Source organism: Eretmochelys imbricata, chromosome 23, assembly GCF_965152235.1.
Source record: "Eretmochelys imbricata isolate rEreImb1 chromosome 23, rEreImb1.hap1, whole genome shotgun sequence".
NCBI lineage: Eukaryota > Metazoa > Chordata > Testudines > Cheloniidae > Eretmochelys > Eretmochelys imbricata.
The window spans coordinates 652321-723557 of NC_135594.1; the positions used below are offsets into that span (position 1 = coordinate 652321).

General features: G+C 51.7%; 1 protein-coding gene across 1 annotated transcript; it reads left to right on the forward strand.

Annotated features, from left to right (window-relative positions):
- Nucleotides 1–38591: 38591 nt before the first annotated feature.
- On the forward strand, nt 38592–39799 carry LOC144279182 (angiogenin-2-like). The gene is made up of 2 exons (XM_077840662.1): nt 38592–38637; nt 39150–39799. The coding sequence occupies exon 2, from the start codon at nt 39179–39181 to the stop codon at nt 39650–39652; it is 474 nt and encodes a 157-aa protein (XP_077696788.1). The 5' UTR covers nt 38592–38637; nt 39150–39178; the 3' UTR covers nt 39653–39799.
- The last annotated feature ends 31438 nt before the right edge of the window (nt 39800–71237 follow it).

Below are 71237 nucleotides of genomic sequence, written 5' to 3' on the forward strand. Positions count from 1 at the left end.
GGTGAGAGTTCAGAGTCGTATATTGCACCCTGAATACGAATTTTATGCGTGTGTCAGTGCTCGAAGCAGCTCCCTATTATTCCCCTATTAAATGCCTCGTTGATCATTCTGCTGGGGGATACCGCTCACAAAAGCGTGTCACAAATAAGACAAATGCTCCTTTTGGTCTTTAGGGACGAGGCAGATAAAATGCACTCATAAAATACATATAAAGCCAAAGCCTGCACAGATGGAGCCAGTCATTAGCAAACTACCTAGAATGAGACAAATCGGGGGACTACTGTATTTAATGGAATGAGCAATTGGATTTCACTGAGCTGGTGTAGAGAATTGGGATGGGTTTGAATTACTGGACGCATTCACCAACGAATCTGGTATAGAGTCAAGTTACTTTCCATGCCATTTACATTACAAACTGCCCCCAAAATGCCAGCTGCCTCCTGCCTGCAGTACGTTAATGACAGCTCTTCCTTCAGTGAGACGCAAACATATCAACAGACAGCTTCTGAAACATCTTATGAGCCACCAAGCACTGAGATGACAGAATAGGTGAGAGAAAGTGACCCAGTTCCCCTCAGAATCAAGAGTGATTACAAAGAAAAGCCAGCGGGAGAGAGATTCTTTAAGGGGAGATTTGCCAAGGCACACAGGGGATTGGGCTCCCAGCTTTAACTACTTGGATTGTTGCTGGAAGTTGGACACCAACTTACTCTGTGGTGTCTTGGACCCTCATCCCCTAAATGTACTTCTTTCACAATGCACAATTCACTGGTGGAACTCATTGCCAGGGGATGTTGTGAAGGCCAAAAGTAGAACTGGATTCAAAAAAAGAACTAGAGGACAGAGTCTATCAGTGGCCATTACCCAAGATGGTTAAGGATGCAACCTGATGCTCTAGGTAACCCTACACTTCTGACTGCCAGAAGCTGGGGGTGGAAGCCAGGGGTGGATCTCTCCAAAACTGCTCTGTTCTGTTCAATGCCCCTGAAGTTCTGGCATCGGCCCCTGTCAGAGACAGGATGCCAGGCTGGGTGGACCATTGGTCTGATCCACCATCATTGTTCTTACGTTCCTAAATGGGCTGGCCTCCATGGAAATGCATCCAGTGGTTAGAGCATGGGGAGCTAGGCATCAGGAGGGGGTTTTAGTCTCAGCTGCGGGAGGGAGGGGGTGCTAGTGGTTGGCGCAAGGTATTGTAAATCGTACTGACCTCCTTTGTAAAGCCCTTTGAGATCAACTTATGAAAAACACCATACAAGAGATAGGTATTCGTGGTGTTTCTAAAAGGAGGAAAAGAATTTGAGAGAGATCTGTAGAGTATTTTAGATGTAACTGGATCAGAAACAACAGAAGTATCACCCCTCTCTCTCTTGCGCACCCGTGACGTTTTAGTATTTCATATGTTTTAAGGCCAGAAGGGACAATTTGATATGACCTCTTGCCTCACACTGGCCAGAGAATCCCGCCCACTGGTGGGGACTAGGCTCCCCTACAAGGTAAATCACACCCCTGAGCCCAGCAGCTGGTGTTTCAACTTAAGCAGAGCTTTTGGAAACAGATGCCCAGCCTGGATCCAAAGGCTCCAGGTGATGTTTGCTAGTTCCCTTGCAAAGCTGCTACAGCTCTTCCTGACTGCTAACGAGAAGTATCTAATTTCCAAGGTACATTTTTCTATCTCCTGCTGCTTCAGTTTGCTCCTTAGAAGACCCTGACAGGAGAGGTCACCTCCCTGTGGAGACACGGAGAGGCCACGATCAAGCAGCCTCTCGACCTGCTCTGCTCCTACGTTAAGGAGACTGAGCTCCCTCGGTCTAGGGGGGTCAGGAGAACGCTGAGCGGGGACACGCTTATGTTCTATAAATACATCGGGTGGGGGGAGATAAACCCCAGAGAGGGAGGAAGAGCTCCTGAAGCTAAATGATAACACGGGCACAATCACAAATGGGGATGAACCGGCTGTGAATAAATTTAGTGTGGGCATTAGAGGAAGGCTCCGACCATCAGAGCGAGGTTTAGATTCAGCTCCCCAGTCAGCGCAGTGGGGGGCAAACAACTTAATTAGTTGTAAGATGGAGCGTGAGGAGTTTGCGAATGTGCTCAGAGGATGGGGTTGTCCCCGATGGCAGGGGCGGACCAGAGGGGCTTGCTCTTTGATGGCTGGAGGCCCTGGGCTAGCCAGCCCTGATTGCTCAGAGAGGCAGGCCTGTGTGAGAGGAGCTGAAACCCGGCAAAGAGCAGCAGGGGGCTGCAGGTAGTGGGGAAGGCTCAGGAAACAAGAGCCAGAGGTGGCGTAGCTAGCCTGAAGCAGCTCTTGCAGAGACGATGAACGACGCCCCACTGAACTGTGCCGGGAAAAAGGGCCGGGAACCCCCACAGCCCACCCCAACTAAGGGGGGGGAGACGCTGTCCTGGATGGCTAGAGGACTGAATAAAGTGGACCCCAGGTGGGGAAATGTTTTCATTTTCTTTGGACTGTCTTGAGTGAGTTTGGGGAGCCCTGAAAAAGGGGAAAGCAGAGGCAGAGGCCCGCAGAGCAACCTCTTTAGCCACGAGGTGGCCCTCAGGATGCAGCCCACCGTGCTACCTGGGAACAAGACTCAATGACCCAGGAAGTCCCTTGCCGTCCAGTGGTCTATGTTCCTAAGTCTCTCATAAAGAGTTATGCTCCCGGGTGCAGCTGAAAGGAAGGAAGGAGAGCCAGCACAAACATGAAAGGCAAGAAGGGGTTAACCAAACTCCTCTGAGCCTCAAGGTCAAGGTCTGAGCCCTGTGTGGGCCACTTATTTTATTCTAGAGGTGGGTTGTTTTGTGGGGATTGTATCTTGGGAACCCCTTGACCAAATTGAAGCAGAAACTGTTGGAACAACTTACCAAGGGCCCTGGTGGATTCTCTATCGCTGGCAATTTTCAAATCAAGACTGGATGTTTTTTAAAATATCTGCTCTATTTGAAATAGGAATTAATTCTGGGACATCCTATGGCCTGTGTGAAGCGGGAGGTCAGACAAGCTCACCATCATGGTTCCTTCTATCTTTATAATCTATGAATCTCAGATGACTCACTGAGCATTCTCGAGAAGAAAAGGGCTGGGTGGTTCTCAGTCAGGTCCCCACACGCTATCCCTTGCAATCACACTCATCTCTCACGCCATCTCCCCAGGCTCAGGAGTAAATCAGGACTAAATCCTTGGCAGTATTTAAAAACTAACTCTCTCCAATTCCAATTCATTATTAGAATAAAAACTGGATCGCCAGAGCTTAGCTGGAAGTGCATCCTCTCTTCTAATCGATATTCTGATGCGCACTGTATCCAGAGACAAAATTCCACACCTTTCACTTGCTATTATAATAAAGTCCCTCCGTCTCCTGCTGTTTGGTTGTTTCAGCTTTATGCTTACCCAACTTTCCCAGCCGTCACTGGGCCACTGCTTTAATTGTAACCTGCATACACTACAAGCCCCTGCAACCTAAAGGTCAGCCTAGAGAGAGAATTCTGCCTTGCTGTAAGCTGCTTCCTTGGTGTGGGTCTCTCTGCCAGCTCGGAATCCATTTATCATTTTAATACCATTCTTAGGGGGATGGATTCCTGCCGATAAATCAGCGCTCAGGACCTCAGCATTCTCCCAGCGTTCACATATGCACCAAGGGAGAAGCAAAACGTAACAGTGTTTGTTCACTCTGAGTGGAACAGCACCCCAGAGAGCCCCACTGCCTGGGAAAAGTCTGCCCTTATACCTGCAATTAACTCATTTTTAATATGTGCCAGGCACAGTGTCCCATCCTACTTGACCTTTCAAATGACTGCACTTTAATTGTTCCTAAACATGAAATTGGTTTTTATTAGAGGCTAATGGGCTTAGTGAGGCCTCAACAAACAAAAACAGAAAGAACAAAATGAGATAAAGACGCAGCGGCTGGAAATGTGCTAAATGTTTGCTATGAGCAGTTCAGGAACTTTCCTCTCTGCCTCAGCTTATGGGGAGCAAACCCCCTTTTGCTCGGGGTGGACAGAGGAAGGTGTTGCTTTATGTGCTAATTACTGCAGAGATTTTGCAAACGAAGGCTGAACCCATCCATCGCCATTCCCCAAACAGTCCCATTGGATCCCCATTTATTTCAGCTTCCTCTTCAAAATTGCCCTCCCTGGGTTTGTCATGACTAGGATAAAAAGGTGTGAGGCCACTTGCACTCATCACCTGACAGGCTACAGTACATGTTTGCAATGTCCCCGGGAGAAGGTGCTGGGAAAGCAATCTCAGCACTTGCCTTTTAGCGGAGGCCTCAGCTGCACAGGGAGGTGGCACCAGTTTAATCTCAGGTGCGACTGGGAAAATGCTTAAGCTAAACCTATCTCACATCGTTCACACGGAGGTTTGTCCTTGTGTGACAAAGCCAATTTAAAAGCCAGATTTAAGCTAAACCAGTGCACCTTTCCTATGTAGGCAAGGCCCCCCAATCTAGATGTACCTGTTTTCAGAGCCCTCCGCGGACTTGCTGTGATGAGGCTGGGAAGGCAAAGCAGCAGCCTTTCCCCTCCCTGTAGCTCCTAGATGCACCGCCTTGGTGTTGGCTGCTGGGGCTGCAGGCAGGGGTTGGACCCTGCCCCCCTCTGGAGACAGCTGGGGACAATGCTGGAGGAGCAAGCAGCTGGTGAGCTCCCCACCTTCCCAGGGGTGGTGAAGCTCCGGCTTTGGGCATCACCCCTGGGGTGGCAGGACAGCAGGCTCCGTCCCCATCCCATGGCCCTGGGGCTTTGGACGCTGGCTGCAGGGCTTCAGGTTTGACCCCCCGCACTGTTGCCCCTGCTGGGAGGTGACTGTGTCTGCTGGGCTGAGCTGGCAGCGCAGCCAGGGCTGGTCCCGGGCTGGGGAATTGCTCCGGCCCCTTGGGAGTGGTGCAATCAGCCAGGCCAGGACCTGCCTCGGCCAGGCTCCCTCAGGACCCACTTGCCTGGGGGGGCCCCAGCCAAGCCACCCACAATTTCCCCCCCCCAACCCCCCGCAACTGGCTGAGACCGGCCAGGCTTCTGCACCAGTCCCAGGCGGCTCGGCTCCGGGGAGACAGGCGGGGCCCCACATGTGGTGGGAAGCAGAGTCTGCCCAGAGCCGGAGGTGCACTGGGGTCCGGCCAGGGGGCAGAAAGGACCCGGCAGGTGGGGCCAGGGGGTGAAGAGGAGCCCATGGCCGGCTGGCGGTCAGGCCGAGAGAAGCAAGTGGTGGCCAGTGGACTGGCAGGGTCTCGGGGCACAGTGCAAATGGAGCAGGCCAGGGCCTCTTCTGAGCACGGGCCCAGCTCCATGGCACCATGGGCGCCATTTAAACCGAGGACGGCTTGAATGAGGATGTTTCTGCTCAGAACTATAGCAAAACTTTTTAGCTACAAATTCAAATCCTCCAAGAAGCAAGCACGTGCTCTAAAACTCTTCACCTAGGAGACATGGAACAAGTAGAGGACAGAAGTTCATAGGTTTCAAGACCAGAAAAGACAACAACGGTCATCTTAGGCCAGGTCTCCAATAGAAGAGGCATGCCAGCGTAGCTGGGCTGGGCTAATTATACCAGCAAACCCTCCTCGTGGAGACACAGTTTATACCAATTCCCTGGAAAAAATAAGCTACCCTGGCAAAAGCACTTTCTTGATGGTATAACTGTGTTTGCACTGGGGCTTCTGCCAGTGTAAAATATTCTGGGGGAGGGAGGCACCCGCCTCAACAACATGGCCGTGCCAGCAAGTTACTGGTGTAGACCCGACCTTCGCTCGGGCTCCTGCTCAGCAGAGACCAGGGAGTTCCACATAGCGATTGCTGCGGTTCTACATCCACCCAAATCCCTGGGCCTGGTTAGCCTTCCTGCAATCATCGATCAAATCAGAAGAACACACATCCCTCCCAGAGCTAGGAACAGAGGCGGTGCTTAATTTGTTCCAGAGCTTGCCAGGCCCGGGGTTGAGCCCCGGCACCTCTGGCTAGCAGTTCAGAACCCCGGCACCTCTGGACCAGCCACATCAGTTATGAAAATAAAACTTGCTTGAGCCCCGGCACCTACTTGCTTGAGCTCCAGTACTTCTTACATTACAAATTAAGCACTGAAAAGATGCCCAGTTCCTCCCCCCCCATCCTCAACTTCTTCAGTCATTCAGACCCCACTCCTCTCCCAGAGTGGAGAGCAGAACCCAGGAGCCTGGATTCCCAGCATCCCCGGAGTCCTGAGCTCTGTTTACTTCTCTCTTTAGCCTACAAGTTGCGTGAAGCAGGTAACACCCTTCTCAAGGATTCAGAAAGCTCTGCACACACGCCGGGCACTGCCACCACTAAACCCTAGTACTCAGAAAGGCAGTTTCGACGGCTGGTCTACGACGGAGGTCAATCCTTGGGGGAAGGGGGGCGATAGAGCCTCAAGGAGCCTATTTCTAAATGTGCGTGCAGGAGGGACACTGGAGCAAAGTCTGAAGTGCATCCTTTTTATTGGAAGGGCGAATGAACAAACAAAAGGCACTGGCCTGATGCTGCAAGCTGGAGTCCACGGCCTGCACCTTGCCGGCCCGTGGTGGCCAGAGAACACTGCAACAGGAGCCTGCCCCGTGGTGATCATTCAGAGGCTGCCACCACCTGCCCTTTCAATAGCTCTAACCAGGCAACTTCCCAGCCAGGGCAAGAGAAGCACCGACACAGGACGCTGGCGCGGCGGTTTGGAGGCAATTCAGATTCAGCCTCCCGCTCCCCCTTTCGCTAACGTCTGAGCATTATTCTCCCTGCCGCTGGCTCTGCTTTGACAAGCCTGCCGATAATTGGAACACATTGTGGAGTGGATAATCCCCTTTGTAGCAGACACATGGTATTATGGTGTCTGCTGCGGGGGGGGGGGGGGGGGGGGAGAGGGAGGGAATAAAAATGGATTAACTGTTTTAATGCGCGGACCTGGAGTGTTGGATACTCTCTGTAGCCAGAGACCCAGGGAACCTAATGAGGTTCCTTCCTCTCATCCCTCCCAGCCGGGAAGAATTTGCTTCTAAAGTTCAGCCCGTTCCTTTGGGGTTCATGGAGCTCAAGGTCAGCCTCAGATTTCAGCTCCAAAGCTTGTTTATCCAGGCTTAACCGGAGCGCCGAGATGTGAAGCTTGTTTACCCTGGCCTGAACTTGCTGCTTGTTCCGAGCGGCAGCAAGTTGCCTTCTCTTCCAATCCCCATGTTTTTCCCACGGAGCAGAATTAAGGGCATGAAGAGGCAGATGTTCCCATGATGCCGCCACTCTGGGAGAGCTCCCGCTAGGCGCAGCCTTCACAAGACGACTGCCCTTTCCTGGCCTCTCAGGTGCTCCGACATACTGCCAGCAGCCTTTCTGCTGGGCTTTAAGCTAAGAACCGGAGAGGTGGTAGCAGAAACAAGTGGTGGCCAGAAGCCGTGCATCTTGCAAGGCACCCCCTGGCACGGCTGTGTCTTTTCTAAAGTAACCACATACCTCGCCATGCAGCCAGAGTTCAGATAAAAGACTCCCCTGCCTTCTCCAGCCTGTAACCCCGCCCACCGGACTCCGTAGGGTCAGTGCATCGCCCTCCAGCAGCACACGAAGCAATGGAAGCATCACCTGCACCCACCGCATTAGACCTAATAGGCCAGCCACAAACCTGTGCACCTCCCAAGTGCAGCCATGCCTGGTCGCATTTAATGAGCCCATTTTTCTCCTCCCCAGGCCCATGCCAGGTACACGATTGTGATGAAAGATTGACTCCCAGGGCCCTCGGACGCGGAGAGGATGCATCTGGCGCTGAGCTCTGGACTCTGCAGCCGTATCACAAAGGGACACAAACTGAGAACAGAGGAAGCAAAGCAGGAGCTCACAGGGCATAAACCACCATTGAGTCAGTCCCTGCCGAGGGTACGTCTACACTAGGTCTGAATGAGCTCCAGTCACACCCGAACTAACTAGACTAAAGCTAGCTCAGATAAGTTCACATGAGCTGCAATCACACCCCGTGGTTGCAGCGTCGCCGTACCCGGAGTAACGGCATCCTTACCAACTTCAGCAGATCATGGGTTAATTGCATGGCATGGAGCTGGCAAACAGGCGCATGTAGCCTGCCCTTTGGTTTGCAGCGTGCAGATGTGGCCATAATGCCGCACTCCCGGGATTGCGCCCGCCACCGTGCTAAGCAGAGCGGGGCAAAACATTTTTTTGACTGAAACATTTTCCCCCCGCCCCGTAGCAGATTCAGTGACACTAAAACACTTCGCTAATTCATGTAGATTTCACTGAATTGCTTCAGTAAAAACACAAAAAGCCCCCAAACATTTCATTTTGACATTTCCAAAGTGTTTGGATTTGAAAGGACTTTTTGTTTTGCAGTTTACAGTACTAGGATTTTTTTTAAAAAACTCAAAATTGAAACATCTTGTTCAATTCCATACAAAAGCTTCTTCCCATTTTTTCACAGCTGCCAATGAGCCAAATACTCCATTATTTACCCAGCTCTTGTGCCAAGCACCTGACCCATTGAAATCAGCAGGAGCCTTTCCTTTGACTTCAAGGGCTTTGGAGCAGGACCCAAATGGGACCAGTCCCAGGCAAACTTACAGGTGGTCTAAACTGGGATTTGCCCGTAGGGCCAGTCTCCGTGCCAGGTGGAAAGTACTGAAGCAGAAGCTCTGTAGTGTGGAAGCACTGAGGCCCCTAGCCCCGGGGGCTGGCTACTGAACAGCACATAGGCATGTGCTTGGAGTACAGTGTGTGCTGAGGTGCTTGGCTGGATCAGGGCTAGAGGGTGCTTAGCACCCTTGCTGGGAGGAACCCAACATTAGCCGAACCTCAACAGTGGGAGGCTAACGCCAGGGGAAACACGCAGAGAGGACAGTGATTGTGGAACCAGGCGCTCTGCTGCAATAGCGCTCCAGGAAATGCCAGAGAAACTTGCAGTTCAACCAGTAGTTGTTGGGCTGGATACAGAAATCACTGGGTGAAATTCTCTGGGTTATACAGGAGGTCAGACTGGAGGATCATCATGATCTCTCCTCGCCTTGGAACATATGCATCTATTATATGCAAAGATCAGAGGGGGCTGCATTTCTGGGGTGGGTGGAGACCTTCGGACAGGAAGCAACAAAGAATTCAGCGTGTCCTATCGAAACTGCCAGAGGAATTGAGGACAGCAGAATGCAATTATCTACAAAGCAGAAATAATTTTGAGAAATTAAAAAAAGAAAAGAAAGAAGGAAGAAAGAAAGGAAGCTTTTGTGCTTCAGACTCTGGTTTATTGGCAGGACTTCCAAGGCTCAGAATTTCAGCCCAGGTTTCATCACTGTTATTAGTGTTCTGCATTATAAACTGTGCAGGTGCCATGCTGTGAAATTAACATTTCAGGGGAATCAAATCACTCCTGTCTCCCGGCCCAGCTGCAAGGAACAGAAATACTCATTTAAGAATGCCATTTCGGCAGAGGTGAGCGGGCTCTGTACATGGGCATAATTCCCTGAATTGGAAATTTCTAGCCAAGTCGTACATGACCTATTTAGGTCTGAGCGATATATTCTACAAATCTGTAGAGGTTGTTCTTTTTCCCCCCTCTCCCCCAGAATCAAAAGTACTGCAAGGGGACCCTAGGCAACGCACATACAGATCTGTATGAGGGGAGAAAAGCCAAGATGCAATATTAAGATCAAATCACGTTTGCATTGTTTACTTTCTCAGTTCCCTTCAGGACTAGCTGCCAGCTTTTCTGGAGGCATCAGCCCCCCCCCGATTGAGTTCACTTGCTTCTCGTACCTGTGCATTAAAACTGGTGTGTTCTACGATGGAGGCCGCACCCAGGTGCCTCACAATCAATTTGAAAGACCAGGCTAGAGTCTCAGCACTAAAAAAGAAAAAACAGCCCTGGCACCAAACATAAAACTGTCAGAGGCCCTGGTGTTAATCTCCCCCCATTCTGACCAGCAAATAGAAGTTCGTGGCAGCTTTAGATGGGAGCTAGCACAAAGCATGTGGGCACCTCTTAAATTCCATAGGGCCTAGGATGGGCAAAATTGGCAATTGGGTGCTGAGCACTTGACAATCTGCCGCTGAGCTTTTTTGAAAGTTTGGCTTTCTGATTCCAGTGGGTCTTAAATGGCGTGTAAGCTCGTGCTGGTCCCCTACACATGGGTGAAATACAGCCCCTCTGCAGCTCTGCATGAACGACATCTTGTTTTTTAGCTTTGCTCAGAAGAGGACATTGAAACCCAGCTGGGAACAGCAACACAAGTTACATATTTTAGAACTCACAAGTGGTCTTGTTTAAGAAGCACTGAGATGTGGTAACGTGGGTTCTTCTAAGTTTAAGCAAATCTGGCTTTGAACATCGATGGGAGCAACTCTCTGGAGGGACTGGAATAGTTTTAAAGTCTTGGGGGGAAAACGGCTTAAAATTGCAAACTATTAAAGAGACTGATGGCTTGGTCACTGCAGATTTGCTTTGGAGATTATTTTAGCCATAAGGTTTTGAGTTCTCGGGGTTTCAAAAACCAGCTTTATCCCTTGCCTCTTGCAAGGGCTTTATGGAAACAGAAGAACTGGTGCTTATTTTCCTTTCTGATGTCCTTCAAACTTTTTTTTTTTGCGGGGCGGGGGTTAAATTAGTGTTTCCTTGTTCCAGATGAATAAACATTGAAGTTTACTGACAAACGTACTTCCTGTCCTCTTCCTCACCTCTTCACCAATGCTGAGAAGAGTAATCAGCAACGGTGGAGAGTGTTTATTAGACAAGGTCTACAACCCTCCAAACTCTAGCCAGTACAGCAGTGTCACTTAGGGGTCCAATATCTTTTATTTTGTTCCTCCCCCACCCCCAGCATTTTCATATAAGCCCACAGTTATACCAGCAAGAGAGCGCTTTGGCCAGCCTAGCTTATTTTGCCTGGGGAACTGGTACAAACTACCAGCAAGAGGGCTTGCTGGTATAGATGTATTGGCATCATTCTCTCAGCAAACCTTTCTGGAGTAGACCTGGCCTTGGAGAAGGTAAGGAGGGGTTTGAAAGGGTTGGATGGAATCGTCAGTAGTGCTCAGCAGTGGCCTAACTTTGCTCCCGCTGAAGTCAGTGGGAACTTTGACCTTTCAGTGGGTGTTTGGTGCCTAACCCTGTCCCCCTTCCCATCAGCTGCAAGTCTAATTAGACCGCAAGCTCATCAGGGCTGGGACTTTAGTATAATAGGGCCTGTATGCAAGTTACTCTGAAACAGTAGCACCTGTAGTAACAGCCGTGTTAGTCTGTATCCGCAAAAAGTCAAGGAGGACTTGTGGCACCTTAGAGACTAACCCATTTATTTGAGCACGAGCTTTCGTGAGCTACAGCTCACTTCATCGGATGCATACTGGTTAGTTGGTTAGTCTCTAAGGTGCCACAAGTCCTCCTTTCCAGGTGCTACTGTGTATTCCTAATACTACCTAGAGCAGTACTGAGTGTTTTTGATGATCCCACCCATAAAGTTTATGGTAGTTTGAAGGCACTTTTTACATGGGAGTGTCACTTAGACTAATGACTCGCTCAGATCCCGCCATGGCATTTCCTTCCAACAAAATCGTGCCCTAGCTCCAATCTGTCCTCTTTTACAAGGGAGTATCATTTGGATGGTTTCATGACATTCAAAGCAGTGCAGCTAAACTGAAGGGAAGCTATTATTTAATATTTGCATGACAGTTAGCACCTAGAATCTCCTCCTGAGACCCGTGTTCCATTGTGCAGGAGGCCGCACAGCCGATAGAGACAAGACGAAGGATGGGAGAGATCCAAGATCGGTGGCAGAGCTTGGAATAGAATCTGGGTCTCTTGATCCCCAGACCTGAGCTCCATCTGCTAGCGTATGTTGCCTCCTTCCGCAGATGCTAACGGTGTCTCTGCGCCAGGGGACAGATTTTCAAAGGCATTCAGGTACCTACAGACAACTAGTGGATCATTCAAAATTCCCTATGCAGGACAGGTGCTTAACCCACATTGATTTCAACACAATAAGCCCCAAGACTTCCTCTGTCTTTTAGGACCCAGCAGACTGTCCTTGGGGAATGGAGTTTTTAAAGTCTTTTCAGAAAGCTTTTACAACCCCTGTCTGGGCTGTTTGAGGCTGTGACTGATCGACTGTGTCCACGCGAGCCTTCCTCGGAACAAACAGCAGTGCATCGATCAGCTCGCGGCACCATGGGATGGACAGGCAGAGTGTGGTGGGCATCCCAGGGCATGTGATATTGCTATGACTACCTCTTGTGATACGGTACAGAAAACCCAGCTATTGCATAGCTGCATTTCCACAGACTCCTAGCTACTTCTGTCATGCAGTCACCCACTTTGTGTCTAGTGTCCTTACCTACATATTTCTCTCTGCCAGGTTGGGGGTGAGTTACGCATTAGGACTGGGACACAAGGAATCCGGGCTCAGTTCCCAGATTCCCTTTGTGACCTTGAAAGAGTCACTCCAGGGCTCAGGATAATAAACCTTTCATTCTCCTGCTCTGCATGGGTTGTTGATTGGCACACTCACAGACAGACAGACACCCCAGTGTATTTCCTTCTGTGCCAGATCTGCAGAGGAGACGAGACTGTTCCAGCCCCAGTTAGGGAGTCCTGGCCCTTTAGTCCAAGCTGCAGCCAGTTCAGTCAGTGTTTCAGCCAGGAGAGCAACCATCCCATAAGCTCTTTGCGGCCAGGACTCTCTCTTGCTGTACGTCTGTGCAGCCTGCAGCAAGATGGGGCCCTGATCACAGCGGAGGCCTCCAGGTGCTACTGGGATAATATCTGCCCCCATCACTCCAAGAGCTGATCAGCCTGTGCACATTAGTGAGTTAGTTCTCGATACTCCCAACTCGTTATCCCCATTTCACAGCTGGAGAACTTAGTTAAACACAGGGAAGTGACTTGCCCCAGATCACAGAGGATACATCTACACTGTGCTTTGAGCCCAAGCTCCCCTTCTGTCCACACACAAATCAGTCTGACTCAGGTGAGCAAACACTCAGGACCTGGGTCCTAGGACCTTGCGAAGTGGGGTGGGGAGGTCAGAACATGAATCCCACTGTGACTCGGGTCCAAACCCTGTAATTTTGCAGTGTGGACCCAACTAAAGCCACAGATGCGAGTCCAAAGGTCTGCATAGAACAGTATGGATGCAATAGGAGATCCAGGTCCAGTCACTGCAAACCCAGGTTTACAATGCAATGTGGATACTCGAGTGTGGACTTGGAAACAAGCCTGGCTCTCTCAGACCCAGTTTACAATGCAGGGCAAACGTACGCGGGGAGAACTAGGAATTGACCCCAGATCTCCCAAGGCCACAAGACTTCCTTTGCATCTTTGTAACCCTGTGCTAAAGTTTCTCTCTCACCTAGGAGGGCGAAGCTTGCGTGTTGGTGATCAGCACAACACCCTAGAACGGCCGTGCGGCCCCTCACATTCATGCATAGGATATAGCCGTGCTCTCACCCCCCAAAACCCACAGCTCATTGTGCACTGTAAGCCAGCAGCAGGAGTGCGGGACACTTGTGACTCAGGGGCACTTGAGTTCGAAATTCATGCCTGGGTAGTGGGACCAGCCCAGAGGGCTGAAGCAGGACATAAGTCCTACCAGGCCTAGGGAACGCTTTAGCGGCAGTCCCCTGTCTCTCCCCAAGACCAGTCTGATTCCAAGTGTGCTGTTTCTTTCAGCTCCTGGATGAGAGAGACCCAAGTTATTCTATTGGATGGCATGACACAGCATTAGGGCTGGCCTAGAAGGAAAGAGGTTGAATCCTTCCTTACTGAAGCACCACGTCAAGGGAAACCCTTCTGTCCCAAGGAATAGGCTTACTCTGTTTCACAGCCAGAAGGTCTCATTCTGTCAGTGACAGGAGATGAGAGCTGTCACTGGCAGCTACGCCCCAATTAGAGAGTGGCAAATGGCATGAATGAACAGCCATTCCTCTACACAAGACCCTTCTCGTGTACCCAATCTAATTATTTCCTGGTGCTTCCGGGGCTCGAGTGGCCTTTTGCTGCTATCGCCTGGGAACTGCTGGGCTTGGAGGGGAAAAGAAAACCAAGAACATATCCTGAAGGGAACAGAAACTGATAAAGAAAGAAAGGGAAAGTCTCCCGAAGGGAGCAGCGCTAAAATGATGGATCTATTTGGACATTCATCACAAAATGACTGATTATCAGGCATAGAGGAGGGAATTTGTATGCAAGCCATGTACAAGCAGAGATAGAAGTGTTTAAATGGAGTTAAGAGAGGACAACTCCAACCTCCCTTCTATTACATTAAACCATGCACACACACAAAAAGAGAGAAATACGTCAATGGTACACTGTAAAACTCCATCCCTAACCAACCCCTTTGCTTTTGCATCCTGCCCATGCCATGCACAGATACATAAGGGCAAACATTTTCAAACCTGGGTACCTAAGCAGTGAAGTTCTTCCTGAATCCACACTTAGGCCTTTACACAGAAGTGGCCCAATTCTTCTACAATGGAAAGCACTCACAAATTCACGTGTTCAAAAGCCATGAGTCGGTGCCCCAAAACAACGAAGGCACCAGACTAGTTTTGAATAAGGGAATGATGAGAAAAAGTTTGGGATTATTTGTTGGGACGGTTTTATCCCCTTCTGCTGTAGCAGCCATTAGAAGTCACATTTTCCAGCTTTTTCCAGAAACACAAGTGCTAGAGGCGTGGCTTTCATTCTGAAAAACCCCGAAGAGTAAGATTCTCCCATAATCCCCGGGCTGCAGGAACTGCAGCTTTAAGAAAACCCTTCAACTCTCACAAGGGCTGGCAACAGTGTAAAATCCAACGGATGTCAAGGACAGCTGCAGTTGCTGGGCATATTTGAAAGTTGGGGCATGGATATGTAGGAACCTAACTTTAGGCCCTTGGGTTTAAAAAATTTTGGGCAAGGTTTTCTGAACCTTCCAGTTCTTTGCACAGAGGAAATGGTTAAGATGAAGACTAGGAGGACATTATACCCCAGGTTCCCAGAGTCTCATAGGGGTTTTTTGCATGTCTGATTCCAGTTTCCCCTTTCATTTCAAGGGGAACTGGGACAGCCAAACCTCAGTCTACACATCTCCATAGCCCCTTCAGTAGACAGACTGTCAGGAAAGGTTATCAGGAGCAGTGATGCTTGTGGCATGATCTGGACACCTATATGGAATGACCAAGACATGGTCTACGCTGAAAGTTAGGTGGTTTAACTAAAGTGTTACTTTAAACCAATGTAATTAAACTGGTGCAACTTTGTTTTGGCGTTCATTGGTTTGAAATCTGGCTTATGTACAGGCGTCAGTTGAACCAATGTAAATCCACGTTTAAAACAATATAAATGTCCACACAGGGTTTTACATCAGCTTAACTAAGTCATTTAAAAAAAGCGAAAAGTCACGCTAAATTCAGCTAGTGCAACTTGTTTGTTTAGACAAGCCCTCCAGCTCATCTTGTGAAGAGCCTTTGCACAGGGGTGAATTTCACCCGCAGGAAGCTAAACACAAAGGCGCTTGGGACTTTTAAACACCTTGTACGTCCAGACAGCTGCTCAGACATTTCTGTTCTCTTTTATGTATCAAAAACCCTGAGAACATGAATTTAAATGAAACAGAACAAAAGCGGAGGGGGCGGGGGGGGGGGAGAGAGAGACACACGCATACAGCAGTGGCATGGATAAAGGTCAGACTGATTTTCACAGATACCGTGTGTCATCTCTCCCCTTCCATCTGTGACTCCTCATTGAGCAGATACAAACTAGACTGATTTGCCCATTTTCGTTTTCCTCCTCCTCATTAGACATGTGCTAACGAGACAGACTTGGAAGGGAAGTGTGCGCAAAGCGGAGCTACGAGCTGCTGACATGTCCCCATTATGAATTATGGACCACACTGCTTCAGGAAGAGTTCAGCGACAAATGGTATTTAAAAGCCCCCTTGGGAACAGTGACCAGAGCAAAGACTTTTCCTTTTAAGGAAGATGTCTTCTTCGCTTGGTTGGACTGTCAGTCTCTCACAGCATGGCATTAGCTCTTTAGTCCACAGTGTTGCTCTGGGAACTCATGTTCAGCTGATTATCCACCACGATCCCCAATTTTTTTAAGAGTCAGTGCTTCCCAGGACAAAATGCCACGCCATGTAAGTATAGCCAACATTCTCTGTTCCGAGATGTATTCATTTACATTTAGTCATAATAAAACGCATCTTGTTTGCTTGTGCCCAGTGTACCAAACGATCCAGATTGCTCTGAATCAGTGACCTGTTCCCTTCATTATTTCCTACTCTCCCAATTTTTGGGTCATCTGCAAACTTTATCAGTGATGATTTTATGGTTTTTCTTCCAAACCATAGATAAAAATATTAAATAGCATAAGACAAGAACCGATCTCTGAGAGACCCCACTGGAAACAGTCCTGCCTGACGGTGATTCCCTATTTACAGTTGCATTTTGAGACCTATCAGTTAGCCAGTTTTTAATCCACTTAATGCGTCCCAGGTTAATTTTATATCGTTCGGGGGTGGGGGAATTAAATCAATATGTCATGTGGTATCAAGTCAAACGCCTTCAGAAGGCAAAAGGATATTACATCAAAACCATTACCTTTATCATTTGTAATCTGATTTTTTTAAAAAGGTATCTAGTCAGTTTGACAGGATCTATTTTCCATAAACCCACATTTGCATTAATCACATTACACCCCCCCTTTAATTCTTTATTAATAGAGTCCTGTATCAGCCACTCCCTTCTCTTGCCTGGGATCAGTGTCAGGCTAGCAGGCCTATAATTACCCAGGTCATCCCCTTTACCCTTTTTAAAAACTGGCACAACATTAGCTTTTTTGCAGTTTTCTGGAACTTCCCCAATGCTCCAAGACTTATTGAAAATCAACACTAATTATCCAGCAGGCTCCTCAGCCAGCTCTTTTAAAACTCTTTGATGCAAGTTATCTGGACCTGCAGATAACTTGCATCCAAGTGATTTAAAGGTGTCTAACTTTAGTAACTTCTAGAAAGGCATTTAATTTGAATCAAGCTCATAGGAAGCACCATAGCATGCACACACCACATAGGAACAGGAACAGCCGCAGGACATCAGAGCTGGGCTAAATGTACCCTGGTGATGCTGGATTCAAAACCAGAACTAGATTAAGTTTGTGGAGGACGGGTCTACCAATGGCTATTACCGAAGGGATGTAAGCTCATGCTCGAGGTGACCCTAAACGTCTGACTGCCAGAAGCCAGGAGGGGAAGACAGGGTGGATCTCTCCAAAATCACCCTGTTTTGTACACTCCCCCTGAAGCTCTGATACTGGCCACTGCCAGGATAAACGGATCATTGGTCTGACCAGAATGGCAGTATGACTGTGCCACATGCTGCTTGACTTAATTGGCCTGCGCATCCCCCGTGCTAAGCCTTTAAGAGGATAACCACAGTGCACAACGTAATAGCCCCATTCAATCCTCAAATTTAATTTGGCTGATTTAAAATTAAAAAAAAAAAATTCTCTGGACGGTGATTAGCTGCTGCTAAGAATTAAGCAGCTCCTGACTGATCCTTGGTTTCAAACACCAATCACAGTACATAATTCCTGAGACACCCTTTTGAAGGGATGATCCCACTGTCTAGTCTCAAAGCTATTTGGAGGGGGGAAAAAAAAATCAGAAAGTCTCGAACACAGAATCTCTCTCCCCGAGCCTCTCTGACCAGCTAAAGCGACTGAGAAGCATCACAGAGCCCCGGCAGGTTTGGTTTGGTTCTTGATGAGCTTACTTTACACGTTGTTTATTAACAGACTTACTGTACAGCCTAGAGACCCCAACTGTCTTTTCCACTTTCCCAGCCTGCAACAGGAAACCCACTTATTGCAATCTCATGGCATTGCTTACAGGGAAGGGATACTCCTGTGCGCCTCCTACGTGGATTTCCCCCCAGCCCTGCCTTGCCCCATCAGATTTACTGACGCAAACTGCAGAGAGAGGTCGGAACTGGGTGCCAGTTGGAAGCTGGAAAAAATCAGCCATGGCACAAGTGGCTGGAGCTAGTGGCAAGCAAGGGAAACGGAGACGTTGGCGTCGTATTACCTCTCTGTGTAACTTCTCACTGAAGAGAGATTAATCTCTCCCCCCAGCCCCCGAGCATCCCCAGGGAAGAGTGTGTGTCATATGCTCATTAGATAGGTCAAAATATTAACCACAAGTCCTGGAGAGCCAACATGTCTCCTCTCCTACTGCCCTCCAGCCTATGATTAATTAGATTAAACGCACTGACTCCCACAGCGCAAGGGACCTAAGTGAAGGCATGACACAGTCTGGAGAGAGCGGGAGGCCGTACACGGGAAAAAACTCCTCCTCTGTAAGCCACTGACCCGGCCACACTTCCAGCAGACAGAGAACAACCCCTGGAACTGAAACCGCGAAGCGTACAGGGGTAGAGCTGGACAGCAATCTCTGCGGAAATGTGGGGCTTTTTCCTGATCTAGTTTGGCTTTTTTGGACACAACTTGGCTCTTTGGACAGAGTAGAAAGGGTCCATTATGTCAAAAGTTACCGTCAAAAGCCGCCCCAGCGTATCCTAGCGAAACCCAAAAGATCCCAAAGACTCCCCCACCCTCCCCTGGAAGGGAAGAAGGTGGCATTATGTACGCTGATGGAAGATCAGGCCCTACTCCTCTGGATCTCAGTTCACTAGCAGTAAAACGGGGAGAGGACTCCTTGCATTCCTCTCTCCCTGTGTGTGCGTGCAGGCCCAGCTCTCAGCCAGAGCCCCACAGGAACGTTAATCATATTAATGAGGGAAAAAAGCGGTACAAGTCTAGGCTACTATGAGCCGTCACTCCCAGGGTATTTAAAGCTAATGGACCGAGGGATAGCTCAGTGGTTTGAGCTTTGGCCTGCTAAACCCAGGGTTGTGAGTTCAATCCTTGAGGGGGCCATTTAGGGATATGGGGCAAAAATTGGGGATTGGTCCTGCTTTGAGCAGGGGGTTGGACTAGATGACGTCCTGAGGTCCCTTCCAACCCTAATGTTCTATGATTCAGACTTTTATGATTCATTCCCAGACCAGCCTCCAGAGGCGCCGGAGAGAAAACCGTCTATGAAAATCTTATACCAAGAGCTGCCCAGCACGAAAGCCGCGAATGGTCAAGCTGGGAAAAGCGAGTGAAGGCGAGAGTCTGGGGACATAGCGCTGGCAGACGGGCCTGCCACACTGGTTTGAAGTCGGCATAAAAACATGAGGCTCCAGATACCCCAAGGAGCACCCTGCTCCGGGCTGCACGAGGGCCGGGGTGTGGGTTGAGAGGGTTTTGGGGATTAGTGTGAGGAAGAGAAGAAGGCAACTCACAAGCTCAAGTGTCCGACACGCCAGGAGCACTCACCTCTGCCAGGACGCGGAGGGGGCTGACAGCAGGACACAAAGGGAGTCCATCTCATGCTTCGCTTTCTCGCCGCCGTAACGCTCTGTTGCAGCGTCTTGGGCCACTGGCAGCCCTTCAAGCGTTGTTTGGGAGCCTGGCTTTCAGAGGGTGGCCCACCTGTGAATGGGGCCCCTAGTCACCAGGTCCAGGTCTCTGGGCTGCCTCCAGGAGCCACCTGTTAAATGCGAGAGAGAGACGTTGGGCATCGCCCGGCTGGACGTCCCTCGAGTCAGCAGCTGCTTCTGGGGAAGGTTCTAGAAGCCCCACAACGGGCAGAGGTCAGGCCACCTGCCCCCCAGGGGGGCTGGAACAATGGGAACCGTGTAGGGGAGCTGAGAGCCATTGGACCAAACTGTAAAGCCTGTATGTGACGGAAACCACTTCAAGCCAGGGGGTGCGGCAGCCCCCCTAGTCCCAGCACTACGGTGCCCCCGGGAAGATCTCACCCTAAAAGCGGAAGAGAGGCTTAATCCCTGAGGCAGGAGGTTTTATTACCTCCTACTCTTTTCAGACTGAAACTCTGGGCATTGTTGTTATCCACACAAACACCCCACTCAGCTAGTTCTTTTACTGTCCCTGTTCACGGGTCACAGTTCAAAATTCAGCCATTTTTGGTTACTTGTGTGGAAACCATTTGTTCACAAATAGGAAACAAAATCCAGGCTCCCCTCACCCCCAAGAGGGGTTAGAATATTTCCAGTTAACGTCTCAATCCCGTGACGCGGTCGCCCTGGTACCTGCTGCCCCGTGCCTCAGTTTCTGCTCTTCCAGCTCCAGAGATTTCAGTCTCTCGCTCTCGGATTGGCTAATTCCAGCGCTAGTCGAGGGTTCGGCCCCAGGGACAAACCATAATATCCACCCCTCACACCCAGGACACAGAATCCTTGTATCAAGGCCCAGCTCCCCCGTTCCCTCTGAGCAGAGGATCTCTGCTGGGCCTACTCCAGACACGGGGCCTCTCCCAGGCCTTCCCTTCCCAGCCCTAGTCTCCCCTCAGCCCTGTCTAGCTATTTCTTAGGCCTCATCCCCAGCTGACTGCAAACAGCCCAGACACCCTGTAAAACCCTCTTACAGGAAGCACCATCTGCTAACGACTTTGCTGCTTGGATCCCTGACCTAGCCACCAGCCCCAGCCCAAACCCACCATCTGGGAGGCTGGTAACTAGCCACAGGTGAAGCTGATCACAGCTCCGGGGCTCTCTTTCATTTGAGGGACTTTCCAGCTTCATTGTGAATATTGTGGTGGTGGTGGGTTCTGACAGCCCCGGCTCCTGGAGTCTTGTGCCGTGAGAGAAGCCCTTTCCGTCTGGCTCTGGCTCTCACAGTTGCAGAGAAAAGTTGGAAAACGCAATCTTTAAAAAGCTCAAAAAACCCAGCAGTCACTTTATTTGTTTATTTTTAATCTCATGAATTTTTAAGCCAGTTTCACGACTCTTTGGGGCCTGACTCCTGAGTTTTGCACTCTGGGCGCTGACAACCCACAGGCTTTACATTTTAACTGTGTAGGCCTGAGGCCTAAGGGACAAGGGAGGGAGCTATTTGCTAGGGAGCAAGGGGAGCTGAGTGAGCAGGGATTCACTGCATTTACAGACCAGCTGTGGGAAATTTGGGAACACTGGGGGATAATCTGGCTAAATTTTGCACTTTGGGCCAATATTTTGGAGCTTGTCCCGTTGGGAGCTGCCTGGCCAGGCTTGTTAAGGTCAGGCTTGACAAAGCCCTGGCTGGGATGATTTAATTGGGGATGGGTCCTGCTTTTGAGCAGGGGGTTGGACTAGATGACCTCCTGAGGTCCCTTCCAACCCTGATATTCTGTGATTGTATGATTCTATGATTCTATGGTCCCTGCTGGGTCACCCTGATAACCACTTCTGTTTGCCACAGCCGAGCAGAGGCCCTGGCCCAAACCCACATTTTAGAAGAAGCAATGACACAATTGTGACCAATTGCAGGGAATAGTTTGCTGGGCAGGGAAGCCTGAGTACAGGGACCCTTATATTATTGATCCCCTTTTAAAAGAGCTGACGTGACAGGAGCAGCTATATCCTGTGAGGGGAAAGAGGCTACCTGATCCAGGTGAGTCCTACACACAGAGCAGAGGAGCAACTCCAACCCGCTGACAGCCCCTGGGCGAGAACGACCAATTACAGCCAAAAAGACAGAGCGACTCAGCGGTTTGGCCGGTTAACGGTGCTGAGTGGTGGCGTTCATGAGAGCGGAGCAGATGGAGCAGCTGTTTCAGTCACTGGGAGAACAGACCTGGAGCTACTATTTCCATCTGCCTCAGCACTCTGATGCGGCCTCTCTGATCCAGCATCAAAGCCGAATGTCACAGCAGCGCAGCTCCCGAGACAGTCTGGACCTAGGTTCTCCTTGGGACTTCCTGACCGACTAACTGCGTCACCCACTCGTGGCTCATCATGAGGGTAGCTGTGGGGGGATGGTGATTTGTGCAGCTTACGGTAGCAGTGGTAGAAATTGTTAAGTTGTAAGGTTAACACAAGTTTCCCTTATTCTTTCCCTTTCCTTTCCCCAATAAAGTTCTCTGGTTTAGAAACCCCCTGGTCCCTGTGCTTGCAAGGGGGGAATAAATCACCTACCCAGGCTGCACAGAGTATGTGTGCCCGGAGGGAGGGGGCTTTCCCCAGGTTATTGAGTGGGGGCTCGAGACACGGTTATTTAAGGTTTAGAAAAAGCCCTAGAAAGTATGCTGCCAACACCCCTGGCAGAAGGGCTGCAATTGCAGCCATGTGAAAGGCAAGAAAGCGTAACATTTCCCTAAGTTTCTGGGTAGCCAACTCTGCCAGAGAATTTCAGTTCTGGAGGCCAAGGGCAAACTTCATGCCAAGCATGCTTCTCGTCTTGTTCCACCAAAGCAAATGCCATAGGTTCTGTTTGCAGAGACCTGCCGAACAGTAAAGGGTCAGTGCCCTGTAGGTAGCCCATGCTGAAAAAGGTTTCCACTGGGGGCTCTAAATTAGGTCACCAGGAACATTTCCTTTCCATCAGTTTCATTTCCCAGAAAGCTGTAAGTCCTTCATTATTTATCCTCTGCAAAAGAAAGCTCTTGGGGATACCTAATTTTCGCCCAGGGAGCCATTAAATCAGGCGGCCTGACTTTCCAGCCCTTCTATGGATGGGAGAGTCCAGCACCACAGCCTGGGATAAAGCCTGGCAGGCATTTTTTCAGTCTTATTAAAAAGGTAGGGAACTTCTGTAGTAGTGTAAATGTTACCCTGTGCTATTAATTAACCTCAGAAGAAAAAACATTTTCAGCCATTCAAGGATGCTCAGACATGGATACCACAATTTCTTACTCTACTGTACTCAGGAAAATAACAGCAAGACAACAAAACCTGCTCACTCAGCTGATCTTTTTCTGATGGCAAACTCCCTGGGGCAGGGTCTGTGTCTTCTGTGATTTGAAAGTGTTTAGCACATGAGATGTGCGGGGAGGGATGGCTCAGTGGTTTGAGCATTGGCCTGCTAAACCCAGGGTTATGAATTCAATCCTTAAGAGGGCCATTTAGGGATCTAGGGCAAAAATTGGGGATTGGTCCTACTTTGAGCGGGGGATTAGACTAGATGACCTCCTGAGGTTCCTTCCAACCCTGATATTCTATGAGATGGACGCTATTGGGATCTGATTTCAGAGTAGCAGCCATGTTAGTCTGTATCCGCAAAAAGAAAAGGAGTACTTATGGCACCTTAGAGACTAACAAATTTATTTGATCATAAGCTTTCCTGAGCTACAGCTCACTTCATCGGATGCATGCCATGGGATCTGAGTGATAGACAATAATGATCTCCCTTTGGGGTGTCTAGCTCTGCTCACTTTTGATGAAATTCACCCCTGCGTAGAGGGGCCAGGGTTGAAGTGCCGTAGGTGGTATGCAGGTAAAGTAGATTTTTAATGGAGTTAATACCGGTTCCCAGCCAAATGCATCTGGGTCTGCAAAGCAGAAGTAATTCCTGAGCATTGTATTTGGAACAGTGGTTCAGAGACAGATCATTTTAGAGCAGGCACCGCTTCCTTGTCAGACACCTGCTGCGAATCCACTGTGGGGAAGAGAGGGCAGACTGAATTATCTGGCCGGTGAATGGCAGAAATTTCCCTGGCTGTCTGGTGTTGCGGAATGTTAGATTGTATTTCATTGTTTCGTGCCCACCGCAGAGGAAGAGGTGTGTGGAGGGCTGCGGTGGCGTGAAGCAGCTAGGGGCAAAACACTTCAGTCTTTTGAGGCTAATGTCAGGCAGCTAAGCCCATATTTCAGTACGAAAATAAAAGTGCTCTGGGTGCTGATCCTCCAGGGCTGTGACTGACTCCAGATGAAGCTATTAGGAGGCCTTGCTTCCAGGCACAGGGCTAGCACTTTAGACACTGGCTAATTCAGCAAGTCACTTCATCTCCCTGGACCCTACCGTTCTCCCCCACCAAAAGCTGTTGAATGGGGTTAATAACACTTGTCTATTTAGATTGTCAGCTGTCTGGGCGGGGGCTGCCTCCCACTGGTACCTTGTGTCCCCCCTCCACCTGTTCTCCCTCATTGCTCACTTACATTTTAAGCCCTTTGGGGCAAATAGTTTCTTTTCACTGTGTGTGTATCCAGCGCCCAGGCCAGGGAGGCTCTGATCCCGAGTCGGAACCTCTTGATGCCATTTTAATACAAAGCATAATCAGGCTGCATGGATGTGCCGCGCCCAGTGCGAGGGGGCCCTAATCTCGGTTACTCTGGGTCTGTGCAGTGCCCGGTGTGACGGGGCCTTGATGAGGGTTGCTCTGTGTATGTGCTGAGACCTCGGGGCAGAGACACTACCATAACCTAGATAAAGAATTCCTAGTCTGACCCCAGCTTTCTCTGAACACCAGGGTTTCTGCTGCACAGATTTCTGTGTTCAACACTCCTTCCTTTGCATGGATTGTTTGTTAATGTCTCCTTACCCTTGTTTCCTGGAGCCCGGTTTTCACCCGGGTGCAGGTGAGGAGGCTGTTTCACATCCTGAGAAGGGCCCCGTCATTATGTAATATTTCCTTTTCCAATAACTGTGCTGTTCCCAATTTGATGGAGACCTGCTGCATGCAGCGGTACCAGGGCCTCAGAATATTAGGCCTGCTAATGCCCTGCGAACAGCCAAACACGTGTGGCTACCGTAGCTGCAGAGAGCTATTTACTCTGCACTGGAAATCTTTTGGTTGGTGGGAATGTTACATCAGTTGGAGCAGGAGCTTGTATGGCTGGCTTATTCTTTTAATCTTCCCCGTCCATAAAGATCTCTTTCTTTCATATACGAAAATCAATATTTACTCCACTCTCGCTGCCGTCGCGCTGGCATTATCATTTTCTGCTCCAACAATTGGGCTTTTGCCTGCTTGATATCTCACGCTTTGTCATTTCCTCGTGAGACGGGCTGATGAGGTGTAAAGCAATTTAACTGGGAACATTGGACGTAGTGAGTTATTAAAGATAAGTTGAATAATTTTCCTAGTGATTTGTCTCATTGCAAAACTTGAGCTAGTTTTCTTGACAAGGCAGACGCTTATCAGCGCTCAGGCTGCGCTCGCTCAGTCTCATCCTGTGTAACAGCCGTGAAACAGTCTGTTTTGGCTAGATATCAACATGCCCTCCTCCCCTGCTGCCACAGGGCACCTGTCCAAGGTCAGGTCTATACTCAAAGGGCTTTGCTGGTGCAGCTATACCAGTGTGCTATACCGGCAACTCACTCTGCTAGAATGGACACAGCTTATCCTGGCCAAAAGTGCACTTTCCCCAATATAACTGATTACAGACTGGCCAAGAGAAATAAGTCATGCTGGCAAAAGTGCACTTTTGCCAGTATAAATGTGTCTATATGGGGGGTTGCTGGCATGGCTCTGGTCACAAATCACGCCTCCTCACCAGAGCTGGGCAAAACTTTTTCAGCAAGGAGAAATTTTTCTGAAAAATCCGTTTTTTCAGGACTCGGAAACTGTTTGTGAATTTGAGTCAATTCAATGAATTGTTTCAGCCAAAAGGAGCCTGAGGAAATAAATTTTGAAAAAGTCAAAACATTTCATTATGACTTTTCTTCATGAAATGGCCTTTCGTTTTCAGATTTAGCCAATAAAACAAGTCACACACCAAAAAGGTGAGAACTACCCAAAACCAGCCAAATCAAAACAAAAAAAAAAAACAGGTGGAAAAATGTGTTTAGAGTTGACCAAAATGTTTTGGTCAATCCAAAATTAATTGCTTTTATTCAATGAACATTTTTTTTTAAATTGGTTTTGGTTCAAATTAAACTGGAATTTTATGTTTACTTACTGGATATTTTGGTTCTGTCCCCAAGCCAAAAAACCCATTATTCACTCAGCTCTACTCATCAGATCCCTGACTGATGTAACTGTCAGCAAAAGTCTGTTGAGTAGACCTGGCCATAGGTACTTTTATGACCCTATATGCCCTAATATCAGATACCTCACAATCTTTAATCCTAACTTGGACACTTAGGAGTCTAAATGTCATTGAAAGTCAATGGAACTTACGAGCCACTTCTGAAGATGGGACTTAGGTTCGTAAATCCCTAAGGCCTTGTCTAGTCTATACAAGTTGGCTCCCTGCAATCGCCGTATGTAAGCACCACTGCACTGGTACAGCTATGCTGGTAAAAAAAATCACACCCCTGCCTGAGGTAGCTGTCTCACTATAACTTCCTAGCGTTGTTCAGGCCTTAGGCACTTTGGAAAACATTTCCCTAAGTGGTCCATTGTCACAGAAACTGAACCCAGCTCTCGCAAGTCCTTGACCAGTTCCCAAACCCAGGGACCACAGTCTAGGGCAACTCTCCAGTGTGATGGAAAATTGGGGAAAGAACTTTGCAGATTTTTTTTTTCTTCAAAAATTTTCCTTCCCCAAATTTTTGAAGTTTCAGCTTCAAAATATCAGAGATTTCAAAATTCAGAAAATTCTGACCAGCTGGCTCGTTGGTTGGGAAATGAGGGAGGGTTTCATGGATATTTCATTCCCCCCTCTTTAAAACCCTCCCAGCACCCTTGTGAGATCAGTGGAAGCTAATTTGGAATGCAGGCGACAGCAAGAGGCAGGTACTCAGAGGAAGGACAATTAAATAGAATCCTGCAAAACCAACAGCCTTTCCCAGCCTAAGCAGGAGGGCACACAGTAACAAACGCATTTCTAAAGGTGCCTGGAACTTTACCGTCAAAAGACAGCACTAAAGGGGTGGGAAGGGGAGCCGGGAGTAACTCTAGGCACTGGGGATGCTAACTCCTCACTAGCTCAAAGGCCACGTGTCATGCAGAAAGAGAACGTTCATTATTCTGACAGTCAAAAGGCTGAGTCACCAGCCTCTCCATCTGGGGAGCCGAGGGACCAGGCTGCCCTGGAGGGAGCTAGTGCATTTAAGGAAGCAATTCCACCTGACCAGCCATTCAGATTTCATTTCAGCCCGAGGAACAGGGCTGAAATGAAAACAAATTGGAACATTTGCCTTGTACGGACGCGCCTGGGGTAAATGTCCTCTTTCCATTTAAGGAGCATCTCAGCCGTGTTCTTGCATAACTTGGTTGCAAGATGCATCTGTAGCAAAGACCTTACAGAGGATGTTGTGATACAGAAGAGGATGAAGTGTGTGTCTAGGTCTCTTGACCCAATCTGCGACTTGCTATGGAAAGTGATTTTTATAAATGATGCCTCAACTCAGAACATTACCAAAGCCAGCCCTAGGCGAACCATTTTGCTTCCCTTTGGGATACAGACTGACACAGCCAGGATGTCAGCAGATCACCTATGAAGGTGATGCCAAATGACAGGAAGGTTTAGCACCCTTCTCCATCCACGTAACTTTCCAGAGCCACAACCTCATGGGGGAAAATTCGCTCCTGTACACTCTATGCCCCACTAAAGTACCTACCTGGGGAAGACATTTCTGACCCCAGAGGGCTCTGTAATCTAGCAGACAAAGGCTGGACAAATTCCAATGTCTGGAAGCTGAAGGCAGAAAAATTGAGATTAGAAATGAAGTGCAAGTTTCTAACAGTGAAGTTAATTAACCTTTGGGACAACTTCCCTGGGAGCTGATAAATTCCCTGTTGCTTTAATCTTTAAATCAAGTTTGGGTGTCTCCTTATAAAAGACATGCTCTAGTTCAACAAGCAGTTATGGGCTGGGTGTAGGAATCTGCATTCTTGGTGTGATTTTTCTGGCCTGTGTGATGCAGGACTGGTCAGGCTAGATCAGTGGCTCTCAACCTTTCCAGACTACTGTACCCCTTTCAGGAGTCTGATTTGCCTTGTGTACCTCCAAGTTCCACCTCACTTAAAAACTACCTGCTTACAAAATCAGACCGAAAAATACAACAGGGTCACAGCCACACTGTTACTGAACAATTGCTGACGCTCTCACTGTTACATATAATTATACAATAAATTGACTGCAGTATAAATATTGTACTTACATTTCAGTGGATAGTATATAGAGCAGTATAAACAGGTTGTTGTTTGTATGAAATTTTAGTTTGTATTGACGTCACTAGGGCTTTTTATGTAGCCTGTTGTAAAACTAGGCCAATATCTAGATTAGTTGATGTACCGCCTGGAAGACCTCTGTGTACCCCCTGGGTTACGTGTACCCCGGTGAGAACCACGGGGCTAGATGATTGCAATGGACTCCTCTGGTGTTGCACCTAGGACCCTACAAAGTGATAGAGGCTTGAGTGGGACGCCTTCCTTGTGCAGCCCTCATCTTCCCTCCCTAGAGGGGAGAATTTCACCATTGGGTTGTAAGCAGGGTCTGAATGAGCTCTCCCCTTACATCTAGTGACGCATTGGGGGCAATGACTTCAGGAGCAGACCATCTTTGCATAGCCACGCCTACTCTGTCCTGGTGTTCAGCAGAAAGATCTGCTTTGCCAAAGTGATCAACCTGGGCTGGCCTCGGGTTACGGTTCACTTTAGTGTGGCTGTTCCTTCCCCAGAGAGCTAGCAACGAGCTGATCTACATCACCCACAGGCACGGCGGTGCCCATGTCCCCCGCAGGGGCGACCTGTGTGACATCGCGGTGATCACCCGCGCCTTCCGCCTGCTGACGTGTCCCGACACCATGGTACGGAACATCGCGTCGAGCGCCCTCCATGACACGACAAAGAAGAGGATCGGCAGAGCCCCCTCCAGCCAAGACATCGCCACCTTCCTGAGCGGTTCCCTGGACGGCGAATTCAGACGGGACGGGAGCGACATCGTTTCACTGTGATCCCGCGCTCGCAACGCCACGTGTCGCCTGGGGAAGTGCATCGGCTGCCGCTGGGAGTGGTGCGAGGAGTGCCAGGAGCTGGGAGTCCTGGTGCCGCAGATCAGGTCTGAGGACAACACCGTCGTCACCCCGAGTGCCAGGGGCATGCTGGAGAGGACCCTGAAGGCAGCCATCCACTTGCTGTACATGGAAACCCTGAAGCGTAAACCGGACCAGGGTAAAGCCTTCGAACTGACCGGCAAGTGGGACGCCAGCAACCACTTCCTCGTCTGGGGCGACTTCACCCATTTCGCTGACTGGCGGTTCATCCACCGCGCCCGGCTCAACTGCGTCCCGCTCAACGGAGCTGTCCGCCACGGGAACCAAGACAAGCGTTGCAGGAAGTGCGGCTACCTGCCCCATGTCCTGTGCAGACCCTGCCCCATGTCCTGTGCAGCTGCAAGCCCCACTCCAGAGCCTGGCAGCTGCCTCACAACACCATCCTGGTGAAAGCCATCGCACCACATCCTGGTGAACCACCTGGTGAAAGCCATCACACCGCTCCTGGGGGAGGTCACCATGAACTGCGCCATCCCCAGTACCGACAGCCAGTTGCGACCTGACATGGTCGTCACCGACGAGGCCCAGAAAAAGATCATCCTCGTCAACGTCACGGTCTCCTTTGAGAACAGGACCCTCTATTCTGTTTACCCAGATACTTATGATGGCGACGAGGGACATGTATCTGTCGGCTTTTCCACCCACCTGCATTTCTAAAGCACTCATCACCCCAGGGCTGGGCCTCCGTGTACAGAAGTTGTGATAGGAAAACTCTTCCAGAGTTCATGCACCACAAGGAATGTGCAGCTGGCAATGCGCTGATCCTGCTTTAGAAATACCTAGGTGGGGAGAAGATTTCTGAGACCAGCGGGCTCTTTAATCTAGCAGGAAAAAGCAGAATGATATCCAACAGATGGAAGCCAAAGATGGACCAATTCAGGCTAGCGATGAGGTGCAGATGGTTAATTAACCATTGGGACAACTTACCAAGGGACGGGGTGGATTTTCTGTCCCTTGGGGTCTTTAAATCGAGATAGGGGATCTCTTTCTACATGCCACGCTGGTGTTGGAATTGCTGGGTGAAAACCTCTGGCCTGTGTTATGCAGGAGATCAGAGACTCAATGGAGAGTGGTCCCTCGTGACCTTGAAATCTGAGTCTATGAGCTGTCTTTGCACGGGAAGTGCCCCACACTATGGTGAGCTATAAATGAAGGTGAAATTGCCCGGAGACCGTGAACCACAAAGGCTTCCAATTCGAGACAGTCTCACGCTTCCCAGCTCTGACTCTGCAGAGCCCTGTGGGATCCTCTGAAGTGTCTGGGGACGGACAGAATGAACACGGGGCTCTCAACCGGTGACATCCCAGCCAGGACAGCTTCCCAGCCCCAGCGGGTGCTGAGCTTGGGCCTACATGGAAAAGTCAGCTCTGCATGGCTACATCGGTCACAGTGTGAAAAAGCCAGGCCCCTGCCTAACATGCCAACCCATCCCCAGTGTAGATGTTGCTATGTCAGTGGGCAAGTGCGTCTATCAACATAGCTGTTGTTGTTCAGGGAGGTGGTGTCCCTAAAGCGACAGAAAAACTCTTCCTGTGGGTGCAAGCGGTGTCTCTGCTGAGAAGCTGTGTCGGCATAGAGTCCTGTCTGCAGCATAGACCTCCCCTGCGTGAACGAGCAGGGAAGGCCTCGTGAGACATAAACACATGGGCCTATAAATCAGTCTGATTGTTAACTGGGAGCCTAACAGAGGGGAGATGGGAGAGAGGGAAGTCCTGCCTGTTTTCCAGCCCCGCCTCCCCGCCTGGTATCTCTAACTTTCAGTGCAATGTAAGTAGGAGACAAGAGACAGCAAGTGGATACCGACAGATGGAGGGGAGGGAGCACCAGGAACCAATGAGGCAGTCTTGGTCAGCATGATAGGTAGTGACATCAGCACTGCAGCTGTCTCGGATGCTAAGCTTTTGGGAACAGGGCCCGTCTTTTTGTCCTGTGTTTGCACAGCACCCAGCACCACGGGACTCTGAGCCATGTCGCGGGGTTGCAGGTGCTACCTTAACACACACTGCAGTAAATATCACTCCGCATTTAGTTACTAGGATGTGTCGGGGCGGTTCCCAGTGTCTCCTGGAGGACCAAACTACTTGATTTGCTTGTTTAATTTCATTTTTAATTTGTTTTTCTGCCTGCCGCGTTCTTTGGGTCCAGGCAGCTCAGGGATGTCTGCAGCTCGCACCACGTGGCTCTGGAGCAGGTCTAAGGCTCAGCTGAACAGCACTTGCTAAATCAGATCGTTCATCAACAAAACTAGGGCAACACGCCGAGATCTCTCAAGGGAACAAATATGAAGTTTTATAAAAAATTGATCCATAATTAAAGTGAGGATTATGCTAATAATGCCGCCCAGCAACAGAACAACCACCAGCACGTTACGAATCACACTGTCTTTCAAGAATGTGTTACTCAGCATTGTTGTCAAGGTTTAACAGGTGAAGGCACTGGGCTGGGACCCAGGAGATCGGGGTTCAGTTCCTGCCTCTCCCACAGACTTTCTGAGGGACCTTGAGAAATTCACTTCATCTCTAAGGGCCTCAGTTTCCCAACAGTAAAATGGGAATAAGGATGGGGGGGAACTGGTCTATTTAGACTGTGAGCACTCCAAGGCAGGGAGTGTCACTCTGGGCATGTCTATACAGCAAAAGCTGCATACTGTCTAGCCCAGAGGTGGGCAAACTACAGCCCGCGGGACCCTCCTGCTTGGCCTCTGAGCTCCTGGCTTGGGAGGCTCGCCCCCAGCCCTCCCCTGCTGTTCCCCCTCCCCTGCAGCCTCACCTCGCTGCACAGCTGGCGCCATGCTCTGGGCGGGGGCTGCAGAGCCCGGCCTGACCAGGGGCTCTGTGTTGCACGGCCTGGCTGCCTGTCATGGTGCAGCTGCGCCGCCAGCCACTGGTGCTCCAGGCAGCACGGTAAGGGGCAGGGAGCGGGGGGGTGGGGGGATCGGATAGAGGACAGGGGAGTTCAGGGGGTGGTCAGGGGGCAGGGGTGTGGATAGGGTTCAGGGCAGTCAGGGGACAGGGAGCAGGAGGGGTGGATAAGGTAGGGGTCTCGGGGGGGCAGTCAGGAAGGAGAGGAGGGGTTGGGTGGGGCAGTGGGGGGCAGTCAGGGGCGGGGGTTCCAGGGGCAGTTAGGGGACAGAGAGAAGGGATGGTTGCATGGGGCAGGGTCCCGGGAGGGGCAGTCAGGAATGAGAGGAGGGGTTGGATGGGGCAGCGGGGGGCAGTTAGGGGCAGGAGTCCTGGGTGGGCCATCAAGGGGCCAGAAGCAGTGGGGGTCAGATTGGGGGCAGGGACCGGGCCACATCTGGCTGTTTGGGGAGGCACAGCCTCCCCTAACCGGCCCTCCATACAATTTCAGAAACCCGATGCAGCCCTCAGGCCAAAAAGTTTGCCCGCCCCTGGTCTAGCCTATCTGAGGTAGCCTGGGTAACAAGAGCAGTGAGGGCCACAGTGCGAGTAACACAACCTCAGCGTGGACCTTGGGTACATACTCAGCTTGTGAGCCTGCTTGACGCCCACACTGTGCTGTCTTCAACTGCTATTGTTACCCACACAAGATGCGTTCAAGCTAGCTCAGATAGGCTAGACTGTGCACATCTTTTGCTGTGTAGACAATACCTTCCATGTATGTACAGCACCTGACACTAAAGCCCAGTTGGAGAGTCTAGGTGCTTCTAATACTCAAGTTTCAGGGAGAACGTTTGGTGTTTTCAGCCGTGTAGATACAAGCAGGAAAGCAAAAGAAATTCCTGGAATAAAGAATCTGCTTGTGAAGTGTTCAGGATATGGGTCCATGCAAAGGGAGGGAGAGAACTGTAATTAATTATTTGTGTGACTGTGGCACCTGGATCCCCCACAAGCCAGAAATTTGTCTGGCCAGGTGTCTGGCTGCAGGGAGATTACCTTGAGAACCAGGGCAAAGCAGATGGTAAGGAGTGCTGATACAAAGCAATGCCCACTCGTTCTCCTTTGCAAGGGATGCCATATGATGGCCCTCTGCTTACAAACTGACTCTTGGCCACTGTTCAGCAGCTGTAATATCAGGCAGCTCAGTGGCTAAATGAGGCAGAATAATCAGCCCTGTTTTTAAGGCTGCGTTTATGAGACTGTTTATACACCAAAGAGAAGGGAGCAGATCAAGGAATCATAGAAATTTAGGGCAGGAGAAGACCGTGAGGGGTCATCAAGTCCAGCCCCCTGCGCCGAGCCAGGACCAAGGAAACCTAGACTATCCCTCATAGGTGTTTGTCCAACCTGTTCTTAAACCCCTCCAGTCACAGGGATCCCACAACCTCCCTTGGAGCTCAACCTCCCTGAGAGTTAGAAAGTTTATCCTAATATCTAACCTAAACCTCCCAAGCTACAGATTAAGCCCATTGCTTCTTGTCCTACCTTCAGTGAACATGGAGGACAATTGATCACAGTCTTCTTTCTTACAGCCCTTAATATATTTGAAGACAGTTCTCAGGTCCCCCCTCAGTCTTCTCTTCTCAAAACTAAACAGAGCCCGATTGATGGTCTGTATCTATAGGGGTAGATACTTAAATTGATGGCTGGATAGATGGGCATTTATAGGAATGGATGGGCATTTATAGGGATGGATAGATGCATAGATCTGGTATAGCTGTCAATATAAAATATAGACTGATCTAATGAAGGGAGATCAGGAGCTTCTCTTCTCCCTGTCTCATTATACAAGGACAAGAGGATGTTCTTTGAAACCCGAAGATGGCAAATCGAAAATGGATAAAAGGAAATACTTTGTTTCCACACAAGGTGTAATTGGACTGTGAAACTTCTTGTCACAGGACATTGATGAGACCAACAACTTAGCAACATTCAGAAAGGAACTGGACACTTCTATGGATAACAGTAATGTACAGAGTTACAATTAATTATGATAACAAATACTGGAAGGGATGAAACCTTGTACTTCAAGTTTTAAGCCAGGGGTGGGCAAACTTTTTGGCCCAAGGGCCACATCTGGGTATGGAAATTTTATGGCAGGCCATGAATGCTCATGTGGGTATGGGAGGGGGCTCCAGGCTGAGGCAGGGGGGTTGGGTGCGGGGGGGGGATGGTTCTGGCTGGGGGTGCGGGCTCTGGGGAGGGGCTGGGGATGAGGGGTTGCGGGTACAGGAGGGTGCTGTGGGCTAGGACTGAGGGGTTTGGAGGGTGGGAGGCGGATCAGGGCTGGGGCAGGGGGTTGGGGGAGTGGGAGGGGGTCAGGAGTATAGGCTCCAGGCAGCGCTTACTTCAAGAAGCTCCTGGAAGCAGCAACATGTCCTCTCTCCAGCTCCTATGCAGTGGTACAGCCAGGTGGCTCTGCGCATTGCCCCATCCGCAGGCGCCGCCCCTGCAGCTCCCATTGGCCGCGATTCCCAGCCAATGGGAGCTGTAGGGGTCACGCTTGGGGCGGGAGTAGCAGGCGGAGCCCCATGGCTGCCCCTACACATAGGAGTTGGAGAGGGGACATGTTGCTGCTTCCGGGACCCATGCGGAGCCACGGCACGTGTGGAGTGGGGCAAGCCCCCAGCCCTGCTCCCTGGCTGGAGCGGGAGCACAAGGGCAGGATTAAAATGTCCGAAGGGCCAGATGCGGCCCCCCAGACATAGTTTGCCCACCCCTGTTTTAAACCAATCTCTAGCTAGTAGAGATCAGGCTAAGTCCTAATGTGGGGGCAGATCATGCCATATTTGATGCTGCAGGGTTCTTACACGTTCCCCTAAAGAAACGGGTGCTCCGTATCCCGGCTTTCCTGCCAGAGTGATAGATGCTTGGCTTTTGAGAGGGCAGCATAGACACCAACACATGCATAGGAAGCAGTGAAAGGTGAAACCTCCCCGAGATGATTCACCCAGGCTTGAGTAAGCATTGAACCCATAACCCCTGATGTACCAGTTCAGAGCTCTGGGTCACGGGGCTCTTCTCTGGGAATATTTCCCTCTCCTATTGGCTGCAATGAGCGTTGTGGGCTCTCTCATGTTCCCGTCTCTGCCTCGATTTCCCACACCTGTGGACTAGGGGTGAAGATACTGGCTCAGTCTGTATAAAGGGCTGGGAGGGGTGGAGCCCAGGATGGAGGCCAGGTGCTGTGTCACGGCAAGGGGGCACTGCTGTGGAGTTGGGCACTGTATGGTGGGCACCAGGGGCGGCAGAGGGTGGGGTGGGGAAGGGGCGGCTACACTGTATAATGGGCACGAGGGGCAGCAGGGGGTGTACAGACTCTAGCTGAACTCCTCTGGTCCCCTCTCCCCTCTCCAGGGCTCTCAGGTCACCATGCTCCCCTGCCACCACAGCCCTCTGCTGCCCTCCTGTCACAAGCCTCCCCTCGGGCTGCCAACCCTTGTGGGGAGCCCGGGGAAGCAGCGGGGGCCAGGGCGATGCGGGGGTGGGTGGGGAGCCTGGGGAGGCAGTGGGGATCAGGGGCGCCAAAATACAAGTTCACCCAATTTTCCCTAAGGCTGGCCCTCTGTATAAAGTATTCGCAGTGAGCTCATTACTGGACCCCGAGTTCAGTGCCGTGTCCACATTTGAAAAAGGATGTTAGCAAATAGGAGAAACTCTGTCGAGATGATTTGTGGTCTAGAAAAAAAAAAGGCCGTAGAGTGAGAGATTAAAGGCGATAATACCCTTCTCTTGTATAAACTAAATAGTAAGAGGTGTCTTAAGAACATAACATAAGAGCATAAGAATGCCCCTACTGGGTCAGACCAAGGATCCATCTAGCCCAGTACCTTGTCTCCTGACAGTGGCCAATGCCAGGTGCCCTGGAGGGAATGAACAGAACAGGGAATCATCAAGTGATCCATCCTCTGTCGTCCATTCCCAGCTTCTGGCAAACAGAGGCTAGGGCCACCATCCCTGCCCATGCTGGCTAATAGCCATTGGTGGACCTGTCCTCCATGAACTTATCTAGCGCTTTTTAGAACCCTGTTATAGTCTTGGCCGTCACAACATCCTCTGGCAAAGCGTTCCACAGGTTGACTGTGTGTTGTGTGGAAAAACACTTCCTTTTCTTTGTTTTAAACCTGCCACTTACTCATTTCATTGGGTGACCCTAGTTCTTATGTTATGAGAAGGAGTAAATAACACTTCCTTATTTATTTTATCCACACCGGTCATGATTTCATAGATCTCTAGCATATCCCCCATTAATCGTCTCTTTTCCAAGCTGAAAAGTCCCAGTCTTATTAATCTCTCCTCATATGGAAGCTGTTCTATACCCCTAATTATTTCTGTTGCTCTTTTCTGAACTTTTTCCAATTCCAATGTATCTTTTTTGAGGTGGGGTGACCACATCCGCACGCAGTATTCAAGATGTGGACGTACCATGGATTTATAGAGAGGCAATATGATATTTTCTGTCCTACTATCTACCCCTTTCCTAATGATTCCCAACATCCTGTTTGCTTTTTTGACTGCCGCTGCACATTGAGTGGATGTTTTCAGAGAATTATCCACAATGACTCCAAGATCTCTTTCTTGAGTGGTAACAGCTAATTTAGACCCCATCATTTCATATGTAGAGTTGGGATTATGTGTTCCCATGTGCATTACTGACAGAGGTTTGTCAAACTTGATTTTAAAATCTTCCAATGATGTGGACTCCGCGACCTCCCCTGAAAGCCTGTTGCAAAACTTCAGTACCATGAGTGTTAGAAAGTTTTTCCTAATAGCTAACCTACATCTCCCTTACTGCAGATTAAGCCCATTACTTCTTGTCCTGTCCTTAGTGGACACGGAGAACAACTGATCCCCATCCTCTTTCAAACAGCCCTTCACATATTTGCAGACTGTGATCAGGTCCCCCCTCAGTCGTCTTTTCTCATGACTAAACATGCCCCGTTTTTTCAACCTTCCCTCACCGGTCAGGTTTTCTAAACCTTTGATCATTTCTGTTGCTCCTCTGGACTCTCTCCAGTTTGTCCACATCTTCCCTAAAGTGCGGCACCCAGAATTGGTCACAGGACTCCAGCTGAGGCCTCACCAGTGCCAAGTAGAGCAGGACAATTCCCTCCCGAAACTTGCATACAACACTACTGGTAATACACCCCAGAAAGATACTAGCCTTTTTTGCAGCTGCATCACGTTGTTAACCTGAGATCATTCCCTCCTCTGCCGCCCCACAACACACCACACCACAACGACACTGCACACGGGAGCAGAGCACGGCGGTTAACAGGGGGAACGAGCAGCCATTGCACATCCCATCGGTTAGTGGAGTCACCACCCGTTAGCCCATTGCCCCAGCCGGGTTGTGACACTTCCCCTTTGCGTGCAGGGTTTCCCACTCTGTCACGGGGAGAGCAATCTGCCCCAGACCGCAAGGAGGAGTCCCCTAACGTCCTAACCACCAACCAACACTTGGCAAGCCAGCGGGACTGGGCAGCGTGGGACAGGCCCTCAGGCCTCGCTCCCTGCCCGGGATAGGGCTGGGGCCGGTCCAGGCAGACGGGGTTGTGTGCAGCCCCATTAGGGCCAGATCTGGGCCTGCCCTTGGACTGTGGAGGGTGTCAAAGCCCCAAGCCTGTGAGGACCGGGGGACACTGCAGGGGGGGTGGCTGGGAATCCGGCCCCTGGAGCCAGCCCCTCCTTGGTTGTTAACTGCGGGGTCCGGGCTGGTCAGGGGAAAAGACACAGAAGAAACCCAGCATCAACAGTGTAACCAGCCAGCCTGGCCTGCCCCCTGGGTCCAGCCAGCCCGGCCATGTCCACACTAATCCCTCTGGAAGCATTGCGGTCCAGCCCGGTAGGGCTGGCTAGCTTGGTCCTCTCTGCACATTTCAGTATTATCTGTTTGGGGCATGAGCGTTAGGCGTATTCGGTGCCTATCATGAGAGCCAAACTCTCTGTCTCATATTGTTCTCAATTTTGTTCCTCCAAAGGGCTAGTGTGTGGCCTGCCCTCTGGGGATGTGGGGTACTGAGACCCTGGTGTGATGATCACGGCCTGGGTTTGAGTCTTATCTTTGAACAAAGCTGGAAAATTTAGGCACCTCAAGACAGGCTGTTTTGTTCAGGGGTGGGGCTGTATCTGGGGAACCCCTTTCTCAAAGGACCCTAAACTTGGGTCACTAACCCTAGCTAGCTAGCCCTCCCACACTCCCATGACCCACACCAAATTTCAAGACAAGCTGAGTAACCATCTGGATTTTAGAGCACTTCGGAAAGTTGAGCTTTAAATCAGAGAGCTGGTTTTAACCTGAACTATAGCAGGGCTGTCTGCCGTGCCACGTAATGAGAGGACACGCTGTACACGCACAGAGGGGTATTAGCTAGTGACCCAAAGGGACATTGTCTCATAACCTCACAAACACACACTAGACCCCACTGCTCACCCAGAGCCCGGGATAGAACCCAGGAATCCTGGCTCCCAGCCCCCACCAGCAGTGGGCAGGACACAAACCCAAGAGAGGGCAGGGAACCCAGGGAGGGACTGGCTGGGGTTGTGGGCTTGTGGTTATGGGGTACCCAGGGTTCCCAATTAGTGGTGAAACCTGTAACAACCAGGACTGTGTTGTTAGAGGGGCTGGGAGCCAGGACTCCTGGGTTCTAACCTGGCTCGGGGAGGGGAGTGGGACCTAGTGGGTTAGAACGGGGGCAGTTGGGAGTCAGGACTCCAGGGTTCTCTCCCCAGCTCAGGAATAGCGTTGGGCTGAGGGTTACAGAGGCAGGTTCACCAGGGGCTGTGGGGTTCACAGTGTCACAGGACTCCAATAACAGGACCCTGCCCCATTCCTGCTTCCCCTCTATCTCCCTGCTCTCAGTGGGAGAAGCTGCCCCACCCCACCTCCCCCACCCCCACCGCCTGGTCAGGCTCTATATAACGACAACCGAAGGGGAAGGAGACTCAGGGACTCTCAGCTCTGTCGGCAGCTGGATCCACCCCTCTGTCGGGAGTCCGACGACTTGGGTAAGCTGAAAACATTGTTGCTTAACAGACCCCAGCCAGGCGGGAAATGCAGAAAGAAGGGCACTGCGGATTGACCCCAGGGTGCCTGGGAGCAGAATCCAGTCCTGACCCCACTTCAGCCAGGGGGTGACTCTGGATTGACCCTGCGGGGGCTGAGACCAGAATCTTGGCAAGAGGATGAAAGGAAGAGTAGGTGAGATCTGGACTCAGGACTTCTCAGTCCTCTCGTGGCTCTGGGGTGAGGGGGAGTGGGGTCTTTGGATCAGATTTTATGGGGGATAGGTCCATCAATGGCTATTAGCCAAGGGATACAATCCCATACTCTGGGTATCCCTAAACTTCCAACTGTCGGAACCCGGGAGTGGAAGATGCATGTGGATCACTCCTTAATTGCCCTGTCTTGTACACTCTGCCGGAAGCTCTGGTACGGGCCACTGTCAGAGACAGGATACTGGGCTAGCTGGACCTTTGGTCTGACCCTGTCTGGCAGCTCTTCTGTTCTTGTCTCTCAGTGTGTCCTCAGGATCATCTGGCTGGAGCCATGGCTCTGAAAGGGACCCCCGTGCTGCTCCTGCTGGCTGCTGCACTGGTGCTGTTGGGAGCACCAGCTACTGCAGATCAGTACCAGAAGTTCCTCCTCCAGCACGTCGATGCGAATCCCACAGGCCGTAACGACAAGTACTGCAACAAACAAATGCACTACGTGTTGAACGAATTGAGGAGGTTGGACCCAAATCCTGGGGAAAAAGTCTGCAAGGACCCGAACACCTTCATCCACGCGAACAGCAAAGCTATCAGAGCTGTCTGCACTGACGAGGGAGGCACGGACTATCAAACCAAGAGTGGCCAGATCATGCGCCAGAGCCGCAGTAGATTCCAGGTCACCACCTGCAGCTGGCATGGAGGGAAACCACTTAACAACTGCGAATACAGGGCTGCCGCTGACTTCAGGATGATCGTCATCGCCTGCAACAAGCAAGGGTTCCCCGTGCATTTCGCCGAGAGCCAGATCTGACGGGGTGATGAGGAGGCCACTCCGGTTTCCCTCGCATTCTGCTGCTGCCTCTCTTGGTGCAGAGTTCTCTTCATTTTCTCTGCCTGTTATGTAGTACAGCCCCCCCTTATGCCCCCTCACCCCCTGCTGCCCCTAGTGCCCGTTGCACAGTATAGTCAACCCTCTATCGCGTTGCTTTGGGTGATGTGGGGAATTGATTGTCTCAGGCTGAGCCGTGGTAGCTGTTGCTGAGTTGGATTCTCTTCCTATTTCCTGCAATAAAATACATTCATGCAAATGCAGACGGGCTGGGTGTGTGTTTCTGGGGACGTGATGCAGAGAAATTAGACGTCGCTCTCTGTCTCTCTTTCCGAGCCCTAACAGCGCTGAAAACCGAATGAGTAGTTATCAGTGGTTGTCCAACTGGGAGCTATAACCGCATATCGAGGGGCGGTCCCTCAGGGGTCAGTCCTGGGTCCAGTACTATTCAATATTTTCATTAATGACTTGGATAATGAAGTGGAGATTATGCTTATAAAATTTGCAGATGACACCCAGCTGGGAGGGGTCGCAAGCGCTTTGGAGGACAGGGTTAGAATTCAAAACGACCTTGCCGAATTGGTCTGATACCAACAAGATGAAACTCAATAAAGACAGGTGCAAAGAACTTCACTTAGGAAGGAAAAATCAAATGCACAACTACAAAATGGGGAATAACTGGCCAGGTGGCCGCCGTGCTGAAAAGGACCTGGGGGTTATTGTGGATCACACATTGAACGAGTCAACAATGGGCTGCAGCTGTGAAAAAGGCTGATGTCCTTCTGGGGTGTATTAACAGGAGTATTGTATGTGAGACATGGGAGGGAATTGTCCTGCTCTACTCAGTTTTGGGCCCCACGCTACAAGAAGGATGTGGATAAATTGGAAAGCATCCAGCGGAGGGCAACAAAAGTGATTAGGGGGCTGGAGCACATAGGGTGACCAGATGTCCCGATTTCATAGGGACAGTCCCGATTTTTGGGTCTTTTTCTTATATAGGCTCCTATTACCCCCCACCCCCATCCCAATTTTTCACATTTGCTGTCTGGTCACCCTAGGAGCACATGACTTACGAGGAAAGGCTGAGGGAACTGGGATTGTTTAGTCTGCAGAAGAGAAGAATGAGGGGGGATTTGATCGCTGCTTTCAACTACCTGAAAGGGGGTTCCAAAGAGGATGGAGCTCGGCTGTTCTCAGTGGTAGCAGATGACAGAACAAGGAGTAATGGTCTCAAGTTGCAGAGGGGGAAGTTTAGGTTGGATATTAGGAAAAACTTTTTCACTAGCAGGGTGGTGAAGTACTGGAATGGGTTACCTAGGGAGGTGGTGGAATCTCCTTCCTTAGAGGTTTTTAAGGTCAGGATTGACAAAGCCCTGGCTGGGATGATTTAGTTGGGGATTGGTCCTGCTTTGAGCAGGGGGTTGGACTAGATACCTCCTGAGGTCCCTTCCAACCCTGATATTCTATGATTCGATTCTATGATTCTATGATTCTCAGCTCTTGTAAGGGAAACAATGACGCTTGATCTCTTGACTTGGCAGGCAAATAGAGGACAGATCGATTTTCAGCCCTCTCTTTCACTTTCCTTTCCTTCTGCAGTTGTTTCACTCCAGCCATATTTTAGACTGTAGGAGCAGGGAGGTGACTTTATCCGTGTGTACGGTGTTGGTGGGACCGATACTGGCATACTGAGAATACTGCATCCGGTCCTGGGGTCCACCTTCTGAAAAGGATGTTGAAAAATGGGAAAAGGTGCAGAAAAGAGCCACAAAAATTATTTAAGGGCTGAAGAAGTGAGAGAATTAAAGAACTCGATCTGTTAATTTATCTAAAAGAAGACTGAGAGGTGACTTGATGACAATGTATAAGGAGAGAAAACTGTTTAATCTAGCAGAGAATGGCAGAAAAAGAACCAATGGCTGGAAGTTAAAGCCGGACAAATTGAAATTAGAAATAAGGCACCAGTTTTTAACAGTGAGGATGAGGAATCACTGAAACAAATGACCAAGGAGAACAAACTCCACCTTCTCCATCTCTGGATGGCTTCCAATCCAGACTAGACACCTTTGTGGAAGGTGCTTTAGCCAAACACAAGTGATTAGGCTCAGTGCCGTTGGAAGTGAGTGAAATTCTCTGGCCTGTGTAATACAGAAGATCCAACTAGACGATCGAATGGCCCCTTGTGGCTTTAAAATATGTATAAGTCTAGGAATTGTTCTGGTAGGAGGAAATTCACCGAGGGTCATTCAGAATGTGAACACCCCAGCTCTACATGGCTTCTTGTGAAAATGGGCGTGGAAAAGACACATTAAGGCCAGGAATGATCTCAAATTTCCCCATGGGTGAGACAGTGGCTCCCACCCCAAAACAGGCTGGACCCTGTAGATAATGACCATGGGGGGCTGGCTCCAGGGGCCGGATTCCTAGCCACTGCTCTCCACTGGCACCGGCTATGGGTCCCTGCCAGGCCCCCTCTGTGCTGGCTCCTGTCCCATTCACCCTGCAGTGTCCCCCGGTCCTCACGGGCTTGGGGCTTTGACACCCCCACGGTCCAGGGGCAGGCCCAGATCAGGCCTTAACGGGGCTGCTCACGACCCCGTCAGCCTGGTCTGGCCCCAGCCCTATCCCGGGCAGGGAGCGAGGCCTGAGGGCCTGTCCCACGCTGCCCAGTCCCGCTGGCTTGCCAAGTGTCGGTTGGTGGTTAGGACGTTAGGGGACTCCTCCTTGCGGTCTGGGGCAGATTGCTGTCCCCGTGACAGGGGGGGAAACCCTGCACGCAAAGGGGAAGTGTCACAACCCGGCTGGGGCAATGGGCTAACGGGTGGTGACTCCACTAACCGATGGGATGTGCAATGGCTGCTTGTTCCCCCTGTTAACCGCCGTGCTCTGCTCCCATGTGCAGTGTCGTTGTGGTGTGGTGTGGTGTGGGGCGGCAGAGGAGGGAATGATCCCAGGTTAACAATGTGATGCAGCTGCAAAAAAGGCTAGTATCTTTCTGGGGTGTATTACCAGTAGTGTTGTATGCAAGATACGGGAGGGAATTGTCCTGCTCTACTTGCCACTGGTGAGGCCCCAGTTGGAGTCCTGCGTCCCAGTTCTGGGCACCGCACTTTAGAAAAGATGTGGACAAATTGGAGAGAGTCCAGAAGAGAGCAACAAAAATCATCAAAGGTTTAGAAAACCTGACCTGTGAGGGAAGGACTAAACATGCCCAGTTTCTTTAACTAGGGATGCTTAGTCTGGAGAAAAGAAGACTGAGGGGGACCTGATAACAGTCTTCATATACGTTAAGGGCTGTTATAAAGGGGACCATGATCAATTGTTCTCCATATCTGCTGACGGTAGGACAAGAAGTAATGGGCTTAATCTGCAGTGAGGGAGATTTAGGTGAGATGTTAGGGAAATCTTTCTGACTGTAAGGGTAGTTAAGCTCTGGAAGAGGTTCCCAAGGGTGGTTGTGGATTCCCCCTCATTGGAAGGTTTTAAAAACAAGTTTGACAAACTCCTGTCAGGGCTGATCTAGGTTTCCTTGGTCCTGTCACAGCACAGGGGGCTGGCTGCACTAGATACCTCGTGAGGTCCCTTCCAGCCCGACATTTCTATGATTCACTGACCAGGGTAGGAAAAGGAATTATGGGTCATTTCCCTTTCTGGGGCACTGGCTCCGATGTGAACCCAGAGTGGGGGACTGGGTAGCTCAGGGGGTAGGGAATTGGTTAAAGGACTTTTCCTGTCTAGGTGGCACCAGTTACAATTTGGCCACAAGTTGAGTGGCTCAGTGGGGCTTGGGAGTGGGGTCAGGGGCGGCTGGTGACCTTTCAAGTGGGGCATAGCAGAAACCCCTGGGGCCGTCCAGCACCATATCTCCCATTTAGCCCCAGACCTCTGGGATCGTTTCCTCCTTCCCTCTAATTCCCACCCCACTTTGCCCTGGCTCCTGAGGTCTCCCCTCTTCCCTTCTCCCCAGGCCCTGGGGCTCAATCCCTGCCCTGTCCCGCAGTTCACCATCAGCTGCAAGCCCCTGATGCCTTTTCACCTCCTAATCCCCTAGACCTCACCCTGCCCTCCCCCGGGCCGGGAGCCGCAGATGAACCAGCTCAGAAGGGTGGCTCTTCCCCTGCCCATCTGGCCTCTCTTCCTCCTTCCTCAGGACCCCCCGCGGCTATTTGACAATGTTTCCTCCAGCTTCTCCTCCCCTGCAGACTGCAATCAAGGGCTGATAGGAAGCAAGCGTGGGGATTTGGAGTGGGGGCCGGGGTGCTGGATTCGCTGCCCAAACCACAGGCTGCAGTGTCTGTCATGTGCTGTGAAGTGTTTCACCCTCTCTGCCCCGTGTAGACACTATGCTGTGTTCATGATTTGGATTTATGGGTGCACACACGGATCAAGCTGTTAGATTACAGAGTGACAGCCGTGTTAGTCTGTATCAGTAAAAACAACAAGGAGTCCTTGTGGCACCTTACAGACTCACAAATTTATTTGGGCATAAGCTTTTGTGGGCTAAAACCCACTTCATCAGATGCATGGGGTGGAAAATACAGGAGCAGGTGTATATATACACAGTACATGAAAAGATGGGAGTTGCCTTACTAAGTGTGGGGGGGGGAGGCCAGTGCTACAGTATAAAAGCCACCCGCAGATAAGGGGTTGGGTGTGGGGACAGAACACGGAGGCCAATGACCGTGGTGATGGTTGTCACTGGTGTGTTAAAGACGTGTATTGTGGCTGCTGAGGGACAGTGTGGAGGAATGGGAGGGGGCTGTGGGTCAGGATAGAGTGGGTGCCGGTAAAGCTGTGTTGGGGGCAGAGCTGGTGGGTCAGGATTGAGGGGCACCGGCAGATCATGGGCAGATCCCTGACATCTAACAGTAAATATTTACCAAACCTGATGCCTCCTTTTTATGGCAATTGCTAGCCACTCTTGGGGACAGAGCCTAATCTCCATTGTGGAGTCGAGGGCCCCATGGTGCGTGGGCACAGAGTGGGAAAAGGTCCTTACCCTAAAGAGCTCCCGGTCTAAACAGACTCTGGACTCCCGTTTCACAGTCCAGGAGCATGGCCTGGAGGGCTCCATGAGAACAGTGCAAGGAAATTGTTTCTTCTAAAAAAGAAAAACAGGGCAAAAGTGATAAAAGCAGAGCGTGATTAGTGGGTGCAGGGATGCTCGAGGGCCCAGCTTTTGTCTTGGGGCCTGAATTTCCCCCAACGAAGGGCAAGTCTTCGATAGCCATGGTGCAGTGTATCCGAGCCACGTCCGTGATCCACCCCATTTGGGCCCTGAGCCACAGCGCAATGTGCTGCAGGCCCGGCTTGCTCCATCCCTTGTGGGCCCTGGGCGGCAGAGAAGAGCCACGATGCAGCTGGTTTCAGCAAATCCTCTGCAGAGCCAGCCCAGCCCAGCTTCTGACCGGCTGTGCACAACACAGATCTCTGGCTCCGAGGACTGGCTGAATCCTCCCCTGCCTGCTGGTTCTGTGCATGTGCAGAAAGCTTCCCCTTCCCCTGTTCCCATGTGCGTGAAGAATCAGCCTGTTTTCCAGCCCCAGCTGGAGGCCTCACATCTGCACTTGCTGGGCTAGGAAATCATTCTGCAGCTCCCCTTCACACGTCAGCGATAATCCGGTGCCTCGGCTTGATTAGTTGGCAGGCTGGGCCCGCCTGTCTCCTGCCTTTCGTTTGTCGCAGACAGCAGTAAGTTTCCGCCTGCCCAGCTTCTTGGCTCTGGGTTATTTTAATTTCTCGGTGGTGTTGTAAATGGAATTTTTATTTTATTTACAGACTTCGCTTGGAGTAATTCCTGACTTTGCCGCTGCATGTCCCATCTAGGCTCTGCAGCACCCATCCTCACTGCCCCGGCACACGCCCATGCAGCCGGGTGTTCAGTGGGAGCTGAAGTGTGGTGGGTTCGCTACATGTCACTTTTCAGCACCGTCACCAGGCAGGTTCGTGGGTGCTGGCTATTCTCTGCCCCCCTCGGACCTGTAGGGGCAGATCAGGGGTGTACCAAGAGCACATGACACCCTGGCTATTCTCTGCCCCACAGGGCCCATAGGGGGCAGATCAGGGTGTGGCCGCAATGAACTGCGCTCTGGCTATTCCCTGCCCCCCCCCAGGGCCCACTGGGGACAGATCAGGGGTCTGGCCGGGGCGCACTGCACTCTGGCTATTCTCTGCCCCGCCCCAGGGCCCATTGGGGGCAGATCAGGGGTCTGGCCGGGGCGCACTGCACTCTGGCTATTCTCTGCCCCGCCCCAGGGCCCATTGGGGGCAGATCAGGGGTCTGGCCGGGGCGCACTGCACTCTGGCTATTCTCTGCCCCCCCAGGGTCCATAGGGGGCAGATCAGGGTGTGGCCGCAATGAACTGCACTCTGGCTATTCTCTGCCCCCCCAGGGTCCATTGGGGGCAGATCAGGGGTCTGGCCGGGGCGCACTGCACTCTGGCTATTCCCTGTCCACCTCCCCCCCAGGCCCCATAGGGGGCAAATCAGGGGTCTGGCCGGGGCGCACTGCACTCTGGCTATTCTCTGCCCCGCCCCAGGGCCCATTGGGGGCAGATCAGGGGTCTGGCCGGGGCGCACTGCACTCTGGCTATTCCCTGCCCCCCCCCCAGGGCCCATGGGGGAATCAGGGGTCTGACTGAGGCGCACTGCGCTCTGGCTATTCTCTGCCCCCCCAGGGCCCATTGGGGGCAGATCAGGGGTCTGGCCGGGGCGCACTGCACTCTGGCTATTCCCTGCCCCCCGCCCCAGGGTCCATTGGGGGCAGATCAGGGGTCTGGCTGGGGCGCACTGCACTCTGGCTATTTCCTGCCCACCCCCCAGGGCCCATTGGGGGCAGATCAGGGGTCTGGCCGGGGCGCACTGCACTCTGGCTATTCCCTGCCCCCCCCCCAGGGCCCATAGGGGGCAGATCAGGGGTCTGGCCGGGGCGCACTGCACTCTGGCTATTCCCTGCCCCCCCCCAGGGCCCATGGGGGAATCAGGGGTCTGACTGAGGCGCACTGCGCTCTGGCTATTCTCTGCCCACCCACCCCCAGGGTCCATTGGGGGCAGATCAGGGGTCTGGCTGGGGTGCACTGCACTCTGGCTATTTCCTGCCCACCCCCCAGGGCCCATTGGGGGCAGATCAGGGGTCTGGCCGGGGCGCACTGCACTCTGGCTATTCCCTGCCCCCCCCCCCAGGGCCCATAGGGGGCAGATCAGGGGTCTGGCCGAGGAGCACTGCGCTCTGGCTATTGTCTGCCCCCCCAGGGTCCATTGGGGGCAGATCAGGGGTCTGGCCGAGGTGCACTGCACTCTGGCTATTCCCTGCCCACCCCCCAGGGCCCACTGGGGGCAGATCAGGGGTCTGGCTGGGGCGCACTGCACTCTAGCTATTCTCTGCCCCCCCAGGGTCCATTGGGGGCAGATCAGGGTGTGGCCGCAGTGAACTGCACTCTGGCTATTCTCTGCCCCCCCCCCCCAGGGCCCATTGGGGCAGATCAGGGTGTGGCCGCAGTGAACTGCACTCTGGCTATTCCCTGCCCCGCCCCCCGGGCCCATAGGGGGCAGATCAAGGGTCTGGCTGGGGCGCACTGCTCTCTGGCTATTCTCTGCCCCCCCAGGGCCCATTGGGGGCAGATCAGGGGTCTGGCCGGGGCGCACTGCACTCTGGCTATTCCCTGCCCCCTCTCCCCGACTCCAAAAAGTTAGAGCAGCCTTGAGAAGGATAGTAGCTCCTCATGCAGAGTATGTTTAAAAATCTGACCCATCCTTAGGTGCTTAGGTGGAAGCTGAGCTATGTTTGAAACTCTGGCCCTAGGTGACCTTCCCAAGGCCACGCACTGGGGGCCTGCTCCCTCCCTTCCTGCTCCTCACGCAGTCGTTTGCATCAGAGCAAAGCAGGTACTTTTGTATGTGGTGGCATCTCGTGCCCACTTTACCCTGGTGCACAACGACAGTGCAGGGAGGGCAGAGAATTGAGCCCTGCAAGCCGGCCGCGGAGCCAGGAATTGCACTGGGAACTGGCGGCATTTCACACCCACCTCGCGCTGGTTTGACTCAGGACCCGGGTTTCTCTTTTCTATCCTGCTGTGGATCCCAATTCTGCATTTCACTGCAGCGCCGGTGCTCCCGTGCCGACAGGCAGCAATAGCAGCTTGACATGTCTGACATGGATAATTCCTCTAGGAGCGTGCGCCAGACACACCGTGGCTTCTGGGGGGTCAGCTCAGTAGCCCCAGGCCAGTGCTGTAGCCTGAAGGAATGACCAGGAATGGAAAATGCTGACAGGCTGCAGAGAGCTGGCGAGGGCTGAAGGACACATTGGGAGCGCTAAGGCAGGGAAAGACGAGGATGCTAATGGGTGGGCTGCCACACCATCCATCCGTGCAGACGTTTGTGCTAAATGGGCAGGAGGGGCGGCTGGGGCCCCTCTCTCGTTGTCATGCACACCTTGCACACGGTAGGTTGCTGGCCCAGCCAGGCTCTTGTACCAGATATGGACAGGCTACAGAGCTTCCTTCCCAAAGAGAGACACCAGAGAGGGGGTCAGCATGAGATCAGTTAATGCACGGACAGCAGTGGCTGAGGTTAGCCTAAATTAGGTACGTTGCACGTTGCATCACTTAGTGGCTGAATAATACAGTTTAACATTTCAGAGTAACAGCCATGTTAGTCTGTATTCGCAAAAAGAAAAGGAGTACTTGTGGCACCTTAGAGACTAACCAATTTATTTGAGCATGAGCTTTCGTGAGCTACAGCTCACTTCATCGGATGCATACCGTGGAAACTGCAGCAGACTTTATATACACACAGAGAACATGAAATAATACCTCCTCCCACCCCACTGTCCTGCTGGTAATAGCTTATCTAAAGTGATCATCAAGTTGGGCCATTTCCGTTCATAGAATTGCGTTCATAGAATCATAGAATCATAGAATATCAGGATTGGAAGGGACCTCAGGAGGTCATCTAGTCCAACCCCCTGCTCAAAGCAGGACCAATCCCCACCTGAATCATCCCAGCCAGGGCATTGTCAAGTCTGACCTTAAAAACTTCTAAGGAAGGAGATTCCACCACCTCCCTAGGTAACGCATTCCAGTGTTTCACCACCCTCCTAGTGAAAAAGTTTTTCCTAATATCCAACCTAAACCTCCCCCACTGCAACTTGAGACCATTACTCCTCGTTCTGTCATCTGCTACCACTGAGAACAGTCTAGATCCATCCTCTTTGGAACCCCCTTTCAGGTAGTTGAAAGCAGCTATCAAATCCCCCCTCATTCTTCTCTTCCACAGACTAAACAATCCCAGTTCCCTCAGCTTCTCCTCATAAGTCATGTGTTCCAGTCCCCTAATCATTTTTGTTGCCCTCCGCTAGACTCTTTCCAAATCCTTCTTGTAGTGGGGGGCCCAAAACTGGACACAGTACTCCAGATGAGGCCTCACCAATGTCGAATAGAGGGGAACGATCACGTCCCTCGATCTGCTGGCAATGCCCCTACTTATACAGCCCAAAATGCCATTGGCCTTCTTGGCAACAAGGGCACACTGTTGACTCATATCCAGCTTCTCGTCCACTGTAACCCCTAGGTCCTTTTCTGCAGAACTGCTGCCGAGCCATTCAGTCCCTAGTCTGTAGCTGTGCATTGGATTCTTCCGTCCTAAGTGCAGGACTCTGCACTTGTCCTTGTTGAACCTCATCAGATTTCTTTTGGCCCAATCCTCAAATTTGTCTAGGTCCTTCTGTATCCTATCCCTACCCTCCAGCGTATCTACCTCTCCTCCCAGTTTAGTGTCATCTGCAAACTTGCTGAGGGTGCAATCCACACCATCCTCCAGATCATTTATGAAGATATTGAACAAAACCGGCTCGAGGACCGACCCTTGGGGCACTCCACTTGATACCGGCTGCCAACTAGACATGGAGCCATTGATCACTACCCGTTGAGCCCGACAATCTAGCCAACTTTCTATCCACCTTATTGTCCATTCATCCAGCCCATACTTCTTTAACTTGCTGGCAAGAATACTGTGGGAGACCGTGTCAAAAACTTTGCTAAAGTCAAGGAACAACACGTCCACCCCTTTCCCCTCATCCACAGAGCCAGTTATCTCATCATAGAAGGCAATTAGGTTAGTCAGGCATGACTTGCCCTTGGTGAATCCATGCTGACTGTTCCTGATCACTTTCCTCTCCTCTAAGTGCTTCAGAATGGATTCCTTGAGGACCTGCTCCATGATTTTTCCGGGGACTGAGGTGAGGCTGACTGGCCTGTAGTTCTCAGGATCCTCCTTCTTCCCTTTTTGGAGATGGGCACTACATTAGCCTTTTTCCAGTCGTCCGGGACTTCCCCCGGATCACCATGAGTTTTCAAAGATAATGGCCAATGGCTCTGCAATCACATCCGCCAACTCCTTTAGCACTCTCGGATGCAGCGCATCCAGCCCCATGGACTTGTGCTCGTCCAGCTTTTCTAAATAGTCCCGAACCACTTCTTTCTCCACAGAAAGCTGGTCACCTCCTCCCCATGCTGTGCTGCCCAGTACAGCAGTCTGGAAGCTGACCTTGTTCATGAAGACAGAGGCAAAAAAAGCATTGAGTACATTAGCTTTTTCCACATCCTCTGTCACTAGGTTGCCTCCCTCATTCAGTAAGGGGCCCACACTTCCCTTGACTTTCTTCTTGATGCTAACATACCTGAAGAAACCCTTCTTGTTAGTCTTAACATCTCTTGCTAGCTGCAACTCCAGGTGTGATTTGGCCTTCCTGATTTCACTCCTGCATGCCCGAGCAATATTTTTATACTCTTCCCTGGTCATTTGTCCAGTCTTCCACTTCTTGTAAGCTTCTTTTTTGTGATTAAGATCAGCAAGGATTTCACTGTTAAGCCAAGCTGGTTGCCTGCCATATTTACTATTCTTTCTACACATCGGGATGGTTTGTCCCTGTAACGTCAATAAGGATTCTTTAAAATACTGCCAACTCTCCTGGACTCCTTTCCCCCTCATGTTATTCTCCCAGGGGATCCTGCCCATCAATTCCCTGAGGGAGTCAAAGTCTGCTTTTCTGAAGTCCAGGGTCCGTATTCTGCTGCTCTCCTTTCTTCCTTGTGTCAGGATCCTGAACTTGACCATCTCATGGTCACTGCCTCCCAGGTTCCAATCCACTTTTGCTTCCCCTACTAATTCTTCCCAGTTTGTGAGCAGCAGGTCAGGAAGAGCTCTGCCCCCAGTTGGTTCCTCCAGCACTTGCACCAGGAAATTGTCCCCTACCCTTTCCAAAAACTTCCTGGATTGTCTGTGCACCGCTGTATTGCTCTCCCAGCAGATATCAGGGTGATTGAAGTCTCCCATGAGAACCAGGGCTTGCGATCTAGTAACTTTCGTGAGTTGTCGGAAGAAAGCCTCGTCCGCCTCATCCCCCTGGTCCGGTGGTCTATAGCAGACTCCCACCCCGACATCACCCTTGTTGCTCACGCTTCTAAACTTAATCCAGAGACTCTCAGGTTTTTCTGCAGTTTCATACTGGAGCTCTAAGCAGTCATACTGCTCCCTTACATACAGTGCAACTCGCCCACCTTTTCTGCCCTGCCTGTCCTTCCTGAACAGTTTATATCCATCCGTGACAGAACGTTACGTTTCCCTCTCTCAATTCTACATTCCTAACCTTCACGAAATTCACACTGCCACAGTGTCTCTGAAGTTTGGTGCCTAACGGCTTGTTAAATGTCTCTAACTTGTCCTGGTTTTCAAATTACGTGACCCAAACGACTGGCTCTGGTTGGTCTGGAAAGTCTTTGCTTCTTGTTCTGCATCCACCATCTATAGCGTCTGCTCTGTTGATTTTTCTTTACAATGAACTGTCAATGTTGACGGTTTCTGTTAAACTCTCCACTGTCAGTCTCGATCACGTATGATCTGGGCACTGAATGAATTTTCTTTACGACAGCTGGAGTTGTCCATTCTTCTTCTCCATCCAGTTTGCTGCAAACACAGTCGCCAGGTTCTAGACCAAGCAGTTCTCTGAGTGCACTCTGTTTGTGAAAGAATTCCTTCGCTCTTTCTGTATTTTTATCTGAATTGTCTACTTTCTTCAGGTCTGGCCACTATAGAGATAGGTTCTTTTCCAAAGTTGGAACAGTAGTTCCGAATTGTCTTCTTATCAGGAGTTGTGTTGGACTATACCCAGTAGCTGTTATCGATGTTGATCTGTAACTCAGAAGAGCAAAGAATGGACCTTCCTGCTGTAGAATTTTCTTGGTCACTGGCTAAGGTCAGGAAGGATTTTTCCTCCCAGTGCACAATTGGCTTGATGTATTGTGTGCGGTGGAGAGGGGAAGGGGTGTCACTTTTTTCTGAAGCATCAAGGATTGGCCACAGCTGGAGACAGGACACCAGATGGGATGGACCTGTGCAGTGCTGTGGAACAGAGAATCCTACTCTAGTTGCCTGGCTGGCCTGCCTTGGTCACATGCTCAGGGTCAAGCCGATGGCCAGTGTGTGGCTGGGAAGCAATTTTCCCCTAGATCAGATTGGCTGGGACCTTAGGGGCTTTTTGCCTTTCTCTGGAGCATGGCGGTGTGCCTTGCCTAGGATCATCTAGCCATATCTCATCTAATCCATTCCTTGCCAGCGCAGGGGCCTCGGGCATAGGTGGCCCCTCGGGCTCTCCTGTTCCTCACAACAGTTTAGTCTCCTGAGGCCTGAAACGCTTTAGTCTGTCCCAAGTTTTTGGGCTCAATACAGGGGTAACTGGTAAATGTAATAGCCGGTGCTATGTAGGAGCTCAGACTAGTTAATCTAATAGCCCTTTCTGCCTTTAAACTTTGTGAGGCTATGAACCAGATCTCCTAAGTCCCAGACCAGCACCATGACCACCAGTCACCCTTCCATGGCACTTGCACGTGTTTGGCATCCTCAGACCGACCCCTAGGTGCAAGCAGGGCCCTGCGAATCCATCCCTCCCGCTCAGCATCTCCCCTTGTTTTGGAGCTTTGCATTTTGACAATGTCAGCACGTCTGTTTTTTTAAAAGGGTTAGGAGATTTATTGATTCATTAAAAAGTAAACCCAACGTTTTTATTGCATAAGGTTTAAATTTGTTGCTTTCATTAGCATAACTCCGACAAAATTAATCCCACTCCTTTATGGCCACAGCAACCTTATTTAATTTTCTGTTTTGTAAACCACTTGCTCTAAGCTTATTTTAATAGCATTAAGGCAGTTCGCTTTGAGCCTGGGTAAACAACAATGGCTATATTGTATTTTCAGCAGATTGGTCAACAGAAGGAGACAGGGCGTGAGCTGTTTCATGCTCTCTCTCGGGTTGTCAAGCCTGCTAATATTTCACGGCTATCTAGCTAATATTTCATGTTGTTATTTGCTTAAGCCGGAATATCTCCCCGTGTGAAACAGGAATAATTACAGATATTTCTGCAATCGCTACTCATTCCGTTATCTTTAATTAGAAGCTGAACCAAATGTGCAGCCACGGAAGAGCCTTGGTTCAATTAGCTGCCTACTATTGTTCTGGAATGTCATTCCTTTCCGGATCTCCAGCCAAGGAAGGCTCCGTCGCAGACCCAGGCAGAGGGATGTAAAAACGTCCCGTTCAATGTCCAGGAAAGGGCGCGCTAAAGGAGGACGGCAGCCTCTCCAGTACATCGATATCTGCTCAATAAGAATGGGCACAGTAGCAAGGAGAGCTCATGCCACCCATGGACAAGCGCGTCTGACGGGTTCCCTCTCTGTGCTGATCCACAGAGGATGGGGTCATTGCCGTGCTGCCTAGGGTGGCTCTCCTTGTTAGCTCACGCTCCAGCAGCTTATGGTTTTAGCTCTGGAGGTCTCTGGTTCGGTCCTTTGTGTCTCACCCAAGAGGGTGACATCAGACCTGTCACTGCTCCATTGACACCTGAGCTGGGAATTGTCTCTTAGCAGAAGTTGCCACCTCACTGTCACGGCTGGCCAGATGCTTGCATGGTCTCTGTCACTGCAGAGTGAGTCCAGCAGCAAAAGCATTGGGCTGGGACTCAAGGGATCTTGGGCCAATTCTGCCACAGCCCCCCTCTCTGTGTGTGTGGCCTTGGAGACGTTGCTTTGGATGGAGTTGTCAGGACAATGCATCCCCCACAACTGCTGCCCGATTTTCGAAAGAGCTCGGCAGGTTTGATTGTGGGACAGAGCTGGGAATGGAACCCCAGAGTCCTGACTCCCAGCCCCCTCTACTATAACCCACTAGATGCCACTCCTCTCCCAGAGCTCAGGATAGAACCCAGGAGTCCTGACTCCCCACCCTGCCCCATGCTAAGGAGTTTATTTCCCCTTTTGGTAAGCAAGCACATGAAGGGAACAGCAGATCATGAGATGCAAAAGACTCTGGAAGTTTCTGGCTTCCCAGTTTTCAGCACAGATTTGGCAGTTATTCCCCAGGGGGAATAAATCCGGGCGAGATCAGGCTGCTCTGGATTCTGACACAGCCACATCGTTGCTCGGCACCCCATCGTGAGGATGTTATTGGTGTTGCTTCAGCTATTATTACTAATTATGTTCCTATAAATGGTGGTTAGTGCTGCCAGGCCTCATTAGCTCTTGATGCTGCCATACGGGAAAGGGAGCTGCAGGGAGTGGCAGGGGGAGTAGCTGGTGATGGCTCAGCGGGTCTCCGAGTCCCCTGGAGGTTGTGTGTGGAAGCTGTGGTGGGCCACAGTAGGTCAGACATGTACACCTCCCCCTTCCCTTAGCTCTCAAAGGGCCCGACGCCTACGGGACGTGGCAAGAGGGGCCTCCCTTAAAAGCAAACCCCACAGAGTGCAGTGGTATGCCCAGGTTTCTGGGGCGGTTTTCATGGGAGGTGGCTTAGGGAAGAGGGGCAGAACCCATCACAGATAAAATTTATGCAGGCTGACAGTGGGCCTTGAAACAGTCCCTTCACTCTGAGATGTGCCAGGCCAGGCTCTCTGTCCGTCTGTCTCCGTACACATCCCTCTGCCTGTCCATCCATCCACATAAGTACCCTTCTATCCATTCGTGAGTGCAGGTACTCTCTGTCCATCCATCCACATAAGTACCTTTCTATCCATTCATGACTGCATGTATCCTCTATCCAGGAGCGTACACACCTATCTCTCTATACCATGGTCTAGGTACAGTTCTGTCCCCAGAACTGATCGTAGGCTGGTGGCCAGAAGGAAAAGCAGCTCGCTTTGAACGGACAGGAAAGCAGAGACTTCCAGAGCCGTGGTGAAGGAATTTTGGCTGTCATGGTGTAATGGGTTAGAGCAGGGAATTGGGTTCTCCTTCAAAGCTTTGTATAACTCTGCCCCTGCCCTGCCAATTTTCCCACCTCATTGCACCAGCCTCACCTGCCCATTGGCCAGCTCCTTGCCCAATGACTTCTTTCCTCCTTTGCATGTGTGATGGGGTGCATGAACCCCACCCCAGGCAGGAATGGGTTGTGGGGCTGCTGGGGATTCAATCAGCCTGGACCCAGGGCACCTGAAGCAGGGGCCTGGCTGGGAGGCAGAGCTCAGTGCAGCGGGTGCCTGGTGAGGACAGAGAGAGGAGATCTCCAGCGCTTCGGGTGGGCCAGAAGGCTGGCTGAGGCCAGGCCCAGGGACTGAGGAACACAGCCGCCTAGCAGAGGGAAGGTCGGACGGCATGAGCACAGGCGAGGTGGATTCTGGGCTCCCAGCAGCTGGGAGGGGGAAGCGCCAGCTGAGGACTGAACCTGGGTCAAATGGAAGAGTTTGCTTCTCCGTGTTTATTTTGGACTTCGAGCATCCCTCTAACAGAGCTGCCCCATGCCCTTGTGCAGTGAACGTACAGGATGTGCGTGGGAACTGGGCACCGCTGGGAGCAGGGCTGGGTGCTTGGCAGGTGCCCAGCAGGCTTACCCGGCACTAACGTGAGAAACAGCCTGAGAGAAAGGAGAGGCAGGGTTAACACCCCTCATTTCACCGATGGGGAGCCGGGTCCGGAGCGGTGAAGCGATTGGCTAAAGGTAACTGCTGGCAGAGAACAGCCACTGTGCGGTGCGTGCCAGCCTCACCCCCCATCTGCCCCCTACGTGAGGGCTGGGAGCAGGGTGGGGCAGGCCCCTTGGCCAGCTCCACGCCAGCTGGGTGGTCCCGGCATGGGGCTGGTTCAGGGGATGCTCCTACCTACCCCCTTTGTGGTGCCAGAGCAGCCTGGAGCACGGCGCAAATGGGTCCACTGGGGCTCAACTTGCCCTGTACTTTTAGTCTCTGTGAGCTACCTGCCCACCCCACAGCTTCCCAGTCAGGGTCTCTGCCCGGCTCAAAGCCTGTGGGCGCTGCAGTCCTGTGGTTGGCACTGTCTGGGCCAGGGCCGGGGGGCTCGGCTCTCAGCCCCAGGCCCGCGGCCCATGCTCTGGCCAGAAGCAGGAGGCGTTTGTATGGGAGGGAGGCAGCAGTAGGTGCTGCAGACAGGGAGTGGGGGAGAGACGTGCCCGTACTTTGCGTTTCAGTACTGTCTTCCTTCTGACTCTAAGCTCTTTACTGTGAGGATAGGCGAGGTGCTCAGGGTCACATGGGTTGTCAGTGGCAGAGCCTGGCATAGAACCCAGGAGTCCTGGTTCCCAGCCCCTCCCAGTTCTAACCACTAGACTCCACTCCCTGAGACCAAAATAGAACCCAGGAATCCTGATTCCTGCTCCTCCCCACCCCCAGCCTCCCCTGTACAGCAGGGCTCTGAGACAGACACTTCCCCGTAGCCAGACACTGGGGCTTTGCTTCCAGGGGTGAGCTCTGACCCCTCACATTGGTGACCTATCTGTCACCTGTGCAAACTGGGTGCATAACACTGCCCTTCTGACCCAGGCGCCTTTTGGCACCAGTGTAAATTGCTGTTCAAGGCCCTGATAAATTGGGTGCTTTCATTGTTATCAGTGTATCGCAGATCTTTACAGACACGGTGGGAGACGGCCCCAGCCCTGCGGAGCTCACAGACTCACCCCACAAAGGGGGGGGTGAGGAAGCAGAGGGAATATCTACACTGCATGTTAAGCCTGGGTCCCTGGCCCCAGACTTGTGGATTCAGTATTTCAGTGCGTGTGACCATCCCCACTGCATTGCAAACCTGGGTTTACAATGGCTGGATCCCGGTCTCCCAGCCGTCTAATGTGTCCATGCTGCACGGCACAGACCTTCTGACTCAGGTCTGCAGCTTTACTTGCGTCCACACTGCAAAATGAGAGGGCTTGGACCCGAGTCTCAGCGGGACTTGGGCTCTGACCCACCCCCAGCAGGGTTCTAGCACCCAGGGCCTGAGTGCTTGCTGGCCCGAGTCACACTGACTTGTGTGTAGACAGAAGGGGGGCTTGGGCTCAAACCTGAGTCAGAGCCAGGCTTAGTGTGCAGTGTAGACATAGCCAGAGAGGGACCAGGCTGTCTGGCCCCTTTAGCCCCGTGTGGTGAAACCAGCCTCTGCTCCCTTTCCAGTGCCACATGATGCCTCCTGCTGCTTCAGTCACCCTGTGACTCCCTGGAGTAACCGACAAGGGGGATTTGTCTTGCTCCCTCGTCCTTTCCAGGAGACACTGGCTTGTGAGCTTTATCGCCTGTGAGCTTTGCAAGCCCGAAATGAATACTGATGAGCCCTGTCAAACTCTCACGGCTAAGATAAGGACACTAAGTTTTATTTACTGACGGCCTTTGGGTCTCCCGTGGTGCTTACTTTAGTGAATAAAGAGCAAGCCGGGCAGGAGATTCAGGCTGCTCACTGTGGGTTTGGCTCCTGTGTCTCGCTAGGGTGGGTGGAGGAGGAGTCCCAGGAACAAGCCACTGTGATGCAAGCGCTTGCCTAGCTTTGCATGTCTCTCCATGCCATAAACCTTTGCCTAAGCTAGCGTGACCCAAGCTTTGCACAGCAGCCGCTGTGTATGGCACAGAGACATGCAAAGCTAGGCAAGGCCTTGCATCACGGCCGCTTGTGCAATATTTTTCCTCATCTATGGGTCCAAACCCCTCAGGTTTTGCTTTGGAGTTCAGGTTCGTACCAGTCACGCTGGAAACATTTCCAGCCATCTAACCAACAGTGTTAAGAGTGCAGCGAAAAGGGGGGAAAGTGGAGACACTCTCAGAGCTGTTCTTTCACTCAGAATGAACATTCATGCTCCCTATTCGCTGTTTCACACTAAATTCACACTGACACGGAGGCTGGGATTCTCAAAGGGGCTAAGAGCTTCACAAGGGACTCATAGTTTTGGCTGCCTCAAGTGTTGGATGCTCAGTTTAAGACATTTTAAAAGGCCTGCTCTTGAGAGAGCAGATATTGAGCATCTTGAGAATCAGCTGTCTCAAGGGGGACACTTCTGTGAGTCTTGTGTGGGGCCCTAACTCCCCTTGGGCCTCTGAAATCGAAGTTACTGGAGACAATCTTCCCCTCTGCGAAACGCGCCTGTCTCTCTGCTGCGCGAGCAAAGCACTTTCATCGCCTTTGGGACGACCATCTCATAACCCTGAATGGTGACACCACGAGAGTTTCCCAGTCCTGGATTTGGAAAGTATGTTGCTCCCCTACCCAGCCCCCTTTGGCGAGGGGCAGTAGGGTGAATCCCATGAGGAAGGGTGGCATAAAGCAGCCAGGAGGAGGAGCTTGATTTCACATCAGAAAAGGCCTTGCAGAAGCGGAGCTGGGAAGCTGACCATTTCACATGTTGGGGACAGTGAGGATGAAAAGGAAACGGAATCAGTGATATTAATAACAGGGGCTTAGAGATATTGTTCCAGCTTATCCTTAGTGCGCACACATAACTAAATCGCCTTTTAACCACATCAGAACTCTGGCAGGAGAGAGATTTTTTTCCCCCAGGCACCTGCGAGTCCATTATCACGATCCAAACCTGTCCTTTGGTGCTTAGCATTTTCACTTCCAAAAAATCTCCCCGCATCATTGATGGAAAGCTCTCGACTGACTAAGCCTCCGTTACGGTGTATGCAAACAAGCCTCTACAGCTCTAAGCGCTCAAGAAATGCAGGATCTAACGTGCCCCTGACTCGAATGGCTCTCGAGGACTCGGGGATCTCGGTGGCCTGTCCGTCGGGGGCTGGCCTATGAAGCCTGGCAGGAGAGCGATCGGCACCAGAGAAGACGCATGCGGAGTCTGTGTCTGCGCTGTCCGTACTCTGTAACCCCCACTGCTAACCAGGGCAGCTCCCACCAAGGCAGACGCGCATGTACTCCCAGACGCTCCTGTTTAGCCACGGTGTCTACCCCTGTTCGGGGCAGGTCTGCCAGGCCGCGTCGACACTCGTATACCCGTGGCTAGAGATTACCCAGAGCTGACAGTGGTGTCGAGGAGCCAGGGCCTGGGTTCAGGTCTCCTAGGGAGGAAAGGAAAGTACCTGCCCCTGACAAGCCACTAAAGACCAAGAGAGGCTGCTCTCAGCTAGGAATCCCCTGCCCCTGGGTGCTCGGCCTTGTCTCCCCCGGGCGACGCCTGGGCACCCTCACTGCTAGGGAGCGACTCTTTCATGGCAGCTATTGCGCTGTCAGCAGGTCTGAGCCGCTGGAGCAGGCAGCAGGTCCCCGGCCCTGGGAGGAACCAGGCTGCTCAGCCCCGCAGTATCCAGAGAGGGTCCCCATTGCCTCTGGGTGAGAACTTCCTCCTGGTGTCGCTGCCCATTCTCTGTTAGCATCATGCTCTGCCACCTGCTCTGCGTCCTCCCCAGCAAAGCTGCCTTTTATCCGGTGCAGGGCCTGGCTTTTCCATGAACATGCCAATGAATCCCTCCCCCGGGGCATCTTCAGCCCCGGGACCCACTCTTCGGAGGAGACCGCGTCTCGCTGCAAGGGACCTGGGGCCTGAGTCACCAATGCATCGCTCCAGTTTCATCCGCTGTGACTGCCTCAGCCAGGAGAGGCAGGCGTCGAAAGGCGCTCCGGGAACTTCAGTTCACTTCCCGGCTCTGTTACGGCCCCATGCGGAGCCAAGTCCCTGCATCCTTCTGGGCCACGGGTCCCCCGTGTGTGGAATGAGGATAGTGATTCTTCCTTGGTCTTTGTAGCCTGAGATTTTTCACAGGAAGGGGTACGAGTTAGGTGCCCAAATTGCACTGAATTGCAGCCTAAACTCATCTGGGTGGGGTGTGTGCAGAGCCCAGGACAGTGGGACCCGGATCTCGACAACAAATCAGGAACGGTGCCTGAGTCTCCGTGGCCCGGCTCCTGGTGCAGCCAGTCACGTACGCTGGCATAAAAGGCGTCTGTTCTGGACCTGCTTTGCACTGGCTGCACGGCGAGCTGGCGTGAAGGCACCCCTCCGGCTGCCCCATGGGCACTGTCTGTTAGGCAAGAGGCGTGACTGATGATACCTGGCTCCAGGGAGAGGCGCATTGTTTGGCTTTGCAGAGATCATCCTGACCCATATCTCCAAAAAAGGCTTGTTACTGCAGCTCTGTTTATTAATTATTATTATTATTATCATAATTTCCATAATGACTGAAAACAGGATGTTCTCATGCTGGGGTCTGCACAGACCCCGTCCTTGCCGCACAGAGCTCCCAACCTAAACAGACAAGGCTGAAAGTCAAGTGCCTTGCTCACGGTCACGCAGCAGGTCGAAGCTAGGTCTGGCCCTGTGCCCCTAGCCACAGGACCCCATCTGGCCTCTCCAGGGGATCACAGGACACTTGGCTTGGGGTGATCCCTGTGCACCTCCTCCCCCGAGCCTGTGCGTTAATCAGTCACCTGCTGCTCTCCACTCCACCTGTAACCTGCTGGCCCTGCGGAGACCAGGCTTCCTCACCTCCCACTTCTGGGAGGAAGGAAACTTACAAACATTTTATGCACATTTCTTTATTTTTTTAAAGGCCGCCTTTTTCTTAAGTAGCTTTCCATGGGCAGCAATTACTGCCCTCTAAGCAAACAGCCAAGCAGCCGACTGAGGTAAACTGCTCTATATGGAAGGGAAATTGTCCTGCAGGGAATCTGGGAAGGTGTTTTCCTGAATGGCAAAGGGATTAAGTGGCTGAAAGGTACCATGCAGGTAAACACTGTGGTCATTTTCTATGCTAAGGCTGGTCAGTAGATTAAGTCCTTTGCATTTGTGTCTCCCCAGGTTTTTCATTGGCAGCATAAATAATATTTCCAAGGGCAAATTCTGAGCCCTACTGGTTGGCTTGTCCCAACGGTCTGCAAATAAGTAATTACTGAGTATGAAAGCGCAGCCTGGAGCTGGAGTTTGAGCCTCACAGAGGAAGAATTTCATTTGTTACCCAAATGCTTCAGCCATATCACAAAATGCAAAGCAAGGGCTGTGATAGATGGCCAAGGGCTGCAGCCAGCCGAGTTTGGGCTGAATATCCAGATCTGTGCTCTACTGGATACCCCAGGATTCAGAGGAGTCCAGCAGAAACACCACCCTCAGGCCGGATTGGATCCAGGTGTAAATGGATAACCGGAACAGCCAGAGCTCTAACCGTTAAAGCTAGAAAAGAGGGAGATAAAGTCTCATGTTTCAGGGCTTAAGCCAGTGTCTAGCCCTTAGGGTTAGGCTGAAACCTTCACAGGGGCAGATTCTCCCACTTCTGCCCACTGCACCTTGCAGTTTGTACTGGCCACTTGCTGAGACTGGACTAGAGGGAACCTGGGCCTGATCTCGTCAGCCATGTCTCTGGGTTTGTATCCAGGATATTTGCCCTGCTGTTGTCCAGGAGGTTCCTGTGTGGGGAACGGCGAACGTCACTGCAGGGTTGAAATCCAGGGCTTCGTGCCTCTGTATCCCGGGGCGGCCCTTTTCCATCCCAAATGCTGCCCATTTCCAAGAATGCCCAACACTGCAGCTCTCATGATGGGGATGGGGGAGGGGAGGGAGGGGAGGTTAACCTCCAAGCGCCCGTGGCTCAGTAGTATCCTGTTCCTTTGAGCCAGGGGAGAACATTAAATCCAGGGCAGCGGCATGGAGAGAGACATAACTGCCTCAGAATTGTCTCCAAAGCACACTGTGAAAGTGCTGATGCCCTGTAAACGCACATTATTAGACCTTGGTGGGGGAGGGACAGGCAGATATTATGCATGCACAATGCAAATCAGTTGTAGCTCATAAATAATCATCTGTGCACGCTGGAGCTCAGAATGAAAATGCCAAGCAGGATTTAACAGTACAACATTAGCAAATTGACTTTAGACAAGCAGACAGGGAGAGAATGCAAATCCAGGCATTGCTGGCATCCCTGCCCCAGCGCCCTTTAGTGCTGAGCAGTGAATGTAAACCGCTGGGTCGAACGTGGCTGCTATTGATCAAAACTGCAAACACCGGAGGCTGCTGGAAGCTCCCTTCAGCCTGGAAACAATCAGGGAACGAATTTCACAGACACTCACACGTTTCTGGCTTTGGCTTTTGGATACAGATTTGGCCTGGGGCTTCAGTCCAACTCAGAAATGCCTACAGGAAAGCAATTTACATAGCAATGAATTACCTGCTCTCCCTCTGATATTCAGCATGAGTGACCTTCACCCTGTGTGCACGGTGTATTTAGAGCAGTAGAACTGGCAGCCAGGAGTCCTGGGTTCTAATCCTGCCTCTGCCACTGATGTGTGGTGATGATGTACTTAGGACAGAAGAATCCCATGCACTGCTACAGACTAGGAATCGAGTGGCTAGGCAACAGTTCTGCAGAAAAGGACCTAGGGGTGACAGTGGACGAGAAGCTGGATATGAGTCAGCAGTGTGCCCTTGTAGCCAAGAAGGCCAATGGCATTTTGGGATGTATAAGTAGGGGCATTGCCAGCAGATCGAGGGACGTGATCGTTCCCCTCTATTTGACATTGGTGAGGCCTCATCTGGAGTACTGTGTCCAGTTTTGGGCCCCACAATACAAGACGGATGTGGAAAAATTGGAAAGAGTCCAGCGGAGGGCAACAAAAATGATTAGGGGACTGGAACACATGAGTTATGAGGAGAGGCTGAGGGAACTGGGATTGTTTAGTCTGCAGAAGAGAAGAATGAGGGGGGATTTGATAGCTGCTTTCAACTACCTGAGAGGTGGTTCCAGAGAGGATGGTTCTAGACTATTCTCAGTGGTAGAAGAGGACAGGACAAGGAGTAATGGTCTCAAGTTGCAGTGGGGGAGGTTTAGGTTGGATATTAGGAAAAACTTTTTTACTAGGAGGGTGGTGAAACACTGGAATGCGTTACCTAGGGAGGTGGTGGAATCTCCTTCCTTAGAGGTTTTTAAGGTCAGGCTTGACAAAGCCCTGGCTGGGATGATTTAGTTGGGGATTGGTCCTGCTTTGAGCAGGGGGTTGGACTAGATGACCTCTTGAGGTCCCTTCCAACCCTGATGTTCTGTGGTGCCAAATATTATCATCCCCACCTTGCAGCTGAAGCTTGGCGAGATGAAGCTACTTGGCTGAGGTCACCCAGGGAGCCTGTTGCATAGATGAGAGCTGAGCCCAGACCTCATGAGTTCTTACCCAGGTGCCTAGCAGCAGCTGCTGCCCCAGATGCCAAAAGTGCATTTCACTGTTTGTGACTCTTCCATGAGCACAGGCTTTTCTGCACATTGACATGTTGCCCCCTCCCACGAACTACACAGCCACGCACGCGTGCCCTCACGCATAGACCTCCCACGGGCCCAGTAACCCGTCACCTCCCGTCTTGCACGTGGTTCTGATCCAGGAAAGGAGGCCTGAAGACCCAGGGGCCCAGCAGGGTTCTGCTCTGGCCTCCAATCATATGCAGCTGCCACGGAGCTGGACTGGGAAGAAGTGAAATCCGTCCCTTTAGTTACAACCACAAGGGAGTGTAAATAACCCCCTGCCTAGAGCCTGAAACCAACAGGCTGAGAAGCCCCCAACTGCTGCAGAACACCGGCTCCATCCATCCCTCCTTCCCATCCCCCGGGCAACCCCGCTCTTTTCTTGCGGAGCCATCCCGCGCCCATGGGGAATGAAGGAGCCGGTCTGATGGGTAGCAGTCAGCTTTGCTTTCCTATGTGCCGTAGGGAAGGTCAGAGCCATCCCTATATCTGTCTGTAGCCACCGCAGCCAGCATGGCCTCTTCCCCCGGCCAGCTGCAGGCATCAGGCCTTTGCGAGGTCTCACAATGACTTAGGGGCAGATTTTTAAAGGTGCCTGAAGATGTGATTAAGCCCCTTTGAAACCACCCCCCCCAGGCACCCGTCTGTGTCCTTAGGCACCTAGACACCTTTAAACACCTAGCTCTTTGGATCTGCAGTGGGGCGGAGTGGCCTCCCTCCGAGCCTGGTAGGGAAGGACGACCACAGAACCACTGCAGAATCTAAACAGGGTTTAGCCTTCTGGTACTTAAGTCACTTTTTAAAATGTGACCTAGGCTCCTAAGTCACTTAGGGGCAGATTTTTAAAGGGAGTCGAGTGTCTCAATACCTTTAAAATTCCCGCTTTCAGGGTCAAATATTCAAAAGGTCCTCTATGACACAGGAGCCTAAGTATTGGGGCAGTTAGGAGCTGGAATCCCCTTCACTTTTCAATGAAAGTTAAGCTCAGCCCCGCAAAAATCTTTAGGTGCCCAACTCCCATGGGTGTCACTTGTACATCACTGCTGAAGAGGGGACCTGAGCTCTTAAGTCACTTAAGCATTTTTGAAAAATTTCCCCCTCATCTCTAACCACTGCAGCTTTCTTTCCCCCCCTAAGAGCTTCTGTATTTCCAGTAAAGGTGGAATTTGATGAATTGCTTATGAAAATTGTTGTTGGCTTAATGAAAAGTGCTGCAAAGCATGATGTGACCTTCACGGCACCTTACGGAGTCACGGCGGTGTGACGCTAACGCAGGACTCCAGTGAGCTCTGAGTCCAGGGAGGGGAAAGAGACCTCTTATGTGCTGCGAGTAAGGTCCTGGCTCTGTCGTGGAAAGTACCAACGCTCATTGCGATTCCTCAGACTCCTGCTCCACCCCTCCGGCTGGTTAACCGGGGTGTCCGAATGCAGGCAGAGTGGAATATCTGCAAAGGCGCCTTTGAAATCCCAACCCCACGCTCTGGTGAAATGCCAACAAATTCCGCTGAACATCCAAAGCAAACGTCTAACACCTATGGTGAAATGTCAAAGTGGCAGGTGCCACTGGCCCTTGGAGGTCCGTTTGTTCTTTCAGCGTTGGGGCCCCATGGAGAGGAGGAGGTCACATGAGTCAGCAATCAGTAAAGCCCGGTGGACACAACAATACAATTCATGGCTTGGAAGACAAGGGATGTTTTATATTCCTGCTCGTTTCTGAGCAGTTAGGCATGTGCTGGTGACGTTTTCAGAGTTTTCTCTGCAACCACGAGGGCTAGAAACGTATTTTTTAAAAACACTCAAAGCTGAAATTCTCACATGGCTCTCAGAGCTGGGGGCTAGGAAAACACCAACTCGCGATAAGCCCATGAGAACTGGCAGCACTGCCTTCCCCAGGTCCACAGTGATCTTTCCTCTGGGTCTCTATCCAGTTCTGCTTGCAGCGTCTCGAGCTGCTGCCCTGGTTCATTGGGGGTTGTTTCCCATCAGCCCTCTTCATGACCCATGTGTCTCACTAAATAACTCCTCTCCTTGCTTGGAGTACCCACCCTTTCCTTCTTCTCCGACAGCTCCTGGTGCTCCTCTTAATTCCCACTCAGCCAAACAAAGTATGTGCCTTTGCTCATGAGACAATCCACCCCACTCCTTAACTGAGCGTCACATCCTGCCCACCAAAGCAGAGACCATGCCAGCCACTCAGCTTCATGTCCATTTATGTGGTCTCATGCACCTAATGCAAGGGTTACAGATTGCTCAATTTAGATGCAGGGACAGAATGTGTGTGTATTGGGATGGATAGAGAGGATGGGGATGGATGGATCAGAGAGAAGGTGTGCATGGGGATGGATAGAGAGAGAATGGGGATCGATGGATGGGTCAGAGAGAAGGTGTGTGTTTGGATGGATAGAGAGAGGATGGGGGGATGGATGGATCAGAGAGAAGGTGTGCGTGGGGATGGATAGAGAGGGGATGGGGGGATGGATGGATCAGAGAGAATGGGGATGGGGATGGATAGAGAGAGGATGGGGATCGATGGATGGGTCAGAGAGAAGGTGTGCGTTTGAATGGATAGAGAGATGATGGGGGGATGGATGGATCAGAGAGAAGGTGTGCATGGGGATGGATAGAGAGAGGATAGGGGGGATGGATGGATGGACTGACAGACAGAAATGGCTGGAGACAGACAGATGGAGAGTAAACGGGCTGTGTGACGATGGATCTATAGGGATGTATTTAAGTGGTGCCCATGCCCAGGACTTGTGGTGGTCAGAGCTCTGCACTGGGGTGAATTTCACCCTAAAACAGCTGGGTCCCCCTGCTGCAGTCCTCACTCAGGTAAATATCTCGCTGAAGTCCATAGCACCAGCTTAGTACCAAAGAAACCAGCTATTCCTTGGGTTCCCCAAACTGTCTGTAACCATGGCGGCGGCCTCTCCCATCGCTAAGAGGTCTGTTGCTATAATAACGGAGCAAGTCCCCCTGCCAAATTAATTGAAGACAAATATTCACAAATAAACCCAACCCGAGTGACTCAGAACGGTTTGGGGCCTAACACATTGGCCAGGAAAGCGCGTGGGGTTGGAGAAACGGGACATAGAGCTGTAATTAAAACACGGTGCTGTTTGGTGCAGTAGTGAGCCAAGTATAGCGTGTCCACATGCAATGCCCAGGTGAAAACGGCATGCACGCTCATGCACGCTCATGCACGCTCATACACGGACATGCACAACACACACATCCAGATTCATCCCATGTGCAGCTCCTGTGTCTGCACAGAGCAGCTCGTGGGACCCACCTGCCCTGATCCGACTTCATGGGGCCTAAGCCCACGGTGCCTGGCCGAGCGCGGGAACCCTGTGGCAGAAGCTGCCGCATCAGTGGCATGAGGACTCTTAGACTATTCCCGTTAATGAATCTCTCACCACGCGCGGTGGCAGGTTTATTTTCAGCTTTGTTTCGTGTTTAAATGAATGCAAATGTCATGCGTTTTTAATGGCATTTGCAGAGGAGAGCCCTGAGCTGTGCCAGCCAAGAGAACTGGGGACCCTGTCTTCCCCAGGAGCGAGCACGGGTCTATCCTCTGAGGAGTTGTGCAATTCCACTTGAAGTGTCTCAAGCGTCTGCCCCCCTCTCCTGGGAAACCTGAACTGGTGGAGGCAGAGAGAGAAGAAAGGAGACTGTGGGCAAAGCACCGAGCGCAAGGGGGCCCTGACCCAGCTGGCACCTCTAGGAGATGCAGCAGCAGCATGGCCCCCTGGCCAGCACCCTGTGTTGGGCCCGGACTGGGCACTCAGAACCCCTGGGTTCTAGTCCTCGTTTTGCCACTGACCTGCTGTGTGACCTGGAGGAAGTCAGTCCCCCTCCTGCCTTAGTTTCCCCTCACACTGTTGTCTGTTCAGACTGTGACCACTTTAGGGCAGGGACTCTCTCTCTCTCTCTCTCTGATGCAGGGCACGCAGGTTGGGGAGCTCAGGCACTGTCGCAATCTAAAGAATCACACCAGCTCGGCCGGAACAAAACATGGGAATTATTGTCTGAGGAACATTTTTGGATGAAAGGGGGGAAAAAGCTTGGTACACATTTTTTCCAGAATTTTCCCTTTTGATGACCATTTTAACAAATCGATTTGAAATGAACAATGTCCCTTTCAATTCATTTCAATCTTTTTGTTTGTTTCTTTCCATTGGAAAGGAGGGGCTTCCCCTCTTTTAAAAGTGGGGGAGGGGGAAGGCAGGAAGAGCAATGGGGTGGGGGAGAAGAGACCTGAAATTTTTACTTTCATGCAAAAATTGGTAAATTTCAAACTACACAGAAACTCCCCAGGGAAATCTCCATGTCATTCAAAAAGGTATGTTTCATGGATGACTCTTTTCTCCTCGCCCCGCTGGCTGGACATGTTTGGAAGAGTTTGCATCGTATCGGTTTTCACCGGGCAGAAGCAGCAGCTGGCAGGGAGCTGTCCTGGTGCAGCTGGGGCACTGAGGGGCTGTGATTATATCAGACACTGGTACTGGAGCCGAGGGGGGAGCGAGGGGGGAGTCAGTCTGTGTAGCTGCTGTGTTTATTATTGTTGTTTCTGGACACATTAACAAGATGTGTGGCCTCATAAAAGCCTTCATCATGTTTCCATTACATAACAGTAAAATTATACATTCCATTCAATTCCCGGCTCGGAAAACCCATTTATCCCCCCCATAAGTGCCATTAACTTGTTGCCCCAAAGATATCCCCGGAGATTAGGCTGCAATAAATAAAGTAGGGACCAGCACTCCCCCTTTTCATGAAGGGTGGGGACCCCACGGCTGGCAGGCATCAGGAGGTCACCTCCCCTGGGAAGAGCCAGTCGCTGCAGGGTTTCCTGCGCTATATTCTGGAGCAGCTGGTGCTGGCCTCTGGCAGGAAGCAGGGCTGCCGACCCTGCTCTGATCAGCCTGGCTGCTGGACCCAATACTGCATGCCAGCCCTGAGCACCCCCAACCCCGCAGCTCTGCCGGTGCCCTTCACTCCCGACCCGCAGCCCCCCGCTAGCCCAGCCCTGAGCTCCCCCAACCCCGCAGCTCTACCAGTGCCCCACACTCCCGACCCGCAGCCCCCCGCTAGCCCAGCCCTGAGCTCCCCCAACCCCGCAGCTCTGCCGGTGCCCCTCACTCCCGAACCACAGCCCCCCACTAGCCCAGCCCTGAGCACCCCCAACCCCGCAGTTCTGCCGGTGCCCTTCACTCCCGACCCGCAGCCCCCCACTAGCCCAGCCCTGGGCTCCCCCACCCCCGCAGCTCTGCCAGTGCCCCTCACTCCCGAACCGCATCCCCCCCCGCCATTATCCCAGCTCTGGGCTCCCCACCCCCACAGCTCTGCCGGTGCCCCACACTCCCGAACCACAGCCCCCCGCTAGCCCAGCCCTGAGCTCCCCCAACCCCGCAGCTCTGCCGGTGCCCCACACTCCCGAACCACAGCCCCCCGCTAGCCCAGCCCTGAGCTCCCCCAACCCCGCAGCTCTGCCAGTGCCCCTCACTCCCGAACCACAGCCCCCCCCGCCATTATCCCAGCTCTGGGCTCCCCACCCCCACAGCTCTGCCAGTGCCCCTCACTCCTGACCTGCAGCCCCCCCCCCCATCCCAGCCCTGGGCTCCCCACACACAGACACACAGCTCTGCCAGTGCCCCTCACTCCTGACCTGCAGCCCCCCCCCCATCCCAGCCCTGGGCTCCCCACACACAGACACACAGCTCTGCTGGTGCCTCTCACTCCCGAACCACAGCCCCAGCTGCACCCCTACACACTGCCCATATTGTGTTTTCTGGTGTCAGAAGGACTGAAACCTTGATCTTCGGAGACCCCCTCCCTCCCCTCTGCAGCCCTAGTAATAGCAGCCGGTTTGATACATTCTAATCAGAGCCAGACTGGAAACCTGGACTCGCTGCTGAGTCTGGGGGCTGCCGTAACTAACGGCGGGGGGAGCCCTGCCCAGCTTGTATTTCTGCGTCTCCGGCTGTGGGCAGCCGTTAAAAGGCAGCTCATTTGCACGTGGTGCCCATTTAAGAGAGTATGTTTCCGGAGCCCGGCAGCATCTCCTGCCTCACTCCATCATTACCCTTTGCGGAAATGGTGTCATTGACCCTTAAAGCTTTTATGGCTCCTCCAGGGCGTTTATCCCTCTTTGCCAGCAGGTAGGAGCTGTTCCCTCTGAGATCCAAGTCCCATCTGACTTCCAGAGGGGCTGTCCGCCTGCCTCAAGGGGCCGGCTCTCCCAGACAGATCTGGCTTTGCAAGAGGGTAGCCCCCGTTCCCCATCCCTCGGCAGCACAAATCACAAACACTCCACCCTACACTCGTGCTACACCGGTGTGGATTGCTGCACAACCTGGAACTGGGTCCCCGGGGACTGGAGGAGATACCAGGCCGGATCCCCAGCGGGTACAAATCAACACAGCAGTGCCTGGTGTCTCTCTGCACAATGGTTAAGAGTAACAGGCCTGTATGCCAGCCTCGGCATTCTAAGCCCTAAATATTTTTCCATCTAACATGCACTCTCCGTGTAAATATCCTCCTAGCCCCACCTGGCACGTCCCCATGCAACTCTGCATCCTGCTCCCAGCTGGGCAAAGCGGATTTGCATTCCATTTTCTGTCCTGTCACCAAAAGAGCACACAGATCTTGTAAATGGGCCACATTTCACATGTCTAATAACAAAAACAAAGTGGAAAAACCAGCCCTCTGTCACGGGAGGCAATAACCCCAGGGTCAAAGCGGAGGGGAAGACACCTAGAGAAAATGATCCAGAGAGATGAACGAGCCAATGGGGACCTGCGTGTTCATTTTAAGAATCCATTGATCTGAAACAGTCCTGACTGTGATGCAGTGGGAAACTTGCTCTGTTTACAAATTAAGCCAGTTCTGCTGATCTTGGTTTAATCCCTGTTTTTGCACATCACAAACTACTGCACACACTGGATACAATTATCTTGTCTGCAATCAAGACAAGACTAGGGCTGGAATAGCAGGAGGGGCTGCAGGCTGGGACGGAGGGGAATCAGCAGAGCTGGGTGTAGGGCAGGCAGGCCAGGGCTGGGTAACGGGGGAGCTGCGGGTGGGGGCTGCACATTAGGACTGAAGGATATTTGCAGAGCGAGGGTGGGAGGGAGCCCATGGGTGGGATAGCAGGCACCTGTGGGTCAGGATTGAGGGGTAACAGCAAAGCAGAGCGTGTGAAGATGTCAGGACTGGGAGAGCAGAGGCTGCAGCATGGTATTCAGTGATGAGAGTCCACGCTGGGTCCTGGGAGCTTTCCCAGTACACGGAAGCCTTTGCACTCTGGCCAGAAGTCTGTGGAAGCAGCATGGTAGAAACATCACCAAGTCGAACCCATCAAACACAGGGTCACTTGCTCCCTGTGGGACCAGAGAGATCTGAGACGAAAGGGAAACTCCTGCTGGTGCCACAACCTGGCCAGTCTCAGAGCCACTAATGTCCATGGGTCAAATAGTCCTGGCAGTAACACAAAGGCTGCAAGTGAGGCCAAACTGCCGGGCTTCTCCCCAGCCACAAGCGCCCCCAGAGAAGCTAAGCAAAGTGCCACGAGTCGCAATCGGCGGGTTCTAGCAGAATCTGGTCTTCAGTTCTCCTGGGCACGTCAGGAAGAGTCGCTAGGGGCTGCTGGCACCTCTGGCAAAGCGCCTAGAACCATGAGCTTGGAACAGAACAAAGAGCCCTGGAAAAGCATCTGCCGTTCCAGCCACTCCACAAGCAACCACCCGGAAAGGACCCCGGAGACACCTGCCCCCTTCGCCACAGGCTCCGGCTTGTACTGGCCATTTTCCATTTCCAGTAAAAATCTTTTATTTTTAAAATGATTATTTTGGGGGTTTTCTTCTTTTTTTAAACAAAAAATGTGCAGAAAATTCTGATAAAAGAGAAAAATGTTGGAGTCAAGAGGTGTTTTGGGACATGTTGGGGAGTATCACACACACACACATGCCCACGCCCGGATAAATGGATGCTTCCCGCTGAGTCTGTGCTCCGAGAACCAACCCTCCCGTCTCCAAGGCCTCGTCTACACTACCCCTTTGGTCAGCAAGACTTATGTTGCTC

Excerpts from the sequence above, each read along its gene's own strand:
- LOC144279182 (XM_077840662.1), top strand. The coding sequence starts at position 39,179 with ATGGCTCTGAAAGGGACCCCCGTGCTGCTCCTGCTGGCTGCTGCACTG.